This window comes from Atractosteus spatula, chromosome 15 (genome assembly GCF_055471065.1).
Source record: "Atractosteus spatula isolate fAtrSpa1 chromosome 15, fAtrSpa1.hap1, whole genome shotgun sequence".
In the NCBI taxonomy this organism is placed as follows: Eukaryota; Metazoa; Chordata; class Actinopteri; order Semionotiformes; family Lepisosteidae; genus Atractosteus; species Atractosteus spatula.
Genome location: NC_142720.1, coordinates 18,373,202 through 18,434,149, shown reverse-complemented (window position 1 = coordinate 18,434,149; position 60,948 = coordinate 18,373,202). Strand labels below are relative to the sequence as shown.

The following is a 60,948-nucleotide window of genomic DNA, read 5'->3' as shown; positions in this document are numbered from 1 at the left end:
TATACCTAAAGCATAATCAAATCTCTGATTTAACCTGCAACACACATACATTGGATATATTTGGATTAACAGAATGATTCAATGGTAAATATCCATGCATGAATAAGTATGTGTACTCTTATATTCTGTAACTGCTAGTACTAGTGACTACCATAACATTTCAATGGGGTTTAGGACCTGACTTGGACAATCTGCTTGCATGCTGCATCACCCATCTTCTGTTCAGCCTCAGCCGATGAGTGGATAGCCTGAGATTCTCCTTCAACCTGAATTCCCGGTTCCACCGATGATGGTCCCGAGGCACCGAAGTGGGCCCCAGACCCTGATACTCCCACCACCATGCTTGATGATCGGGAAGAGATTCTTCTCTGTTGGAAAGCTGTGTTTTGTAAAATGTTTAGTTTGCTACATAAATGTTACTTATATAAAATATATTCAGTATATAAAATAGTATTTTGCAGGTGATTACCACATTTAGTTATTGAATATTCTGGGTTTTAAATAAATGCCATTTAATTATAATAGGCCCAAAATTCCAAAGTCATGGTTTGAACCATTTAATCAGATCAAAATCACTTTTGTTGTTTTATCTAACTTTCTGGAGTAGTAAAGGATCTAAAATCTTTTAGTGAAAGATTGTGGGTATCTATTCCAGGTGGGGCAGTACTGTTGTACCCTTGAGCAAGAGACGTGACTTACATTATGTCAGTAAAATGTTAGCTGTACAAATGTGAGTTTCTTTAGATAAAGGCACCAGCCAGTCATACGACATCAATCTGGAATCAAGGCTAAACCGTGTAAAAATAAACTAAGCAACACTCGGAAAGCAGAGTAACAGTAAGTGGTTTTCCTTTAATTTGGAACGTTTGTCAGTTACATGGGCTCCCACAGGTGATGAGAAGTTGCAGTGCATTACATCACAATTACAAGCAACAAAAGAGACTATTGATCAAACAAGCTCACCAACCTTGCCTCTGGTATTTCCTGAACTATACACTGATAAACAAGCGCCAGTAGACCTGCACTCATCAAGAGCATATTTTTGCCTGACAGGGAGGGCACTGTACAATATGGGTATAGAAGAATGTCTCTGGACCTGCTCATCCAAGATACTTGAAATTTAATTCATTGTGAACAGATCACATCAAGCAATCGACATTATGAAAAAAATGCAACTTATGGAGATATGGATATTGCTTACAGAGACATTCATCTTGGAGGTGATTGCAAGATGGTTTTTACATGTTGTGTGTTTTTCCATATGAAATATTTTTGCGATATTCTACAGAATAAAATGCTCCCCTACCCTTAAGTGACTGCATCCAATTCCTTTATACACATTTTAGGTCTTTGACTTCTCAGATCCATTTGTTTGTTGGGTCATAATGTACATCATTTTACCACGATTTGTTTGAAAATGGCATCTGTTGTATTATAAAGCTATGAAAGACCAGAATTCGTAGGAGAAGCAAACCCTTCAACTATAAATTAATAATTCACCTTGTTACATTCATGCTCTCCATTTTATGGAAGGTTTTATACTTAAAAAAACACTATTCTTATAGTATGCAAGGTGATAATCAAATAACTCATCTTGCAGTATGCCACAGATCACTTAAATTACGACTTAACAGGTTTTTCTTCGAATATTGTATTGTAGGTATTCAAAAGACTAAAGTACCCTCACATTTTCTTTCAAGCTAATTTGTAATATTTTGAAAGCCAGTTAATTAATCAAGAGATTTTTTAACCTATTGTTTCACAATCATGGAAAGTATTAAGGGGACACTAATGTTTAGGCTTAGTAAAGTAAAACTGAACTTCTAAAATGTCTCAACCAAAAAAAACACTTTTAGCAGGGGAGCATGTCTGTAAAAAGCCAAATGTAATGTAGAACATTGATATACTACAGTTCTCTTAAGCTCCTCTAATAAAACAAAGGGTCATATGGTGAACACCTTTTAATGAACACGTGTTGCATTTTATGGTAAAATTCAACTGTCAACCTTCTTATCGTCTTCAACAGTCCAGATTCTACTTGTTGACGTATGTGCCAAAGCCCCGGCTGGATAAGAAATCTCACAAAAGCAAGCAACGCTCAGGACACAAAGATAACAGCCCTTCTGTTAATCTGAAGACACACAAAAATAGATGCAGAGCAACGATTCGCTATTCTTAACTTAGTGCAAGCAAGTTACTTCATAATTCAGTCCCATTCGGATTTCCGTTCATGCTCGGGTATAACACCCCAGTTAGGCGAAGGACTGTCAGCGGCCAGCCAGTTAAAATCATCTACCTGAGACCAATTGTTTTTAGCCCTGTCAAGGCCGGAGACCTCAAAGTCGGCCTCCATACCCGGGTAACTCCAACTGAATGGGGCAAATCGCACTCCGCTGCAATCCTCAATTATAGCCCGGCTGGTGACGTGAAGGTACACCTGGCAATCCGTGGTGTTATGGGTCCGAAGCTGCTGGCAGGAGAAAGCGAAGGTGCAACCCGAGCAATGGTCCACGAATATGGAGCTGGACACAGGCCCGCACAAGATTTCGCAGTCCCTGACGTGCTTGACGTGCAGGGTACTCGGGGAGCCCAACAGCTTGACTTTGCAGTTTGAAAGGTGAGTCAGCAGGACGTCGCTCTGCTGAATCTCATCCGCCCCTTTCACGAATACCTGCGAGTCGGCATTTGACAAGCCGCACTGCTGCTCACTAATAACACCGTCCACAGCCATGGGACCACTGCTGCCACCGGCGCGACCCTCCGTCCCATCAACAGCACTGGAGCCCGGCGAGTCTTCCTTCTTAAAATCGGGACTCTCCTTACTTTTGCTTGTCCCCGTGTTGCGCGACCGGAAGGCGAACTTCTTCTTGGGCATCAGTTTGTCTCGCTTCTCGCCTAGGGTGCTTTGCAGTTTCTGCAGTGAGGCCTGAGCCTGTCTCAGCTCGTACTGGGTGAGGAACGACATGCTGTCGTTGAGAAATTTCTGCAGCTGCTGTATCCTGGAAGACACCTCTTCTAAAACGGTAGCTGTCGTGCCTCCATCCCCCTCAGTACAGCCTAACAGCACATCCTCTATTGCTGCCTTCTCCTTGTTGAAGGCGCTAGTGAAGAAGTCGATTTTCTCCTCTCTGACGGACAGGCTCTCCTTGGCCTCTTTGCGCCTTAATAGCTCCTCCTGCCTTTCCTGATCCCTCTTCAACAGCCTTTCAGGAACATTGGATTTTCCGTCCGATTCCTCGTCCCCATTCGCATGACAGGCCCCTTTCTCCGATGAAACGACGACTTCCATTATAACATGAACTTTTGTGTTTAAAGGAAGTACTCCACGGCTTTTCTGGTCACTTCCTAACAAACCGTCCTCTGACTGGTCAAATATTGAATTTCCTTTCAAGCAAGCTCTCGTTTCATTGGACCACTTGGCTGGGTTAAAGGTCAGGTGTTATATCGTCTTAAAGACACAGGACTGGATTTGGAGGACGCCTTGACAGATCCTCAAGCGTTCGCACGGGAAGTGTGAATTTCGGTTATCATAAACAGCACCACCAGTAGCTTTACTAGCAACTAATGAAGGAACTGTTTCCTCGTCTCCTATGATAAATGTGAACAATACCAATGCTCACAGTAACTGAAAATGTTGAACCTGGATTGGGGCATAAAATATTTCTTCTCCAGCGAGGGACAATGGGCAAATGTCATAAATAAAAACTTTAACGTTGACACTAGTGGCAATTAAGGATTTTCATGTTGTCGTTTATGGTATGGCACAAAATATGCTTTTTTTGCACAGGTTTAAACCAAAGGAAAGTACCCCCATTATTTTCTATTACTAAGATTTAGTTTAAGAAGCCTTTAAGTGTCTTATAAGTGCTGTTACCACCCTACAGTACTGGTGTATCTGTCAAACAATACTTTTAGTAAAACGAATGATTGGCTTATGGCACAAACAAGATAAACAGAGGACAACTTCAAGATGATGTGTGATTAATAATTATACTAACTGTACAAAGAAGACCTTCTTCTTGGGCATCAGTTTGTCTCGCTTCTCAGCTTTGCAGAAACTGCAAAGCACCCTAGGCGAGAAGCGAGACAAACTGATGCCCAAGAAGAAGGTCTTCTTTGTACAGTTAGTATAATTATTCAATATTATTATTAATACATTTAATAATTAATATTAATTATACTAACTGTACAAAGAAGACCTTTTTGTAGCCACAGTAGCAGCCTTACACACATCCCCCTCTTCCTTCTTAGTTACTGTATGGCATCTATGTGTTGTTTTCCAGGAGAGGTAAAGCTATTAGAACAGCAAATCCAGGCTAGCCTGCATTCCAGATTTATTCCCAGACAAAACAAAAAGGAAATTAGCCACAGCCCAATGTCAGAGGGGAATTAGCAACAGGCAGCCCTTTAAGACAACAAAACAAATCTAATTACAGCAATCGATTTCTCTTTAATGACCTTTACTAATTAAAGACCGCTCAGCTGAAAAAAGACAATCAGCACACCACATGGGTTAGAGGTACCAACAGGAGTCCAATGTTTAAAAGCTTATCGCACCCTTGTCATTGTTGTTGCATTCAACAAATCATCCGTGTTAAAACTGGAATCTGCATTTCTCTAAGCAAATTCATTAAAATCACAATCACCGTGTGTTAGCCAATTCATTTGAGGTAAATGGAAGATAACGTTTCTTTCTCTTTTTAAAGAGTTATTTGGAAAAACACAGGCACTGATAACAGTTTCAAGTTGTTAAGAAAACAATGATTTTTTTTTTAAAAAGAAACCGCCTACTAAAGATATGCTAGTTAGGTTAATTGGTGTCACTAAAATATCTATGTGTATGTGTATGCCCCATAATGGACTAGTGTCCTGGTCAAGCTGTAGTCCTCTGCCTTGTGTCCTGTGCTTCTGAAATGGGCTCCAGGATGCTAAAATCCTTCCCAGGAAAAGCAGCTGTTATCTTCCTAACTTTGTATTCTGTTGCATTAAAACAGGAATTTGAATAATAGTCACCTACCTTCCTAAACTAAAGTCTTTAAGGTTATGTCTCCATATTTGTTTACGCATTTTACTAGCACAGGTTTTGGACATTACCTAGTTTTTGATTATGAGAATGCAGCTGTAAAGTCTTAGCTATAGTTCTAAACAGAGGGAACATGCATCGATGATATATATGTACTGTGTAAATGAGTCTTTATTTTATGGCTATGCTGTTTCTGACTAGATAAACTGAGATAAAGAAAGACAGTCACCCCTTGAACACAAGAGCTTGCTGCAGCTTCACTGGTGAGGCTAGCTGAAACCCAACACCTCTGGAATGTTGTGTACACAGTCACTTGGGTGTGCTCTATGGGGCTGGGAAATGGCAGTTACTGGTTACACAGGATCTAGCCAATAGACAGTTATACAGTACAACCTTTGACATTAGAATCTTACAACAGTCAACAGAAACACAAAGAGATTCTTGAGTGAAGTGAAAATTTGTCTATGTAGAAACTGAAAGCACCACAGTAGCTGTCAGTCCTGTTTGATGGCTAGGGTGTGAAAGAATGTCAGAAGAAAAGCACAAAGAAGATCATCATCAAATTATTAACTATATTTTAAAAATATGAATTTTTAAAGTATAAATTTTAATGTTAATTCCTATGCTTTGAGGTCATTTACCAATGTAAACGGAAAGTACTTATAATTGCCGAATTTCAAAACCAAGAACACTTTTCAATGCTTATTTAGACCACAACAAAACAATGACGCATGTTTCTCCACATTGCACTGCCTCCAATTCACAGGACTCCTATACTGAAATTCCTAGAGATCTTTAGGGAGTGTAAACAGTGGTAGATGTGATATTGTAAGTTAATGTATAAAATCAACCATATGGATCTTAAAACACATTTTGTGTTTCAGTGTAAGAGCAGTCAAAATGCTTGTGTGAAGTTCCTTGAAACATCTTAAAATAGACTTCTAGGCTGGGCTGTCGTTATAATTAAATTAACTGCAAAGAGCCACTGTGATGTGTAGTAAGTGAGAGCAATAAGTATGTTAATTAGAAAATCAATTCTCAAAGCTGTCGAGATTTTATAGCTTGTAAAAATGTCATACTAAAAATAGTACTTTAGAAAATATTTAACAATAATTTTGTCAAGTATTTTAATTAAGAAAACTGTAATGTCAAATAATTTAACTGTGAAAACAGAGAACTATATAGTACTGTCTTAACTATATTTTAAAAAAATATAATATATGCCACTGTGCCACTGTGCAGGTGATGTATTAAGACTGAACTTCCTGTGTGTAATTTTTTTAAATTTCCTTCAGTTTAATTTTACCTCTGAAGTGGTGCTCGGTTTAGTTTGATGTGTACATCACAGCCTGTAGGCTTTTTGCTAGTCTTCATCTGATATTCTGCAATGCAATGCAAAACCACAGCTGTTTCAGGGCTAAACATATAGTATTGTACAGCTTTAAATAAAAATAAAGTTTTAATAATATTTACCATCAGTTGTTCCTTGCTGTAAAGTACAGTAGTCATATATGAATACATCTTTTTCCTGCAAACCAGGACCAAAGTTTCCTTTTCTTCATATTACAAGGTTAGAAAGAGAAAAATGAATTTTTGGGGACAGACTGTTGTCTCCTCTGGATTTAGAAAAGGTCTGTGCTGACTTGAAACAGTTGCACAAACGTTTCCTGAGCATGGCTAGTTCTGTTCTGTGGGTGGTAGAGACAGAAACCCTTTCAGGACAGACTTGTGTGAAGCAGGCAACTCCAATGCTGTTAGCTCTGCATCAGATCCAAACTGACCGCATCATTTGAAGTTTCAGAGTCATAAGTAAGAAAAGTGACTTGACACCTCTTTTTCTATAGCCCTTATGTCCCTGATTTCCTGTACCCATTAACAGTCCTACTCCTGTACACTGAAACAAAATCCAGTAAAGATAGCAGAGACTGCGGAGTCCTGTCTGAATTTCTGCCATGTGTAAATTCCTACAGCTTTGATTTCCAATAGTTCCATTCCTCAGGTTTTTCTGATTACGAGAATTAGGAACTATAGGGAAAATGCAGAGGGATAATGAAACTTCGCAGCAGCTTGCATGCAGAGCTCGTATGAAAAATACTCAACTAGTGGATGTGCAGAGAGCGCTTATTAAATGTGCATATGCATTTAAAAAACCATCCTTTTATGGATATCAGTATGTAAAGTGGATAGCCAGTTACAGGTGGAGGTAGACCCACTGCTCAAGGTAGCATCTTAAGGCTGATTGCAATCAGACTGCTTCTATGGAATTGTAACAAGTGGATTCAAGTCACAAAATATGATTTTTCTGTCTGCTCTCCCTTTATTACTGTAAAAATAACGCCAAGTGTAGTTAAACATGAGATGCCACCCTTGCTTGTATTGTCTAAGACACTCGACCTTTGCCTTTCAATGAACTTTGTTTTCTTAAGGCTAGAGCAATCTTACTTCACTCGTGAACAACTGACATCCTGTTGTTCATATCCTTTTTATCCAGAAGAAACAGGATAGGAGTTGTAAGCTTATATATCTTTGCAAATGTGTATTTACAATATATACAAAAGTACCTAAAGACTATCAGACCACACTGCAAATTATGTATAGTTATTGGAACCTTAATAACACGTTTACAAATATAACTATTTACATTTTCTCTATCCGAAACAGCACATTATACTTTTTTCGTTCCCGTGTATTCCAAAGATCCCAGAAAAAAAGGTCTTCACCTCTCCACAAAAACTTACATGAGCCCGTTTTAGATTCACGGTATGAATTTTAAATAAGCACGTCACATAAGCGTTTCACAAACCAAAAAACCAGAAAAATGTCCCGTTGAACGCAGGTTGAATATACAGATGCAGTGTACAGTAAGTGCCTTTTTTTTATTACCCCGCCCCCTCGCGTCCGAGTTTTTGAAGTTTTGCAAGTTACGTTTCCTGAATTCACTAGTGAGTTTCTTTCTTTTACAAAAAAAAAACGGCGTGTTTTACTGAGATTTTTTCCAAAGCTGCTTTTCTTTGATAAGTAAAAAAGTGAATCAATCAGCTGGCACTGTATGCTCCTTAGAGTGTGCATAGCTTTAACAATTTCTCCTCGCTATTTCTTCATGTGCACTGAGCGGTATGTGTGTGCAATGCTAGTGGTAGTTTCCTCGGGGCTGCCTGCTTGCAGTTGCTGCTGACTGCAGGAGCGGCACTGCCCCGCCGGCCCCTGATGTGATGGCGAGGAAACCCCGTTGACAAGGCACTGCTTTTTCATGACGGTGAGTTTCCCTTTGAGTGTATTATAATTTTGTGATAAAAATTTCAAGGAAAAAAAACACACAACCTCCTTCCTCCCCTTCCTTCGGGGAGGGAAGAGAGTGAGAGAGAGGGAAAAAAATCTATCTGAGACAGAAAAAAGGAGAGAGAGAAAAATATATATATAAGAGTGAGAGAGGGAGAGGAGGAGGAGGAGGGGGAGCAAATTAAAAGTTGCCAAATGGAGATATTAGGTTTCAAGAGGGGTGAGACAGGAGCAAGGGCTTGCCTCTTTTTTTAATCGTCTTGATGTTATGCAAATTTAAATAAATATTTATGGCTGTCCATTATTTAAGTCTATTTTGGGACGATGAATAGAAACCCGAGGTTTCCAAATAAATAATGGGAAAGTGTAAGCCTACGTTAGGTTTCAGGGCCAAACCAGAAGACAAAAGCAGAACGAAAATGAGGTTTGAATTCATAGCAGCTTGAAAGGAACTCCAGGATTTTTTTCCTCCCTTTTTGTAGCTCGTAATTATATAGGTTTTGTTTTAGCGAAAACAGGCTCTTTCTACATGGAGTTTAAAAAAAAGGAAACGAAAAGAAAGCCTAGTGGACGACTTCACCTCGACGAAACGTAGAGGGAAATGAGAAGCGATTTGTGATCACAAGCGACTACGATTGTCTGTCATTTCAGTCTATTTTTGGACATTAAAAATTGCTATACATTACGTTTCTAAAAGGCGAAGACAGGATAATAGGTTTTCGAGCTCGGTCTGAAAGAGCTGGAGAGAGACTGAGGGGAGTCTGGGTGTTTTTGCTGATGCAAAGCAAATTGAGTAACAGAAATATTTCAGTGACTCAGTGATTGAACTGGTTTAAAATTAGTGCCTTTTTCCCTTTTGTTTTACGCCCCCTTGATCACCATCAGAGATTCAGAGAGGAAGAAAAAATAGAAAAAAAATCTCCTCCCTTTTCCATTTTGATTTCTAGCAGCATTAAAAGTGTTTCATCTACCTGTCGTGGATCTTCGTTTCCCTTATCTCGCGTGGAAACGACACTTTTTTTTAAATCTACAATACATTGAGATCTTTCGCTTTTAAAACGATACGTTACCGTTTCTCAGCTCGTGTTTTTGAAGGGGGTTTAAATGAGGATATCTTAAATGATGTACTGTAGCTGTGTGGAGTTGGAACTACGAATAAAAAGATTTTCATTTTGATACGATTTTAAGCTTGTGTGAAAGCTATTTTGTATTTATGCTTTATTTTTACTAAATAAAGAGGTAGAATTGACATGTATGTCGGGAGTTTTCTTTACAAACAATGGTGAAGGTAGGCTTCAAAGAGAAATGGTCGTTATGGTTTTAAGAAAGAAACTCGTGTTGCTATGGCTATTCCTATTAGTTACGTATGTTACGTGTAAACTGCCCTTTGAGATTATCTGACGATGATTGATTTTTAGGAGGATAGTATGTATTTGTATGACTAGCGTAAAACCGATTTATATGTGTTATGATTATAGGACGGAAGCTTAAGTAGGCTTCATTAAAACATCGAATAATGTTTGAATCGTTATTCTTATATAATATGCGGAAATGGTTAGCATGGCTGATCACAATGCTGTTTTCAGTTGGGCCTTATTTTATGTATTCGATTTTTAAAGTCAGTTTACCGATGGGGAGAAAAAAAACAGTTTTGTCTTAAAAACTTTTTCAGATACGAGGGGATACATTCAGTTACACTATATTTCATTAAATGTCTTTGTTGCTTGGCATCCAGCCAGCGTCTGTGGCGCAGTTCTCCGTCGGCCGCCATTTTAATACTAATCAATGCTGTTTGCTGTATTTGAAAACCTCCACTGTCACTTCTGTGCAAAGCTGTGCTTTTTCGTCATTAGCTGTGAACCATGCATCTTTACAAAAAGGTTACTTCATCACATTTTTCACATAAATTGGAGGAAATATGAAGTCCCCACAGTATTCCAAAAGGGCAGTTGGTTTCAGCCAGTCTTTAGGATCTAGAGGACATAACACAACTTTTCTACACGTGCTTACTATAGCCATAATTTCAGTCGAACGATTTTTATTGAACGACTCTCAAAAACGGTTTCAACCAATATGTGAAATGCAGATATTTTACTATCTCAGTTTCAGAGTGTATTTAATGCATTCAATTGTTTACTGCCTGAGAAACATACAGTATGTTTCTAATACTGCAAACAATTGATATGAAAGATTTTTTCTTATATATTTAATTCTTAAATACAATGGGTGTTTGCAGGAAGAAATAACTGTTGTGTGAATTTGCTATGAATGTGAAACAATTTTTGCAGTGGTATTGTATTTTTCTGATCAAGCCAATGTCGTAGTTCTATCCCAATCTAAATATGCATAGAAATTGAATTTTAAAACTGTTTTTGCTATATATGCAATTTTAGTTTACCGAACAGTGTTCTTTGGGTGGCTACTCAACCATGTTCAAGTACAATGTAAGACTCTCTTCTTTTTGAGCTTCTTCACATACATTACTATACAGTTAGAGGTTTGCAATGATATTGGGCATTCCAAAGCTGGGAAAGGGTTTAGCAGTCTTCACTACACTCTGGTTAACATACTGCACTGGAGCTGTCTTGCGTCCTTGCTCTGCAGTGTTTTGTGTCTTAATTATAAATCTTACATGATTTTGCCCATTGTGCAAACACGTGTCCTTGTGGGTTGTTTAGCTAATTTTTTTATTTGGGTAGTTCCAGGGAGTCTTGGCTTTTTCAGTTGACATGAGTGAATTAAAGATGCAAATGGTTAGTTGTCGTGCATTTGGTTTTATTTAAATAACATTCTCATTTTTACTGTTAATACTGTGGTCAATAGTAAAAAATATAGCTGTTAGCACAGTTTGTATATGTGAGTTTTTTTTAAATGACACTAAGAAAGGGGTGGTTTAAGAGTAAGTGCTGTTTTTCTTCATTCTCTTAGTTTGGCCATATGTGACACTTTGTGGTTATACATCTTCCCTCTAAAGCACATTCTAGTGAAAATGTATTGCTGGTATGTGTATGCATTCGGGGTCTTGAGTGTGTTACTCTCATGTCTTTCAACATCAAGCGCTTATTTTTTACAGCAGATATGCATGCAGAATTTTATGTTCTAATATTGATAAACTCAGTTTCCAAATCAATCAAAGGCAATCATTGAAGATTATATAAATTGTTTACAAATAAATCTTCCTTTTTATGGAAATGTACTGGTTATATTACTATGTATGTATAGTCCTTGTCATAATATTAGCCAGACTTCTTTAATTTAGCAAAGTTGCTTTTAACTAACTTAATCTGTAGTCTAATCAGTTTTCTTTTATTTCATGTTATGGTAATAATAACTACAAACCGTTTGCGTTCCAGAATAGTTCTTTACTGAAAAACATGATGCCATGTTTCAAAGAAGATAAATGCACACTACAGCAAGGAATGTCTCAGAATAGATTGCAGCACACAAATTTCCCTGTAATCAATAATGTTGTGCAGAAATGTTTGTATGAAACTGCTGTATTCCATATGCCATCTGGGCTGTTACTTTTTAAAAGCGATACTTGAACGCATGACTTTGATATCAGATTCCTTGGTGTGTTTTGCCATTTTCCATTTGCTGTGGCTTCTCTTTATTTTATGAACTGCAAAAAAGGGCAAGGCCTTTTTGTGTCATTTTAAAAATCTTTGTAAAAAAGTAAACCTTTGTGATTAAAATATGATATGTCCAAATGACTGTGGCCGTGCGTTTTTTACCTTTTTTATTTTTATTTTTTAGTGTGATCACTAAAAATAAAAACTCAGATTTGCTGCAAACCATACTGCATGTACATATGTAGGATCAATATGTAACAAATGCGATACTGTATATGTGATCATTGCCTATCTTTGTTATTAAATAGGACTGGTTGTAAAAAAGGTCTGATGTGTTGTGGTAATGCAGTGTGAACTGTCATAAATGGAAACATGAAGTTCTTTTGTTCTCCAAAGTCCTGTGCAAATTCCAAACACTAATTACAATGTGCAGTTGACTCAAAATTGGGGATTGTAATGTTTTTATGATAATTTATGATCTTACTGTATTTTTAATGAGCCCTTATTGTTTTTGCATTGCACTTAAATAAAATAAATTGATTTTGCTGCAGTTTTGATGTAATATCACTGGCAATGTAAAATACTACCAAGATGCACAGCCACATTCATTTGTAAATATGTATGAAGTATGTTAATTTTTATGTAAAATTAGGAGCATACTTGTAATTTAATAGGAATTTAAATCTTCACATATTAATCTGAAAGATAGCAGAGTGTTCAGATAGTCCAATATAAATAAGTACAGTGATGCCACATGAACATCATTGTCATAACCTTAAAATGTACAACAGTGGAATCTTAAGAGGTAGCAACCTTCTAATTCTTATGGCCATGTAACTAATTGAACTGCTGAAAGTTCATTCTGTAGCGCACAGTTCAGTATTTCATCAGCAACATTGTGAGTGTCTCTATTTAAAATAACACTAGCCAATTTCCTATGGCCCATTTCTATTTGTTGCTCATTTTGAATGTAGGCAGTTCTGCAATGTAAGTTTGTATGAGTAAACCCCTTCAGCAAAATTGCTTGCTCTGTAGCTTCTCAGTTAAAATGCTGCTTCAATGCTTCATTGACCTTTTGAATGTAAAATGCATCTATGGTATCTCTTTGAAGTGGAGAGCACTGAAACAGTAAAAATCTCTTTCATGTTTTAGATCAAGTGACAAAACGTGAACTGCATTTGTCAAAAATTGCAGTGTCTCAAGGCAATAAGCTAAACCACATGTGTGTTTTTGCATCTTTAATATTCTGCTTAATGTAATTTCCTCTTTGGAAGCAAAACTGAAAAGTAGTCAAGAAGATGGTTTTTGATTTCTTGGAAAGAAACAGGTCACTGGTTCAGTTACCACTTCCATTGGAAACAACAGTGTTGACAATGCCTGTTAACATGCTTCAGTAACAAATCAAGAACATATATAGTCCAGGTCAACCTCCAAGAGAGAGAACTAGGAATCCTTTAGGAAATATTTACCTCAAAGCCTTATAAAGCCTTATAATTGCCTATAAGCAAGGAATAGTGAGATATGTCAGTTTGTCAGTATGGTGCCCCAACACTGTCTCACATACGGTGCACATTATGACCTAGAGGTTTTCCTTGCCATGGTGATTTGCAGATTTATTTTAGAAAAAGCCATCTTGATCCTAAAGTTCTTTGAACCCTGTCCATGCCTGACACCAGAGCAGGTTTTTCATCACTGTACAATAAGCTTGATGTGTCGTGATGAACCTCCCTTCTTTCTTCACACAGGAACTTAAAGGTGTTAAATGATTGTCTTCATGAAGTGGCTTGGAAATCAGTAAGTGTTGCCTATATTTATTTGTAGTGCATCTTTTTATAATAGCTGTTACATTGAAATTTAGTCAGTACCGATACACGAAAGCAGCATTTTTTCTGTGGATGCCTCTCTTTTAAAGATTTTTGTTGTTACCTTTGTGGAGAAAAAAATAAAAAAATTATTTACGCTGCAAAAATTGGACACAATAGCACATTTTATTTAAAAAGACACTTAGAAAGTCTACAAATCAAACATGCACATTTGGATCATTTTGTTCTGGTTAGAGAGGATTTTTCACTCTTTGGAAAAACATTGGTCTTTAAAGACAATACTGATTTTCTTATGTTAAGCCTGTTTTCATATATCTTTATTGATTGCAGTCTTATTTTACATGAATTTTTAATCTGTAGATACAACCGTATTCCATTAATCAGTATAAATGCATCATATGTAATGTAAATTAACCTCAAGACATTTGACTTCACCATCAGGGGTTATAGAGTTAGAAGCAAATTGTAAAAAAAATGAGAGTTTTTGTTCTTTTTCTGGCCAAATAACATTTTCTGTCTCCTCATCAAAATTAACTTGATGTTCTCAAAACTGTAGTTGTCATGGATGATGATGATGACCGCCGTCTTCTAGATATTATAGGGTAAGAGTCTACTCATTTATCAAAGTCTACAAAGTGCCATTCAAGCAAAAGCAAATGTGTATGAACACAAGCAGCACGTAACAGACTCCTTGCCAAATTGGTTTTGCCAAAGTAATCAATTCGAATGTAGCTTTTGGGAGATTTGTGGTCTGATGTAATGATTCAGGATGTTTTCTCTTGGACTGTTAATGAGATTGTATCGCAATGAGAAGTTTCAGCTCTTTTATTTTTCTCACACAGAGACGTGCAGGCATTAAATGATTATCTTCATGGTTCAAACAGTAAATCAGTAAGTGAGCTGTTCCTGTTCATTAAATTTAAATCCCTTCATTTCTTCAGGGATCAATTAATAAATATGTTTCACAATCGTCGTGCTTCTGCAAAAGTGAATCATGCTAGAGATGTATTCTCAGTGGGGTCTTTCATAATTATGATTAATGAAAACTGAGCCACCATATGAAGAAAACTGAAAATCTCCCTAAGTGTTTTTGGATATATTTTATTTCTGTTGCATGTACATCAAAAACAATATAATGTATAAGTGTTGAAAACATGTTGGGTAGTCTGTACTTGAGTATTAGGTGTTAATGGTTTCCTTCAGCTGTATATTTGTAAGATGATTTAGACAATTAAATTGGGATAGAGCTGACTTCTCTATGATCCTTTGCTATAGGGGAGTACAATTAACACTCAGTGCTCTTTCCAGATTGATGAAGATGACCTGAACAGCGCTACATTCGGCTCAGCTAATTCCCTCTTCGCCAGTGCTTCAGTGAGTTCATTGGCTGTGCTTGCATAGTATAGGTAACTTCACAGAAAGAAGTCGATTATGGCAGTGATAAAGATGACAGATTGCTTTCACCTTTTTTTATATGGCACTGTAAGTCTACAGACTTAGTACAATTTCGCAGAAGTCTGACATTATTTCCTGTTTATTCTGTCATAATTCAGAACTTGCTGACGCAGTGCAAATCATACCTCCTTTTAGGTGCTCTATTATGATTTAATTAACAAAATGCTCATTATTTTAGGACTAAGCAGAAAGCTTAGTAGTGTAGATACAGTGCCTTCAGTTAAACATCAAGTTAAAATGTTGTTTCTTGTTCTGTTTTCTATGTAGCATTTTTCATTCTTGTTTTATGAATAATGTTGTGGTTTCATTATATTTCTCCTGCTGTGCAGAATGCAGACCCTAGTTCCACTCTGAAGGATGTGAGTAACCACCTGGGGAACACAGGTGGTGATGGACTGCAGCTCTCCAACAGCCTGCAGTTCATAGAGGAGGAGCTAGGGGGTGCTTCTCCCTCTATGGGGGAGCTGGGGGAGGAGCAGCCCTTCGACATCCTGCAGAAATCCCTTCAGGAGGCAGACATCACAGAGCAGACGCTTGCTCAGGAGGCGCTCCTGGAGTCCTCCTCTCCTTCCTTGGGGGTGGCTGGGCAGCCCTTCTCTCAGCAGGTGGTGCCTAACTCCAGCTTTGGTGCCATGGGGCTATCCCACCTGCCTGTTTTGCAACCGCCCGCTGGCAGTCACTTTCCTGGCATGCAGCCACATGGCTTCATTCACCAGGTTCATCCCCAGCACCTGCACAATGGCAGCCCGTCAGGCCACATCCAGCTGGTGGGCTCCTTCAACACTCAGCCCCCCATGATGACTATCAACAACCTGGATCGGCCTCAGATCTTGCTGAAGCCAGGACAGCCTTCTTCTCCAGGTATGGGTGGAGGGCTGTTGGTACAAAGACAGCCAAGCCACAATGCTGGAGGTGGACCCATGTTCAGCAACTCTGCTCCGGGTCAGGTTTCCATGCCTTTCAAGGGCTGTGGACTGCAAGCGCCTATACCAGTCCAGAACATCATCATCCAGAGAGGCCCTTCCTCCCAGCCTCTGAGCACTATGAACCAAAACCTAAAAGGTCCTATTAGCATTCAGCCGAAGCCTATCCAGGTGGGGCATCAGACTGTCTACAACATCAGCAGCTTAGGAATACAGCCTTCACCATCACAGCATCAAGCACAGCAGAGCAGTCCCTATGCCTCTGCAAATTCCCCGCAGGCAGGCCAGCAGCAGTCCCAGCAATCGCAGCAGATGACACTCAACATAGTCAACCAGCCAGGCCTGAGGAAGCCCACGTCAGGGCACCAAGTGATCAATCATTCCGGCAGTATCGTCATCCAGTCTCCTATGGGGGCCCAGCACCAGCAACAGTCCAGTTTGCATCAAAACCAGTTCCTGGTCCCCACATCTCTTTCCATTTCTCCAAGCTGCACAGCTACGCACAGCATCCAGGCCCTGAATGGACAGGTTCTGCAGACCCAGCAGGCTCAACTGATCCACAACCCTGCTGATCAAGCTTTTGGCAACAGGACTTTAGCCAACCCCTCTTACTCTGGGGCCATCCTGGCCAATCAGAGCACATCTGTGCAGCTGGTTGCTGGGCAGAACTTTGCTTCCTCTGGAGGGCAGCTAATTGTCAATCAGGGAGTGGTGAGCAGTCAGCTGCAGCAGCCCCCTCAGACAGTGGTACATCTTTCAGCATCCCATGGGAATGTACCCAAAGCCAGGCCAGGGTTCCCTGCTGGTGGACAGGCAGGGTCCTCCATGGTTCAAGGCATGCAGATTCCAAACAGGTTTGCAGTTATAAACTCAGCAGGTTCTGTGCACCCTGGTTATGGAGCTCAGTCACAACAGGCTGTTCAGGGAGCAAGTGCCCAACAGAACCTGCAACAGCAACAGGCCCCAGTTAGACAGCAGGTTCCTGCCAACATGGGCCACCGATTCTTTGCCCCGGCATCAGAGGAAGCAGTCAATAGTTCTCAAACTTTAGGGAATCAAGGAGCACAGCACCAGCAGGTACAGCAGCAGCAACACCAGCAATGTGAAACACAGCAGTTTTGCCAGAATCAGGTATTGGGCTACATTTGTTTATTTGCTTGTAGTTTGGAGCTGTTTAATGAGGGAACAATGTCTATGATGTTGAGTTAAAACTTTAACAATAATGTAGTACTCCATTTGCTGGAAAAGTTAATCAAATGAGTTTTGATGTCATGGCAGAGATAAGGAACTCAATGTTGTATGCTTACAAAAGAAATCAAGCAGCACTATCACTGTTTTGCACCAATGATCTGCTTGTAATCAGTTTTGTTTCCCTGCTGTGCAGACTCAGAAGGAGGCTGGACTTTTTCCGAAGCTGCAAGACGGCCTCAGACAGCCTCAGCTGGCTAACCTTCTTGGTAACAAAGGCAAGCCTTCTCACCACAGTTACTCTTTTACTTTGCTGGTCTCTCAAAACCAGAGTGCTCCGTCTTTTGTGTTTGCCTTCTTTTTTCATTAAAATCCAAAGTATTTTTTAGGAGGTGTTTTTAAGACCGATCCTGAAATTTAAATTAAAAATTAAATATTGTAGTATTGTTTTAAGCAATACCTGTTGGAGACGAACCTTTTAAAAGAGACATTTGTAAATAACAATGCTGAGAGAATTGGATTAAAGGGGAAAAAAACAGGTTGTTACTTGTGAAATTCTTAGCACCGAATTTAGTATGTGATGAGTAATAACTTTCTTGGATATTAAACTTTCTTTCCTAAACTCATGTTCAGTTGTACAGTTCTTATCACTAAGCGGAGTCAATGTTTTTTCCTCTTTGATTCACAGTTAATAAAGGCTTAAGTGCAGCGTCAGCACCTTTGGATAATGTGCACCTGGCAAATAAAGTAGAGGTCCAGCCTCTGCATCAGCCGAACACTCAGGTATGATGGCTGGTTCAGACCCATACAGTCAGAGCTGCTTTGACTTCCGGTCTATGGTTCATTTTGCATTGTATTTTGAAAATGGAAACTTGTTCTGGAATTTGTCTTCCCCATTATGTCACTTGGTCAGGTTTTGAATATGTTTTGAAGATTAAGGTTGGAATGATTGTTTCAGTGGGAGAAGGTCTTTTCACTGGTTTCACCCGAGTTATTTAGATAACGGTGTCCTTTTCTCCATTGAAGAGGCTGTTATAAAACAAAGCTACGGATAACACAGTTGGTTTGGTAACAGTGTTATTTTATTTCTTGCAGATCAGTGCCCACAAGAGGCCTGCTTCTCAGCAGTTAACAAAGGGAAACTTGTAAGTGTTAGTTGTGATAACATATTTTATTGGGAATGTTTGGGAATGAGCAGAGTTCACTTTTGTAAATGGTCTTAACTGTGTTTTTGCCACTTTCAGTATCTTTGATTTTAATTTCTGTCAGTTACTAACCATATTTAATGAATATATAATTAATACTATTTAAAAAAATTATATAAACACTTGTTTCTTTAAACCCACGTTTTCTCTCAAGATAAAGCATCACTTGCCAAAGTATTGAATTAAACCAAAATTGTGCAAACTTCAAAGACTCTGCATTCTTCTTTGTCTTTTGATTGTTGCACTTGTCCCTGATATTTAAATACTAAGTGAATTGTACATAGTTGACAATGACAAAACGGTATTCTCAGCAGAAACAATCATGCTGACTACTTACCAGTTAGATAAAAGAGTTCGTTACACCTTTGCTGTACTCATTTGCCACTTCCATGTTTGTAGGTAAGCCCTGCAATACGTAATAGAAAAACACTTACAGTGTGTTACATGGGATTTCCGGGTTACAACTCTCTAGTGCTGTGTTCTAAAGCAGTAATTGATTTAAAATAACTCAGTTTCTTCAAAGTAATCTGTACACTCTAATGATGTTGAGTTAGGCTTCAGGTAAATCGGTTTTGAACTCAGTTGTTAAATGTGTGGACGGGGCTCTCATGAAAGAAATAAATTTACCCAAATTGTGCTTGCCAAGATTTAAGTTTTGTGTGCACATGATTCTGATGTGTGCCTGTGGTTTATAAGACTTGTTTAGACATTAGAGATCAGCTGTGTTTTGTGATTCTCCCTGCTCTTTCTTGTGCAGAATCCTCCAGCAACTGCGAAAGGACCAAGCTAGTGTTCAGGCTGTTGACAAGTCTCCCTTCTCCTCTGTGGATGATGCCATCAAAAGGCTACTGCCCTACCACGTCTTTCAGGGCACCTTGCCTACTGATGAGGATTTCAAAAGAGGTGCTTCATTATCATCTGCCTTCAAAAGAAGTGTGTTTTATGCTGTACATTGCAAGCATGCAAGATCTTGGCAGGGTTGAGGTCAATTTCAGTTTTTCATATACTGTAAAATGTATTCTTCAAACAAATCGCCATTTCCAATTCCATGAATGGAAAAAAAAAAATTAAACTGAAAAACTGGATTTGAGCCCAATTCTGGAACTTAGCATAGCAAGAAAATAAGCAACTAACATAATAATTGTAAAGTATAGTACAGTTCAGTATACTCAGTATTCTAATTACCTGCTTTTTTCCCCATTTGATATTAGTACTTTTTTCAAGTAAATTCTGTGTAGATTCCAAAATTAAGATGAAGAATGAAGCAGAAAATATGTGCCTTGGGTATGAAAGGGTATGGAAGAATTGAATTTCTTTCTGTTCTTCCTTCTTCAGTGGATGATGAGTTTGAGGCAGTTGCAACACAGGTACTGAAGCGCACACAAGCCATGTTGAACAAGTACAGACGACTATTGCTGGTGGAGGGAAAGGTGAGTCGGAAATTAAAACCAGGTGTTCTGTTGGCATATAGGAGGATTTTCAGGCTGCTTGAGCGGCTCATGACCAAGGGAAGTAAAAGGCAAGTCCCATGAGCAGTGTCTTCTCTTATAGCATTTGTGTGCTTATTGTTACTCATGGCATTAGATGAGAAATAGATGTTAGATACTCTATATAGTTTAAAATAGATTAGAAGTTAAATAAAAACTAGAGATTGATAATTTTTCTGTTTCCATCCAGCGAATGAGTCCATCATCTGAAATGGTGATGATTGACAGAACCTTTAATCAGGAAGAAAGAGCCAATCTTACTCAGGACAAGCGCCTGGCACTTATGGATCCAGGTAACATTGTTGTTTGCAGAAGTAAAGTTAACTTTAGAGGTTCTCTTTATATTTATCATTTTGCTGAAACAAGAACTGTTAAGATGTGTGTTGGTATCTGTGTTTGTGTTTGCAGCCTGACTAGGGTGTATCCCTAATAACAAGCCTGTTTTTTATGTAGTCCTCCTGAAGAACAAAGATTTCAATTTTAAAAAGAATTAAGGGATTAGGCGGAATAAAGACATTAAACGAGACAGAACAGAACCATGTGAAAGGTCTCAGATATATACACTGTATAGAATTTTTAATTTCGAAAACTGTATAATTCCATAGTTAGTGTTCAGTGTAGCTCTGAAATGTTTGCAGTAGTCCTGTTTTTACTGACTGTACTCTGTATGCAAGGAAGCATAGATAAACTGTGATTAAGCATTCCATTCTTTCAGTAGGTGCTAAATGGTTGCAGTTTGATGGTAACATTGTCCTGTCATCTCACTTCAGATGGCTTTCTGGAGGACTTCTGTTGCTTGGCCAAACCCACAGATCAAGTCCCAGAGCAGGCGGCACAGGAAGCATTGGCCCCTCAAACTCCCTCCCCTTCAAACAGGACTGAGAAGGAAGGGGCTTCTTCTCCAAGGCTAACGGGGGGTCCCCAGGACACAGAGGCCAAAACTGGGGCTTCAGGATCAGAGCAAAAGCAGCTATGTAGTGATGGGGTGGATACAAGAAAAGCCAGTCTGACTCCAAGCACGCTGTTACAGTGCCAATCGGGATGCAGCCCTGCACAGGACAGGAGGGAGGACACGAAGTGTAAGGGCACGTTGGATTCTGCCGTCAGAAAAGCGTCTCAGCCTTCTCCTTCCTCTCAGAGCTGCAAGGACTCCATGGGTGACCCACCCCAGCAGGAGGTGTCCCTCAGTGAACACCTGGAGACTGCGATCAAGAGCATCTTGGATCTGAAGAAGACCCAGAAATGCTCCCTCAACAGTAACAATAACAATAATAGCAGCAGCAGCATTGTCACTGCCCCCCCAGCTCCTGTACCGCACAGCACCACTGTGCCGCCCAGCGCCCCTCCTACTGCCCCACACCCGGGGCGCGGTTTGGACAAGCCTTTAGAGCACAGCCAGGTGCCGCTGGCTGACACAGACTCTGTTCTGGAAGCAGCTGTAAATAGCATCTTAGAATGTTAGGTGGTGCCATGCTGGTTTTTAAAACACATTTTTAATTTCTCATTTTCTTACATCCACCGCCGACAGCTCAGAGACGAGGACTGTAAGAACTTGTGGGAAAGAGGAGAAGTAGGTTTCTGTACGCTTGGGTGCAGAAAGAGAGGAAGAAATTTTACATCCTATTTACTATTCCCCTCAGTGAACACGTAATCATTTTTTAGAATTCTGTGTACAGTCATTTATATAAGAACTTGAGTAAGGACAGATATGTACATGACTTTAGAAGGGCAAGCAATATGGAAAGCACAAAAATGACCTCTCTCATATTTCAGTGGCCCCAGTGCACAGCCCTAAATAGGTTCTGCTGAAATAAATGGGAGTCCGTTACATTGCTTTTTGCGTTGCTTGCTTTACCTCAGTCAGGGTATGTATGTGTAAAGCTAGCTCAGGACTGAAGGAGATCATTTAACTTACACTTGCAACCCAAGACAATAATGTGATAAAGTGGGCCGAAGCCTTTGCCTTTACCAGAGCCCACATGGTCCTCATAGTGTCTGACAGGTGATGTTCACACTGAGATAATATACACATGACGTCTGTCTGAGAAGGGTGACAAACAGTGCAGGAATTAGTCTGACCAAGCTGACAAAACAGGCTTTTATTTTATTATTATTTTTATAACTTGAAGAATAGTATTTTTGTTCATGTTTTTGTTTGTACCTTAAAGGTATGTGACCTTAATGCTTGGAGAAATCTGTTATGTGAAGGGCAATTTTTTAACCTCAGATTGAGGTGCTGATGTTAAATGGTATAAATGTTAATGTACGGTTATTATTGCTATTTTTGCTTCTTTTGCTTTTTTTATGGATTTGTTTTTGCACAGTTCACAGCCCGACAATGGTTACCTTCACGCTAATGCTCAGTAAAACACTGAAGTCACTAAAGACCTATTGCTTTCACTGAAAGGCAGTTTTTCACAGAAGATATCCACCGTATGAAGCAGTAGAACAGTCTTTTAATCCATCCAAATTAGTATCTTCTTGACTTTGGTATCACATTGTTGCTTAAAATACCTGATACCCTGCTCTACAGGTGATGTAAGGCAATAATAAGATTTAAGTATTTAACATGTTATTTACACACCTTCATCAAAAATTGAAGGTGCATGTTGCAAAAAGAGAGCACTTGAATTATCCAGTCACTCAAAGTCCCCTCATCTCAAATGTTGCAAATGAAATAATGCCCAAGAAAATGTATATTAGGATGGACTTAGTCTTTCATAGTGAAGGAAAGAATAGTGTATAACACTGCTAAGTACTGCAGTAGTTCTTTGTCGTGATGTAGCATAAGATTTTATTAGTTTATTTCATAAAAGTTTTTTTCTTCTTTTGATATGCGAGACAGACTGGTCATTTGAATAACAAAGTGATTGTATTGATCATACTTCATACTTTAATTCTAAGATTTTCAAATCTAGTTCCATCAGCTTGAGCCAAATCATTATAAAGAAATTGAATTTCTCAGTGGTTACGAGGCACACTTGTGTCGTTATAGTCGTTGGTCAGGAGAATTTCACCAGCACTTATTCTGAAGTATCTAAATGTTAAATGATATTGCTCTATTATGTTTTTCAATTATGTACCCTTTTTTGATATATCAGACATCTATATAAAAGGTAAAACAGTTTGGAAGATGTCGGAACTAGTTTTACAGGTTATAGCTACTTCCTAGGTACATTAATCACAAGAACTATGTTATCTGAATTTCTGAAGGTGTTTGTGTGATTAACATAACTGCGGTTCTGAAAGAGGAAATGCTTGTTTTAGTTTTTTAGTCTCAAGGTTCCTGTATGAAATATCCAGGCCTCAGTATAGATGCAGACTTTTCGTTAAGCAGACGATAATTTTACGCTAATATTTTATTGTCACATAAAACCTTTGGTCTCATCTTGCGCTTTATGTAACTGATGATCACACGTTTGAAAGTTGAGGGTGGTGTGAAGTGTGTTTAAAAGGAGTCATGTCCGTGTCTAGTGGTTGCTTTGTCAGAAAGTGTGGCTTGGGAGTAAGTGGGTATTTATTCATTGTATGAGAATGGTCACTTTGGGTGGATTTATTTTTTTTTAGCTTCAAGATATTTAAATTGGATAGGTAAAAGCACAGAACAAATGAAATATTCACAGTGGAGGATGCTTAAAAGTACTGGCATTGCCTTGTGTTAATGTAATGTTATGTGTTGTGAAGCACTTTGACCCTATGATTATGCCATTTGGCCTGATTGCAGAATGACCAGTGATTGGTCACAGTGGAGAGTTGCCCAGCAGTTCACTTGTCTCTGTTTGCATTTCCAAGAATGTTTACTGCAATCGTGTAAATATTTGTGGTTATTTTTTAATTTAATTTAGCAAGTATGTGCCAATTTTACTTATTTAAAAACAAACGATAGCCCCACTGAAGCCAGGTTGGTTTTGTCATGCTGTTTATGGCAGGTGTGAGAGCACTGCTTTCTCTTCAGCACCAGTTCCATTTCTTTAGGCCTCTGAAACTGTAGGAAATCCATTCACTATGGCAATCTTACAGAACTGAAGCCCAAATTAATGTGAGCTACTGTGCCATATCTTAATTTAAATGAGTTTGATCTTCGCAATGTCTGTGAAGTCATTGGTGGCCCTCAGGCCTTGCTCTCCTACAGTAGGACATTAGTAAAAACGGACAAAAAGAGTTACATTCTTTTATGTAGGGCCGAAGAAAAGGGGAATATAGATCAAGGACAAGATTAGGGGTCAGACGTCGTGATCTTGTAGAAAGACGTTTTTGAATTTGTAGTGAGCAGAATGGATTTTTAAATTAATTTGGCTGTATTTGTTTACTTTGAGTACTGCTATGTGCACTATTTTAATTACTTGATATATTATGTAAAAACCCTTTGTTTTTCTGTGCGCGTGGCTTTGTTTGAATAGGACAGATATGTTGTATGAGGAAAAGCAGTCAGCAAGTCAACAAGATAGCCATACAGGAGTCCTCCTGTATGGACTCTCAGCTGAGGGATGCCCTGAATCAGATGTGCTGGAACTGAGTGTTATCACTGTCAGATAATAAGGCCTCAGTCTTTGGAAGACCCTGTATCTGATTATAGAAGTGGTTGACATAAATCCTGTTTCAGCTCTCTTGGCATTAATGTCTTTAGAGGTAGGGACTGTTTGTATCAGCATATTTAAAGCTCGGTTAAGTCAGGCACCCTAGGGGGCAGATAAATGAAACGGAAGACGGCAAGCATCTTAAAGGAGATGATCGACATAGGAAAACATTGAGAATGTATGTTGTAGCTGAATTTGGTTTTCAGTACTAGCACTAGAGGAAGTTAAATGGGTTCTGCCTTCCTTTAAGGTTTTTCAGATCTCCTCTCTTAGTTCAGTGCCTCTGTGTTTTTCCTGGCATGCACTGAAGAGGCCCTTCTGTAATCGTGAAAGCAGCAGGGGCTCAGCAAGGGTATAGGTACACCAGAACCCTTTTGTAATTCAATGGGAAATGGGATCCTGCCTCTTGGAATAAAAGGAGACACTTGACTTTTCCTATTTGTTATTTCTTCTGACCTTAACTGTCAAGACATGAATGCTGTATGAAGCCATGGAAAATATTACAGAAAGCACTCCTCTATACATAATGCCTCAGTGCATCTGAGGTGTGAGCCAGTGACTTAAATATAGAGTTCAAGAAATGTGTGAATGTCCAATGCCTGAAATGAATAAGCAGTCGAATGGGCAGCACAACAGAGATCAAAGAAAATAATTTTACGTAGTCCTTTTTCCCCTTTTTGTTTCTAATGCTACACTACATTGGTTGTCCTCAGTCCAACCAAAAACAAAAGGCAAATAGATTTTTGACTAAGTGCATTCTGCTCTGTGAACAAAACTGAACTCCAGTGCTTTGAAAAGGCTTTTCTTTTGCCTTAGGAGAGTATAGATAAGTATATTGATCCATTTGTTTTCTAATTGTTTTGCTGCTGCTTGTTTAAAACTGAATTAGTGTGGCCTTACCAGACTGACTTCCCATGTGGTGAATAAGTTGCTTCATATGTGCTTGGTGATTAAATTTCATGGCTTTGCATTTTTTATTTGTTCATTTGTATAGTATTGGTCTCACTTGAAACATGATTTGTATACAGTTTTTTGTATAAAAACATAAAAAAGAAAAAAATTAAAACACAAACTATAAATTTTTTGTAAAATTCCAAGAGAAATGGCAGTTATTTTTGTTATGTTGGATATGACGCGTTAAAAAAACAAGTTGTTAAGATATATTGTTAATTCTTAGTTTTTGTTTTGTCTGGATGTTCACAACAACAAAATGAGATAAAAAATTGAAATGAATTTTCAAATACAGCCAAAGACTTGCAGAAAACTGTGTTCTCTCTATTTATTGTACACAGTGTGTCTGGATAGTAAGAGTGTGTTGGTGTGCAATTGTCTGCTTACATTGAGTGTGTGATTCCATTGTACACGTCTTGTGTATTTTTTAAGGTGTCTCTTGTTGACAATATTAATAAAAAAACAAACAGCAGTTTTTTTTTGTCAAACTTTCATTCTAAAGAAAACTCATTTGTGCATAAGAAAAAGGTATTCTTAAATGATCAAAAAATTTACAACTAAAAAAATTTGCATTTATTGTTATTTATATAGTTCTGAAATAAAGACTTGGTTGACATGGACTGTAGAAACTGGAAGTTGTGTGCAGAGACATTGTAAATTACCTAAATTCTGTATCTGATGCTCCAACTAATCTATCCAGTTTGGCTGAAATTGAATATGAAATCTACCAACAATTGCATTACGTATTTTTGTTTTTAGTTACTAGACCCCACTCTTGATTTTAAGAATTTGGCTGAACCACTACATTAATGAGTCCTGATATTATTCAAGGATTAGAAAGCTATTACCACTTAAAACTTCTTAAAAGAGAAACTTGTAGCCTAATCTATACTGTGCATCACTTCTAAAATTTCTAGGACAGCATTACCCAGATTCCAAATACTGTACAAGATGGTGAAAATTTTGTACTTATTTAGACATGTACGATCGATACATTGGTTTTGGTTAAACTGTATTCGTGCTAATCAAATTCCTTGGAAACCTTTTGCCACAAATTGGGCATGATGCATACTATCGTTGGGAGAAAGTGCAGACTAGACAGGCACTTGAGGAATGTAATGACAGCAAGAGGGACAATGAGGAGGAGAAAGGAAAAAGGGTGTACAGCTCTAGAACCAGCACTGACCCCACACAAAACCATTAACACTCTATTAATAGGAGTTTGTGGTCAGATGACCAGAGATTAGATCTGCCAGGTATTTAGACAGCATTACTGTCAAGTCCATTTAAGAAGACATATGTCTAGCTTGACTTGAGCAATGAATGATTCTTTGCCCAGTAACAGCTTCAACCGCTCCTACAAATAAGGAGACCATTCTCATCACATGATTGAGCTTTGCAATCAGCTGGTTGATGAAAACACAGCTCCCACATTCAGCAAAATGAATATCTGTTTTTCAGGAAGCTCATTTGTAGATTGTGGATCCCGTTATAATTTTATTGTTAGGTTTAGGTAATCCAATCAATCAAGCAATATCTTTCCTTATTTTAACCTCTTTTTGAAAATGGTTTGCACTGACTTTCCCTGAGTGTTCAGAAAGTTAATAAGTTATTGGACAGCAGATTTATACAACTTATTGTTGTGTTGTACTTAGTTGAGTACAAGCTCGTGTAATTTTATTGCAATGGCCAAGTTCCTATTTTTGCAAATAATATTATTCTTATTCTTTTGAAATTTGAGCCTGATGTTTTTTTGTCATTATTTTCTTTTTATGGAAATTGTGACGATTTGTGCCATGCCTGGATATTTCTACCCATTAACCCTTTTCTTATGTTTCAGCAGAGAGTCTTTAGGAAGGTAAATGCATGTCTTACATTTCTTGTTCAGGACCATAGTTTGGTTCAGAAGAGCTGTCAAAGATTACTGCTTCCATCTAGTGGTAAGGAAACAGAAATGCACTAATTTGGTGAAGCAGAATACTGCTTTCTGTTGAAATGAGGAGGGGATAGATGCTGGGGTTCCTTCTGGTCCTTGTTTCTGGAATCCAGCAGGTTTTCTAGGTCTCTTTAACTGAGCCACAGCTTTACACTGTGGAGAAGTGATAAATAGGTCCAGTTGAAACTGAATCAGTTTAACCCTTCTCTCTTGCATAATGCTTTTTATAAATTAGTAACAGAAAAAATACTGGATTCAGGATTCTGGATCACGAGGATGGGATATAAAGCTTAGGATGTGAGTCATAAGAATGGTCTTGGATCACTTTAATGAGTTTCTCACATATTAATCTTGGATGAGCATCAAAAGAGCAAATTCCTTGTTTGTGGATTTCAAAGCAGTAGGTTTCCTTTTTTATCTGTAACTCTGTTTCTTATTATGTAATGCCATAAAGACTTCTAAAGAAAAATAAAATGCATATCGAATTAATTTGTAATCAAAAGCTCAGTGCAATTCATATATTCACCAAAGGGTGGTGCTGCTACCTGTTGGGAAGAATTGCACAGAACCCTTTTTAGAGATAGGAAAAGGAGATCAGGATCATGACAAGTAGGTATGTTACATAGTAGCTGAATGCACAGCTGAAAGCAGGGTATTTATAATTGTGTTTTCTCAGGAATTAAAAACAGTTATACTAAACAAGATGTTCATAACATTGTTCTTTTCATGTTTGCGTTGGCAACTATTTCACTGAAGAAAGATGCCCCCCCATTATTTCTCTGTGTCTTTAGAAGGCATGTGAGTGGAAAATATCTCTGGAGGAGGAAAACCACACCACTGCTAAAGCAAAAAAATAAATATTGACTTATACTATAATAAGGGTCTCAGTTCATGTAAAGGACAAAGAATTACTAAATCAGATTTTATTGGACCTCCTAGTTGACATCTGATCTCCCTTCCTTAATATCTTGAGGACAATATTCTGAAAGAGTCATCCCTCCAGTCAAGGGCTGTACAACTTCCAGCTCCAAGGGTGGCTTGGTCTTCTGATTATGCTTACAGCTGAGGTCTAAATTATGCAGCTATGCTATTTGTTTAATTGGACCAAGTATTTGACCTTTCTCTGAGGTCTGAGGTTGTTGAGGAATTGAAGACAGACAGTGACACTTTGGTGCTCTAAATTGTATCCAGTTTGCTGATCCTTTGCAGCTTATGCTTGACACCAGTGGAATTACTGATGAAGCTGATGAAAAATGACCATAAGAAAGCTTACAAATGAGGGGAAACCATTGGCCCCATGTAGCGTGTTTGGTTGTCAGAAGCTGCTTGATCCAAGGATCAGCTTCAACACCATGGGTACAAATGTTTAAGATAATTTGTATAAATAAGTGTATCCTACTGTATAGAACTGCTTCCTATAAATGTGATGCCCTGCCTGTAAGACACAAGCTGTACTGCATATCGAGGTTTCCAGAAGGACAAGGACAATCAGGATTCCTTTTTTAGGGGACTCTCTGTATGATGTCCTATATAACCTCCTGTTCATCAAATATTCACTAAGTGCAAAAAGCTGCTAAGGGTAACTTACGTTTATTGGCATTAGATTATCTCACTCTCTGTAAGGCAATACCTAAAGCAACCTCTCTCTAATCTCTTACCCCAGAATCCCCCCCCCACCACCACCTTGCAAATAAACAGTAGATTGCAATTGTCTGCTGCTAATTATCGCTCTCAGTATGATTTGCACAAACTTCAAAGGGTGTAGTCTCCTTCCATTCAGTTATTTGCTTCGGTTTGATGGCTTTTTAATTTAAACCAAATGCGAGTGGCCTTTCCAAGCCAGCAGTAAAGAGAGGGGGGAAAAAATGCATCCGAGGAATGTGTTTATTCATAATCATCTTTTTATAGCCTGTGATTCATGGGCTGTGAGCTGATTTTATTGCAGGGTGCGCTGAGATTCCCTTTCCTCCTGATGCGTGAAGCTGGCCTCGCTGCAGCCTGCTCATGCAGAGCCCCCCTCTCTGCTGAAGAGAGCCCAGCTCCCTCACCTGGCTGCTGCACTGCCCTCCAGCACCACCCCAGCCGCAATACCTTTGCATCCATTTAGACAGCTGGCCAGTTTGCTTCTGAAGCTGTAAGTTCTCCAAACCAACAGATGCACGTTGGATTTTCACCCTTTATGTAAGTTTATCATGGTTTTACTTAAGATTTTTGCACCTTTATTGTGGTTTTTACTGTACTTGTGCTATGGATGTATATACTGTAGATTTAACATGCCCTCTCAATGCAGTGCAAGATTGGATTATAGTGGTGCCATGATATACTGTATAAAAATATTGTTTTCCAAAGAACATTAGTATTTCCTATAATTTACTGCAGTTTACTAGTTATCCAGTGTATTAAAGCACAATTAAAAACATCTTAAGCCATACAAAAACATAAAACAGTATAACCTGTTTTGTGCCCTGAGAATTTTCACCCGGAGGCACTTGAGATAAAGAATCAGATTTACAGCTCTCAACTGAGGGGACATACGCTGTTCAATTAGTTGCATCTTGGTGAGTGAGTATTAGAACTCCCATACACTCAAGTGCAGTTTCAAGGAAGGAGACAAGCCAAGAAAGGAGGAAACTCAAGCACTAAGGGAGAAAGATCAAGATCAAATGGCCAAAGGTGAGTGAAAAGAAGGAGTGGGAAAAATTGGATGATGATCTGAGTGGAATCCTAGAAAGAGTTCTGCTGGTAATGTGGAGTCCAAGTTGAACTTGTATGAGGAATGTAGGAGCAGGTTTGGAGAGATACAGTAGCAACAGGAAAAGGAGCAACAAGAAAGAAGGGAAGGAGGGAGAGGGAGAGAGACCGGTTGGTGGGGAGATGACAGAAATGGAGGAAAGCAACTGAGCTGCAGAAGCAGAGGCTGAAGATATTATGGGATGAGGTCAGGCACTCTGCGCAGGATGGAACGTATTCACAAATGCAGGCGGAGGAAAGAGAATGAGAGGCTGAAGTTCTTCAGGAATTCATTTCAACATGCAAGAGATGTATTAAAGGAAAAACGAGAGAAGCTGGAAGTTGCAAAAGAGAAGCTGACTGATGGGGCATGGTCCTCACCTCCACTATCTCAACTTTAACAGCTTGGGCTAAGATCTCTTTTTCTTCAATGAATGACAAGCCATTAGGAATGACAACAGCAGAGTACAAGAAAGATTTTTCAGACTTGTCTAATTGGGCCATATTAGTTGTTTGGTTATAATCTTATTTATCTGAGGATCCTTTTAGCCATTTCTGGAGCAATCCCAGGTGTTCTCTTCAATACTATGACTAGGTAACGTATTCAGATACCCACAATTTATTCATGCAAATACTCCCGTGTTCTGTCCTGTATTCTGGTGTTTTGTGCAGTAATTAATCCCTGTGTTGCTCTCTCAGGCTTACATATAGAACTGTCTCCTTCCCTGCAGTTGTGCTTCAGGAATGTGAAAATCAATAGTTTTATGATGTGAAGCCAGCACTTGAAGCCACTATCTCAAAATATCTATTATTATGACATACTCAACAAATATCTAGAGCTTAATTAAAATGTAATGTTTCTCAAACACTTATTAATTAACATTTAAGATGTCTGGCTCATTGTCGGCTTGTACTACTAGTACTAGTTTATTCTTCATTCTAGAAGTACTCTATATATAATAATATCATGCAATTATTGTTAGACCATAGCGAAGATAAAGCAATATGCTCTATTGAAAATGTGTTTTTGTTGGACAGTGATCACAGCTTTCCAATTAAAGACTAAGACATGATTTCTTTATTAAAGTGTGTACTGATGAGCAAGTAGGGCCAAAGTTATAAAGGGCTATAATTTGCCCTGGACCACTTTAAAGTCCTGTTATAGGTTTTTATGTTTTATATCTTCTTTAATCCAGTCTATCTGCTAAATTTATAATTGCCCTGCTAGGATTGGTCCCTTTTCCATTCAAATTCCTCTGATGAACCTCATGCTCCCTTTCTGGGCATGAGGCCTGTGGTGTTTCCAGCAGGGGAGCTCAGAGGAGAACAATCACAGCTGATTACATTTATTCATTCTTTGTTAACAATTGTTGATTTCAGAAATATTCTGTCTCAACAGCTGGTGTTAATGCATTTACAAAGAACAGACCTTTGGTCATTTGTCAACTTAATTTACAAATGGTTGCTTTATAGTAACTGAATACACTACAATTTCAACCTTAATATTTATAATTGGCTAATACGCTGCCAATTAATGATGTCAAGACACAGGTGAAAATTACATATGTGTCAAACACTCCTATAATAAGCACTATTGGCATAAATTCCAGACACCTGGCTATTGAAACTCGGAATTACAATGCCTGTTATAAAGTAGGTGTTATTTTCAAAGCTAAGCTTAAATTATTAAAGGTGAAACTGGCTTTTAAAATTGTTTTTGCAAAGACCATAGAACGAGACCATAGTGACCAGACATATACATACTCTAAATGCACGGGGAAGGCCCTGATTCGAAGTGTTGATTCTTTTCTCTTTCCACAATGAATATCTACAGTAGCTATCAATATATCAATATTAATATGTGAAAAGTAATTCAGGATAACCATCTCAAGGCATTGTATCATTGGTTAACAACAAGACCCAAAGACCAGAAAGTCTTATAGCTAGTGCCTCCATTGTGAAAGACGTGGCAAGGACAAAAGAGCAATATTCAACAGGAATATTTTTAAAATTGCTGCTAGTTGCTAATTGGTCACAGGATTTCATCCAAACATTTCATGACATAAGCCAGGGTATGAGCTTCAATGGTATGGCTGGGTAGCTGCTCCAGTTTCCCACAGTATAAAAAGTGTATAGTGTTCTTAGTTTTATCCACCCGTACAAAGGTAAGGTGTCTTTTCTACAATATATCCATATTCACTACCCCTAAAATCCTATTGTCTTTACAGACAATACTCTAATTTAGTTCTACTTGGCATCCTCATATAATAAAACACTTTAATGACTTTGTTCAGCTTTGTCACTCTTTTTGTGGATGGTTGCTACATTAGCACTTTTCCAGCCCATAAACATTGGTCTCATCTTGACGGACTATAGGAAGAGTTTTGTTAAGAGCCTATAATTAACTACCAGGCTCTGGGGATTTGTTTATCTGAACTGTTTATAGTACCAGTAATATGTCTACCACTTCTTTTCTTAATCCTGTTTAATATGTAGTAGAACGTCTTCTTTTTTTTCAGCCAAGGTTATGTTATTTATTTCTTCTGTAGTAGGTGACTGATTATACATTTACCATTCATCTCCTATACTGATCCCAATACCCGTGTCATAATATGTTTCATTTTCTCAGTCCCAAGAAAACATATTTTTCCACTTTCCATTCTGATCAGTTGAAGACTGTTGATTGATTCCTCCTTGTCTGGTGTTCAAAAGACAGGGGTTACTGGTTTTCATCCATACTGCTGGGGTCTTAATTTAGCTAACTACTTCATCAACCGGCTGTGTTTTTTCAAAGTCTTTAACAATTGAGGAGTGAAAATTGATGGTTCAGGTCAGGCAATGCACTTTCTTTGCCAGAATGTGTTAAGAGTGTTCCCTGTTTGGATGAAACACATATGCTGTCCATGTCACTTAAGTAAAATGAGGGATTTCTGATTGTTCTCTCTTTTATGTTTAACATGTCAGATATCAATTAGAACTTTGAGGAACTTGTTCAAAACTGATTTATTGCAAAAATGTAATTCCCTGCTTGTCCCTTTACTTTGCAATGGATATTTTTCTTATTTTTGTTTAGCCAGTGGTTATAAGTGTTTCTGTCAATTTAAATCACAGTACTTGAATTTTTTTTTGATTGTTTACATGTGGTAATTTACCCAACATATGCTGCTGTAGAACAAGCTACTTATTATATAACATAAAATAAAGGGAGTAAGCTCATGCAGCAGAACAGTAAATGCATAAATGTGCACTAAACATTTACTGGAGGTAAGCAAAGTTAGCCTATTTTTAATTAAAAACTGTATGTAATTCTAAATGGTGGGAAAGATGAAAAAAGTTTGGAATGTTGCAATTAAAAAGTCCTTAGTAGGTTCAATTTCATTTTGTGGTTTCTGACAGGATAAAACTTATTAAAAGGTACAAGGTACTACTATAGGATGTGTGTAAATTAAATTAAAATTAAATGCATTACTGTATTATGAGCTCATTCTCTACTTAATTAAAATGATTTTATAGCCTTAATTGTTGTATTGTTTTGGGCATAACTGTATACTTATTTTAAAATGAACAGACATTTTGTCATTATTATTTCGGAAGTTTATCACTGCCAGTGATTACCTGACTTAATTTAAGAACATTTTAAGCTTTGGCGTGACTCAACATTTAAGCTCACAGGCATAAAAGAGCTTCATATGAAACATTAAACATTATAAAGTAATCTTTTATGAAGAGAATATTGTGCCTGGGATATTTCTAATTTTACTAAGTTGATCAATGTCTAATTAGTGTAACAATGTGACAGTTTATAGGGATAACATATTTACAGTTTATTTGGTCTGTCTCACCTGGATGATTAAATGCCAAACCGACTGTAATGTCAAAGCTCACAAGACCCCAAACGAGACCGAAGGAAACTCATAACATCGACACAGAGTTATCAGTGACAGAGCTTACAACATGCAAGTTTTTGGCTGATCAGGCTGGTTTGGTTATACAAGAAGCAGACTTTGGAGGAACACTGACCTAGGGTTTGATTGGTAAAGATGAGCTGTGGAAGGAAAGTGTGCCGATCTGGAAAAAGGAAAGAAAAAGCTTTGGGCAGAGTTGGAACTGGTAGTGAGTTACCACTTGCTGATGCTTGCTGTTGAGAGGACAAATTGTCTGATTGAGAAAAATGAACGGAGAATATTATAAGAACAGAATGCAAAGGGCTCATAGCAGAATGAAGTGTTGAATGGTACCTTTGCTAGGTCTGCATGAGGCTCGATTCCCGACTGTACCTCCAAAGAAAGTGGCTAAAACAAGTAGGAGACTGGTATGAGTGAGAGTGTCTGCACCTGGTCTGCGGGTGGAGGAGACTGGGGGTGTGGTGAGGGATTGAAGGTCAACACAACATCCAGCTGGACCTGGGGGGAAAGAGAAGGGTGAGGGACCTGTCACCACCACATCTTTCACCTCATGCAGGGTGTGGACACCAGGGGTCGTGAAGACGGCGAAAGAGCAGCCTGAACGCAGCACCATGGGCTCCTGGCCTCAAGGGTCAGTGGGTTGAAACAGGACAGAAGGAAGGAGAGAAGGGGCCAGAGAGCGGACGAAGCTGGGATTGTGGAAGGGGAGAGGAAGACAGAGGGAAGGGAGAGATGATGGGGGATAACCCAGCAACAAACACAGGGCAAGACAACAAAGGATAAAAGTTAATAATAGAGAACTGGGAGGTATAGCCTATCTTTAGCAAGAGCAAATGCGAAGTCTGAGAAAAATGCACAGTATTTGGGAGGGGGAATATTTATGAATAGGAGAACAGAAGTGGGTGAGTTTAAACGTTCCATTTAGATCCTTTCAGTTCAAGGCAACAGTGCACTACAGAATAGCACTAGTATAGCGCTCATTGTGAAACTACAGCCCAAAATTCAAACAGATGAGATCTGAAAATGTAGAAACAGGTTGAAAGTGAATTTTCTGTTCTTTCAAAAAGTTGTCCGAAAGTAATTTATAAGAGCCAATGTATGTGAAACAGTATGGTTTTAAAAGGGGTTCTAATAATGAATGTCAATTGAAGGATTTATGACATTGTCATGGTATTTGCATAACTTTGTAGAGATCTTCTAAAGTTGTCTTTTCTTAATAGTTTTTTTTCTGGGCAGTGCATTGGGCTTTTTTTTCACAGTTTTGCCAGCTTGAGGAAACACCTCAAATTTTGGAATGAAGAGAACTTTAAATCCAGCCTTCTGGCAGGAACCCGTTTTTCTCCAGTCAGGTCTGATGCCTCCTGGGAAGAATACTGCCCTGCTGAGGCTACAGATGCAGGACACTCCTGTTTTTCCAGCCCAGCCAGGACCAGAGCTACCGCCTGATCAAAACCATGTGTGGAATGTGTGCAATTAAATGATAAATGTTATGAAGAAAATGCAAAGGAATGTAAGAACCCAAATCAATCAGAAATCAAGTGAACGCTATCTCTGTTTTGTATTATGGAGTTCACCCCCTACACCAGAAAAATGGTGTTCATCTCTCGGTGTTCCAGGAGACAGGCATTTTTCAAATGAACAGTTTTATTGACTTGTGTTGGTAGCAGTAGGAGTTCTGAATGATTTGAATGGTCTGGATCCTTTGCGCTGTAGGGATATGGGCTGCAGATACCTCACACATGTTTTTGGATCCCCACAGAAACGGCTGATGAACACAGTCAACCACAAAAGCTCCCTTTCTCTATTAAATTCCACATAAAGAGCAGCCGTTAGAGTTTTGGAAATTTATTTTCAAATTGTCAGCATATTGTTATATATGTGCTCTTAATTCCTTTTTGACCACATACCAAAGTAAATGCTGTCAGCAAGAGCACCCTGGGTTGCTTCACAGGAAAAGCTTGGAAATGGACTAACCGAACAAGGCAAACAGAAATCAATCCTCAGCAGCAGTTTTGGTTTACTTTCACGAAGGTAGGTGAACAAGCTAAAGACCCTTCTTTTTGTATTTCCTTACTGGCTAGGGAAAAAAGAGAATGAAACAAAACTTTGATGAACTGGACAAATTAGAAAAATCCAGGGGATTTTTATTGGTTTATGTGGTGTATGTTGCAGAAAAAGGCCTTGGCATCTTTGCTGGTAGGTAAGAGGGAGAGCATCCTGGAAGCCGAGGAATCTGGTCTCAGGCTCTGAACCCTTGGGTGGTGGAAATATACCCGTAGGATTCACAGTGCTTTGGGAGAAAGCATTCTCTCGATTTAAGGTTGGGGGACAGGGAGGAGAAAAAAAGTTACATTAGAAGAATTTCATAACAAGCATAAAACCATTAATATGTCAAGGCTTCATTGGAAACAGATGTGTGATTTATTTTTACAAGCTGGTAGTCAAGGTCGCTGGAGCAAGCCAGTGGAATTCCTTCCTCCTGTTTTCCTGCGGTTTTCTTTCAGGTCCTATAAGAGCGCCTCACACCTCTCTCCGTTGTTTTTTTTTTTTGTGTGTGTTGACATCCCAGGTTTCGATTTAACCCTCCAAATTCACTGCAATTGTGAGGATGTCTGTGGCAAAACCTCCAGTGCTTGATAAGTTAACTGCACTGGGCAAACCATGGAACCATCGGATCTGGAGTATCACATAGTCAATGCACGCAAAGCCAGTGCAATGTCTCATATGTTAAAATAATGTGGGACAGTCTTGAGGAACATAGTCTGGACGCGCGAAGAACAGATCATAACCATAAACACAGCTTAGTATTTAAACTGAAGTTACATAAAAATTGACAGCTGCCTCATGGTAAAAAAAATAAATAAAACCAGCCATGTCTGGGCTGACTCACTGAGCTCTGCTGTACCTGTGGAATGTTACTGTGAGCTGGGAAACACCTGCACAAGAGGCCACTGGACAAAGGCAGTCTGTTCACCAGGAGGGAAGCCTGGAAGAGCCCCTATCCCCTGAGGAGACACCTGCATTTTGCCATTTGGCTGACCTGCTCTCCATTATCTACTCACTGTCACCATCTCCAGCTACAGCGATCTGAAACATTTGAGGAGAAGCGAAAAAACGGAAAGAGAAGGAAATCAAGACCCCCTATTAGGCCCCGACATTAGGAGCTGACAAGCTGTCTGTTCAGTTGACAAGCACCCAGCACGCTTCTGCCTTTTCCTCTCAGCGAAATGTCAAGCATCGAGAGGCAGTGGGGAGTGAAATTGGCTTTAAGTGAGGAAGTAGGCCATTATTTAATCAATAGAATTGCGTCAATTGAGGAAAATTTGTCTCCAGTAAAAACAAACGAAATGCCTATGAGTTTTGGGAAAACATGTTGAAGGAGAAGTTGGGGGCAAAAATTGCTTGCAGATCCAGAGGGAGTGAAAGAGAGTAATTTAGTTTTATTATCATTTTCTTTCAGTGGGATAGGTGTCTCTGAATCAGAAGCCAGCTCTGGGCCCAGAGTAGTCTTCTAGCCCAGGTTCTAATGAGCTTCATTGGCTCCAAGAGTAACCAGGCTTTTTACCTGCCATTAATGCTGTATTGACAGGAGCATTACCACCTTGTAGCCTGATCTTGTTGGCTCTCAGAAGCTAAGCAAGGCTGAGCCTGCTCAATACTGGGATAGGAGATGTCTAAGTACAACTTACAAGGTTACTTCTGCATGTAGTGTTGATGGACCAGTAGGTGGCACTGTTCCCTCTTGACCAGAATTTCAATGTTCCAGTGGTTGGTGAGACACTGCTATAGGGGGGCTGTCCTGCTGATAATATGTTAATACATGAAATAGTAGGGGTGTTAACCCTAGTGCACTGGCTAAATTCTACCTTGAGCTTGCACAATCTGACCTCCTTAAATTTCCCCCCTTTCATTCAATTGTTGAAATATTTTTTTAATTTCTCTACCTGATCTGCTTTGTAGTTGGGCTGGTAGAGTCTAATGGCTGCCAGGTGTCACCCAGGTGGAAGCCACAATGCAAGGCAGTGCTAGACAAAGTAGGTCCCCTTCTCTTTTTGATGAAGTGTACAGCGCACCTTTATGCTGAGCACGAGTCTTTCCAGTTTGAACACTCTGCATCTTGAGAACAGGGACCTGCAGGAGTTGAATATTTTGTCATCAGTTCTTTAATGCACACATGAACAGTTTGGAATGACCGGGCAGGCCATTCCGCCTATCACAGCTCATTGAATTCTTTGAATCTAAGATTCTGAGGTCATAACAATGCACTTACAATTGTTTCCTAAAAAATCAAAGGAAAAAAATATACTGTATGAGCACCAGATGGATTTTTCATTCTCACTGTCTAAACTCTGAAAATGCCTGAACAATGAATTTAGGTGTTTTTCATTGTATAACCTACAGTACCTAAGTGGGTTTTTTGTCATCACAAAAGGAAACCTGAAAGTTGACAGCCTTCCAAAAGCAAAGCATTCATTGAAATAAGAAAATCAAAACACTCAACAAAACATTCATTTACACTCATTGTCTAGGGCTGGCGGTTTCCTGCTCTGCATGCAGAGCTTTCTCAAGCTGTCACCTCTTGTATTTCACAATGTTTTCTGACCTCTGTAAGTGTGGAGAATGGCTGTTTAAGACTCACCTGGGAGGTGACACACTGAGCCTGGGATCTGGACACATTACCCTGGACCAGAGCCCAGAACATCCCTCTGCTTCAGACACAGTTACACAGTCAATTCTTTTTTTTCTCCACAGCTTTAGAACAGTCATGCTAACCCAGGTTCCATCATTCATCCCATTTTCAAACCACTTTATTCAACACAGGGTCAACGGGGAGATGAAGCAATGGGCTCAACACAAGATATATCCCAGACAGGAAGCCAGCCCATTGCAGGGCACACACAGACACACACTCACACCCCAGGGCTATTTTTCCCAGAAGCCAGTTAACCTACCGGTATACCCCTGGGTTTTGTGAGGAACCCAGAGCACCCAGAGGAAAAGCCATGTGAACAGGGAGAGAACATACAATCTCTACGCAGAGAGCACAACAGGTATTGAACCCAGGGCCCCAGCACTGCAATGCAGCAATGCTGACCACTGTAGCACTGAGCTGCCCACTTCCCTTTTTCCAAATAATAGAAAAGTTAAGCTACCAAATCGTATTTTGGAACGTTGCATACATTTTTGTCACAGTATTGGGAATATCCTATACATTCCACTATACTGCTTTCTAGAAATACATTGTAGTTTTCCTAGTTGAACCTGACATTGAGTCAGAGATTTACATGCTTTTAGTTTAAAGAGGCCCTGCTTCCTCCCCACTGAGTTAGACACCCAGTATTTACAGCAATCTGCTTTAGAAATGAATCGAAGGGCTCTTAAAATATCCAGAAGAGATACTTAACCTTGATGCCGGTCTTTCTTTTTCATTGAACTCTAAGGAATATGACAGGAAGGACACAGCACTGCGTGTCTGGATGAGTTTTTTATGTTGAAAGAGACAGATCAATATCACAAAACTGTTGACCTTTGACCTCATGTTTTCATTCAGCTAATAGGCCTGTATGTCTGACAAGTTCTGACTCTGGACCACACGTCTCCAGTGTTTAAACTGCAACCCCTCCAAAAACTTGGGAATCCTCTAACATTTTCTTTAAACAATGTGAAGTGTGTGCCTGCAGGGACAAGCAAGAGGAAATTTCTTTTTCTGAAAGCTTCAAAACTCTTGATGTTTAAGAGGTTATGGTCCATTGCAGATTTACCCGCTAATAAGTCATTATTTTATTGTACAATTATCAATGGTGCTTTTCACAGTGGTTATTCTAATTGTTACAGACAATAGCCACGGTGTTTAAGGTCTGGAATTCATTAAAGCTGCAGTGATAATATTGTCCATATTCTTAACATAGTCTCAACTATGCAAATATTTCTCTTGGTGTCTCCTATTACACCCTTGATTAAATTTCATGCTGCTCTGTCACTTTTTTTTCTGTACTAGGTTTCCCAGTGGTAATGTGCAGAAATCAAATATTTGTGAAGTATTGCTTTTTCTGACCAAAAATGCTGCTAAGTAAAAACAAAAAAATTAATGACATTTGGAGTCTTATTAGTATGTACTGTATAGTTATAAATGTCACCTAACTGAGAAATGCACTAAAAGAATGCCATTAGCTACATAAATGCTACACACCAAACTACGGGTTTCTTTTGCAAAAGTGTAGCATTTCTAGTGCTCTGGTTTTTATGATACTTTGGGAGGTAAACAATTTGATCCAGCTGATGCAGAAACAAAATAAAATACAGGCACTTTAAACACCTTGTATGTCTATAGAAGGGAATAACTCTGCATTGCCCTGGTGGCATGGAAGGTAACTGTTCTGATAAACCCATCACTACATGCAATTTCATAATTGAAGACACATTGTAGAACATCATGTAGTTAAAACTACAATGTAGTAAATAAAGCGTACCATGTGCACTCTACACAGATTTGGATTTTTACCAGATTAGATCATTACCGCAGCACAGTCGCACAGCAAAGCATGGTTTAAAAAATCTATTCAATTATCACTCAATCAACACAGTAGAGTTTCTAGCATAGAATCAATGATTTTTATCCCATCCATGGATTAAACAAATGGTTTACCTCCCTGTGTGAATGGAAACAAAGGCTCAAACAAGTATGATTCAGCACTGGCTGTACTGTACTGATCTGTAGAGAACTGATATAGAAAGGCATTTAGAGAGGTATGATTTCAAGGGGGAACACAGGGAAAGCTAATGCTGTATGATTTAGAGTCATTATAAATTCCCTCACTCATTCTGCTGCACACTTCTGTCTGGAGCTCACGATTGTGATCCTATCAACAATGCGACACTACTGCGCATCGCGGTTCTCATGAGGCACCACTGATGAAATTATTGCATGGGAGCAAATGAAAAATCACCTCTCTGATAGGTAATGATTGAATGGGTGAGAAGGGGAATGGCTACAGTAATGTGATACACAGCTGGTAATAAAAATGGATGCTTCCTGTGAAAGTGGAGATCTGTCTTTAAACAAGTATTGCTACTGAGTTGTACTAACATTGTCCCGATTTACAATAGACATTTATTATGTGCAGGTTTGTGCGGGGGTTTGGGCAAGCTTTGAGTTGGGTAGGCAGATCTCTGTGGAAAATACTGCGTTTTTTCAGATCTGACGGTGCGGAAAAGACAACAGGACAGTGCTGAGACTTGAGAGTTAACACAGGCTCATTTCCGAATGGCAAGCTTTTAACTCAGCACATTATCAAATTCCCAAGCTGTCACTTCTAGTATCAGAGATGTTTCATTAAAAAAGAACATATATTAGACAAAGATAATGAGTACATCAGAAGAGCATAATGAACAATACCAGTGAAGTCCAAACATCCAGGATCTGGTTCTTGCTAAATCTGGTTACGTACACCCACTAAAAATGAGTTATTCTGCTATTACTGATCTAAAGTTGCAGATGAGAGTCTTCTTAGCTCTCTATGACTCTTTGTAAATACACTACATATGTCTTACGTTGCATGTAGTACATTAAATATGTGTAACCCAAACCCAACCTACTCTTCAAGAAGGCTGTGATAAGGGTAACAGTGAGTGGTATTAAATGGTAAGACTATAAACTGTAGAGTTTTCAGTAGGATTGAGACTTGGAGATTGTTCTGACCAGGGTCGGTGATAAAAATCTGTCTGATCCTCATTAAGCCATCCATTGGTTGACTACCAGTTAGACAACACTTCAATTCATTTGACTGAGGTTCCTGATATTTTGGCCAGTGAATGTATGAATGGACAGTAATAATAGTTGAGGAGCAGTAGCTTACTTAGCAGTGCTCATTAGTACTGTAATCATTAGTGACAGTGGTAAGATCTTAGCAGGGACATTAGCTATGCTTGATATAGCCAGCAGCCATATCACTCTGCAACTCACAACTGGCAACCCACTGAAGTCAAGCAGGTGTAAGCCTGGTTAGTACCTGGATGGGAGACCTCCTGGGAAAAACTATGGTTGCTGCTGGAGGAGGTGTTAGTGGGGCCATCAGGGGGCGCTCACCCTGCGGTCCATGTGGGTCCTAATACCCCAGTATAGCGGCGTCCTTCGGATGAGACGTAAAACCGAGGTCCTGACTCTCTGTGGTCATTAAAAATCCCAGGGCGTTTCTTGAAAAGAGTAAGGGTGTAACCCTGGCATCCTGGCCAAATTTCCCATTGGCCCTTACCAATCATGGCCTCCTAATAATTCCCATCTATGAATTGGCTTCATTACTCTGCTCTCCTCCCCACGCTGTGGTGAGCGTTCTGGTGCACTATGAGTGCCGTCGCAGACCATTGGTGGTGGTGGAGGGGAGTCCCCATTACCTGTAAAGCGCTTGAGTGGAGTGTCCAGAAGCACTATACCTGTATATGTGTAAGCAATTATTATTATTATTATTATTATAGCAGGCTGCCCTGAGACAATCTGTCCAGGGTGCATCCTGCCCTCCGCCTGTTGCACTTTCTTCTGACCCTGTATTTGATAATGTGTGTAGAAAATGGATGGATGTTATAGCTGGTAGATGCCTTTATTGTCTTTGAATGAATTTAATAGTCCTACCAGCCATTGTCATTGAAATATCATTTCAAAATGAGTCAGAGGCAGCTGAGTCCATCAGTCTTCTACAGTATGTTCTACAGTAAAAATAAATAATTTAATAAAACTGGCACTCATGATCAGTGGCATTTACTTTGGTCTGCAAGGGACTGAAATGTGAAAAAAATAATGACCTACAAATATTACTTGGCAACTCTTTCCTATTGCCAGGTGTTTCATATGAAATAACTTGATTCCTTATTTTGATTTAATAGCTGGACATCTGAAAGACATATGATCAGGAGACCTGAGGTCCAAATTAAGTCATGCTTGCTTCAGTATATAAAAAAAACCCTCTACAGGTTTGTCATATAAGTTTTGTTTGGTACCTTACATGTTAAGATTCCCAGACAAATTCCCTAAACTCATTATAATTTTTCATCCTGTGTTTAATGGCTGAACAAGGAATGACTTGCCAAATAAACCAGAGGCCACCCCACCCTTCTAAAGCTACCCAGCAACTGCTAAATCACTGCACAAATTCCAGTGCTCGGCTCAGTTAAGGCAAAAAGCCATGGAAAAATTCACTTACAGCACAAATATTCAGTAAGGAAATCAACAGAACACTTGACAATTAAAACAAATTTCCTGCAAATGGCAATTCCTGTGACTTGGCAAACACCTACAGGCTTGAAGTAATATCAGTGAAAAATGCAGTACACCTTTAACTGTTACTACTGTACCTCTCCTGTCAGGAGACACAGTGGTGCCCAATGTGTCCAGTGAGGAAACCTTTGCCAGTTGGCTTGTTGGATGAACAACTGGGTAAAGGAGTTGCTTTCACCTACTACCTACTATCACCCTCACACATCTCTTTATTTTGTTTCTCCCTTTGCTTATCTCATTCAACCATTCTGTCTGCCCTTGTTCACCTACAAACTTCAGCAAGACATTACTCTCCTTCAGGCAGACGGCAGCACTGACAGTCTTTGTGTCGCTCCTTCTGGGTCGGCACCATCCACAGCCCATCATGGATTTGCAATGCATGGATTTCTCCTATCAAGCCATGGCTTGGTTGTCCACGAAACCAACCTTGCTTCTTTCTGAAGCAAGTCCATCAGCCAAGTGCTTGTGTTCAGTAAGCTTTCTCACTGGAGAACCCTGCTATGGGTGTATGGGGTTCCTTTGATCTCTTTTGGGGTCCTGGTAACCCCCACTGTCAGATTGCCATTTCCTCAGCCAGGCGAGTTACACCGAATTAACTTTCAATATGCTGTCCCTATCAAATTTGTAGTTGTGCCACATTAATTAGAGTTTGACCAAGCTACTGAAGTGAACTCATAGGAAGTGAACTAATGCAAAATAAATATTGCATGCGGGTGGCATGGTGTACTCGCAGCCAGTATTTCTGCCTCATAGTGCTTGGATCCTAGGTTTGATTCTGGTCTAGTGTGCCTTCTGTGTGACATTTAATTGCTCTTTCCATGTTTAGCATGTTTTTTTAATTATTTTTACTGGTGCCCCAGATTCCTCCCACAGAAACACTGGTTCATTTAATGTGCCTCTAAAATTGTACCTGAGTGCTTGTGTGTATGTCTGCCTGTAGACTGATGGATTGGTACTTCTTATCCACAGTACAGCATGGCTTTGCATCCTATCCTTCTTGGATAGATTCTGAATCACCATGACCCTTACCTGGAATAAGAGGTTTTCTCATAAATGGTCAGATGCATTATGGCATGTGTTCTGCTAAGAAAAACAGAGACAAGGTACAAACACAAAATAAAAATGTTAGAGGAGAAAAGCAGCAGATATATTGATTTTCAGAGTAGATTTTCACTTACTTCAGAGTAAGTTTTGTGCTCCACTTCTTCAAATTAAATAATGTATACATGTTAATTGTGATCCATACATGGGGGTCTCCTTGATCCAAGTACTGCTGCTGAAATACTTATTGAACTGTTTGTTTTTGACATGACTGTTCGCTGAGAAAATGCAGAACTTTAAGAATGATAACAAATATGCGTACTGTTTAAATACATAAACTACCCAGAACACACAAACACTTGAGAATTAATATTTATAAAAGACAAGTACAGTGGTATTTGTCAGTTTTATACAACACTTGTGGAGCATGTGAGGAACACTTAATGAATTTTTCACATTTGGTTGAACACAAGTCTGTCATTTTGTAAGTGATTTTAGCTGTTTTTTTTTGTATTGCTTTTGGCAACTAAAATGACTGCTCCCCCATAGAAAAAAAATACTGTGACAGTTGAGATGCAAATGGGCAGATTCCTTGAACCAATATAAAAATATAGTTGTTTTTGGACGTCTGGGGAGTAGGGACAGGTCACTGGCTCTTTGGTCGAAGGCCTGGGAAACATGCTGAGTCAACCCAGGGGAAGACTGAGGCGTTCACAGACCATTTTTTCCCTGCAATTCTTATTTTTTTAGACTTGAACATCTGAGAATTGAGTTTACTCTCATACAAGGCTGAATAAGCTGTTAACAGTTCCAAAATGTTTTTTTTTTTCTTTCCAAAGCATAGAACCAACCCTGAATAATAAAGATGATGTTTTAAAAATTTGAGTCATCCACATACTTCATCACTTAGAAGTGATGAAAACAAAATTGACTAAACCATAGGTTGTGTAATTTCATTTCTCGGTTCACCAATTCATACTGCTTTTACCTTATAGGGAGGAATAGCACTTTAAAATCAATTCCTAATCTGCCTTTTCAGCTCAAAGACACTTCTGGGTGGCCTGAAACATGGCAGCTCCGGGATATTCATTAGCACACCTGCTCTTGTTAGAAAATTCCAGAGAAATTCCCCTGTACTGCTTAAAGTGTTCCTTTTCACCAGGACAGGCATGGTCTTTTTTCTAGCTTTGTTCTTGAAGATGCATTTCTAGAATATAATTTATAAAACCACCAGTGTGAAGAAAAAAATGAACAAGTGAACAGTGAGAAAATTAACACAAGCAAAATTTTAAAATGATCTCTCAAAAGTTATAGACAAAAAAACACCCCTTACAGACTGCATATTTTCCATTCATCCGTTACTAATAGAAGCCTCATCCTATAGAGCATTATTATATGAGCATGCTAACATGGTGCAATGTTTATTGCAGTAATTGTTTTTAAAAATGATTTGATCGCATATTATTTTCTTGTAATTAAGGTTTTAATAGACATTAAATCTAGACATTCTATTAAATTAAGAACTTGCTACCCATAGAGATTCAAATTCTCACATTTCAGGCAGTAGTCTTTCAGGGAAATGTATAAACTCGGTTTGAGAATTGGTTAATGGACAGGCAACAGAAAGTAAATGTGACATGAATGATCAGACTGAATTAATGTAATCAGTGAAGTACCACAGGGATCTGTACTAGGACCACTGCTCTTCCTAATTTACATCAGTGATCTAGATTCTGGCATTTCTATAGTTAGTAGTACACTAGACAAGCTTGTATATAAAATCAAAACAGAAGGATTAGCAAACACATTACAAGCAGCATCTTGTACTGTAGGTATCTTCAGAAAGAACAATGAAACACAAACCAGAGGAGACAAGTGGAAGTGGATCCAAGAGCAAAGGGAACTTCTTTCCACAAAGGGTTGTGAAAGTATGGAACAAGCTGTCTGGCCATGCTGTCGAAACCAATACACTGGCTTGTTTTAAAGAAATGCCTACACTATATCCTCAGAACAATTAGCTACTAAGCACCAAATTGGCCAGATGGGACAAATGGCCTCCTCTCATTTTTAATCTTCCTTGTGTTCTACAGAATGTTAATAAAACATCCCAGATAAACTGTCAGCCATGTCTTCAGCATCAGCAGTGAAACCATGACTAGAGGATTCAAGTGAAAATGAAGAAGGACTGAGAATAGGAGGCACTTCCTTACATAAAGCAATATAGATGCCTATAACAAACTGCCCATGCAGTTTGTTGAAGGCATTACCTAGAGACTCTTCAACTGCTGGATGAGAGCATCAAATCTAATAACAACTAGTTATCAAAAAAAGCAAGATGGACCAAATAGCCCAACATATAACAAATGGAAAAACATGCATATTGACAGATATAAAAAAAACATTCCTGCTACCAGACATATCTACAAAACCTTTCTGAGAATTAAATTATGGTCATTATACTTTAGACACAAAGCACAAAGGCTTTCTTAAGTACTGCAAAGTGTACCATACTCCTACTGTATACTACAAGACTGAAAGGAAACCATCTTACATGTGCTCTGGAAAGTCATGATGTCCTCTGGTGTTCTCCATCTCCCTCAAACATACAATACAACAGTCTGATGGGAATACTCCCTGATAGCAGGCACATGTTACTGTTAAGTTGTTTCACCATTTCATAAGGTAAGTAAAAATGAAAAAGGGAAATTGCTCATTTCCGTGCCTTTTAAATTATTTTTTATGATGAAATTCATCATGCCTCTCCAGATCGGGGATAAAAAAAAACTCCCATCAGGATTGTGCTGAATGCATCCTGTACGAGTGGGCTTCACTCCAGGTCGAACTTGGAGCACATTGCTCCTTCACTTGGTTGGACTCAACATGGCACACAGTCAGGTCAAATATCAGAACACAGAAAGCTGATGATTGTGTTAAACGGCCATTAGAAAAAGCCAGCTCCACAAAGAACTGGCAGCCAGGCCAGCGCAGCTTCGTAATGACTCCTGTAATTTCCTGGTACGACAGGGGTTGGAGGTGGATGAGGAGACTGACAGACTTATGGCTGCTTGAGCCGCGAGCAGTTGTGCTCGGCACACAGCGAGAGGCCGGTTGCATAAACACCTCATTCTTCTGGCCTCCATCTGTGAGAGAAGGGGGGACATGATCTCCCAGCAGTCGACCTGTTGAGTTTGGCCGACATCTCTTTTATTTTAGTGTACTTCCCTCACCCCAGCCCCTTCTTAATTCCACATCTTTCCAGGAAAACCTCAAGAGGAAAGAAAGAGTCAGGGGCCCTACCGACATTCAGACTGCTTCGTGTCCATGCCGGCATCTCAGCAGCTGAAGAAAGGTGTGGAGCTCATTCGAAAATACTCTCTTTTTATCTTCTGAGTCCCTGAATGAGCTCAGAAAACAATCAATGCACAGTAACTTGATGAATTGCATTATTAAAAAAATGAAATAAGAATTTCTTCACAAAAACGACAGGCAGATGCAGAGCCATTAACATAGTTGTTTTTTGGCTTCAGTTTAATTGTTTTGGAAGATGACTGACCTGAACATACTGTGTTCTGTAAGTTGAGGTGTAATATTTAAATTCACAAATGTAATGACTCACCTCACTGTCTGAACTGAGGAAAGGACAGAACACAGAACTGCAAAATAATAAAAATAAAGAGATTGGAAGTGATAGGACAATCCTTTATTAACAATAGGTTTGTGCAATGATTGTGTTGACTCAGACTATAGAAGGCAGCAGTGTTCTTTTTATTCACTAAAAACTGGTAACTTAGGCCAGGAGAAATTGGTAGGGGATTTAATTCAATCCAGCTCAATTACATCACCCTAACAAATCCTAGATTGGTCTGATTTAAGATTAAAATGATTAAATTGTCACAGTAAATTGATCCAAATAATAATTAAGTCATTACCAAGCAGTGATTATAAAACATTTCATACAAAGGAATGTAAATCGTGGCCATGGGAAATGAATTATCCGCACAGAGGCGGTTATTTAGATAGGCATTAGAAATCACTGAAGCACAGAATAAAGTTGAGGTAAATATCAATGAAGCATCAGTTTGAATGCTGTGGTGAATGTTCGAAATCTACCTATTTGTAAAAGGACAGCTAGACAGCTAACTGTATTCTTTTATTCACCAGCCTCCATACTGGAAGAATTTTAACTATACTTTACTTGCTCCGAATGTAGCTATATTGGTGGTTTAAAAATAAAATTCTGTTATTTGATCTATGCTTCCAATATTATGTGAATTTGCATTTCTTGTAATCCATTACAGGATGGATGATCACGATCACAACCGATCTTTTGAGTGGTGTCAACAAAATGCCAGAAAGCTTTTTTACCACTGTGGAATTCCCTTGTGCCACTTCTAAATGGCAATTTTAAATTATAAGTCTCTTTCCCAATGTTCAAACGGGTGAAAGCCAGCTCCACCAAAGTCTTTTTTTTATCCAAGAATCAGTTTATTTTTTTCCCTTTTTTATTACTTTTACTAAATAATCTTTTTGGCATTTTTTTTCCCTTCAAGATAATTTACCAGTTCATTCCAGTGTTTTATGAGCACGGGGTGCTCTCTGTTTTTCTGCATGAGGTTTAAAATGATTGAGTGGAAGAGTTTACAATGGCTGCAGTGAGTAATTTCACTGTCAATGCAACTCAACAGTTTTGGGAAGGTGCCACAGAAAACAATGTGACTTTCCAAAAAGAGCAAGAGGGAGAGGGAGAGAGAGGTGGGGGGCCACTGTTAGTTTGTGCAACCAGTTAGAACACAGGCCCAGCTACTCCTGGGTCCTTCAGTTCTGGGAATCGGTCAGCAAAGCCACTTTCCACACTGCATATCTGAAAAAGAAAGTTTCAAACTGGGGATTTTTCCTCTAGGTATATAAAAGACACAGATTGGCTGAGAGGCGCTTCAGAATGTGAGTAGGACCTGTGGCAGCTGAGGCATGTGGTAGCAAGAAAATTGCACACAGCTGTGGCTCGTGAGTAAACCACTGATCAGCAGCAACCACCACAAGTCTTTTTAAATCCTGGTTTGGGCTCTCAGGAAAAAGAGCAGAGACCAATAATCGAGATAAAAAAAAACAAACAGCAAAACAAAACAAAAGCTAATTTTATTTCAAAGGGAAAGTTTTTCTTCCTAGTTTTCTTTATTCTGTCACTGTTTATGGCCTGCTAGGCTATTTCAGTGAAGGTCTTTTTATTTTCTTTTGTTAGTACAGTCATTCCATTGTTTAAGAAAACATCCATGTGTCTTAATTTTATTACATAGGTTCTTCTGTGTTTAACAAAACCAGCAGTACCTTTGTGTTTGTCAAAACTATTTTAAAAAGCTAGGTGTTTTCCTTAGAATCCTATATAATACAGTTATACAGAATATAATTTTGTATATTACATTTGATATAACTAAAGACTGCTTAAATGCAAGTATTATTTTACCACTATTACAAGTGCTGTAAGTGTAATTATTCTTGAACATAAAACAAAATAATGTCTGAATTGTGCTGCATGGATTCTTAGCGAAGACGTTATGAACATTGCCATCAAATGTTTGTGTTCTAAAGATGAGAGTAGTCTGGACACAGAAAAACCCCTCACTACAAGAGGACACCTCAAAAACACCTCCATCAATGTCATGTCGTACAAAACCTGCAAGAACCACTAAGAGAAAAGTTGCCCTTCATATGAAGCTTGAAAATTTTAAACACAGTTTCATATCTAAAGCTATGTTTTTCAACACCCTGCAAGAAGTGCATTAAACTATGTTTTAAGGCAAGCAGTGATGAAATTAGGAGAAAAGGGAGTGAAAGTGCTGAAGGAAGGGTCACTATAATGAAATGTGTTACTGATTATATAGGTAAAGAGCTGAACACATTTAGAAGAGCTACAAAAATCCTATTATTTTTGTACAGCTATAACAATGGGTCTAAGGAAAGTCACACAAAATACCCTAAAACCTGAAATAACAACATGTGTTGCATATGTTACTGTATGTATCTTTCTTATCATCCTTTAGGTACCTCATTGTGCTGTAGCTGCATTTCAGAACACAGCATGAGAGGTCTGGGTGCTCTCCCTCAGCCTTGTGTACTGAGCTTACTTCAAAGAACTGTGATATACTGCATCGTATTCTGTAGAACTTGGACCTGATTACAAGAGGGACTGTGTATCTGAAACTGAGAGCATTTTAAACTGATTCCTTTGGGAGCCTGAAACAATACATTCAAGGTTCATTGTAAAAGAGATCCGTCACAAGCTATTTCTTTCCAACATGCATCTGACCAAGAGTCTGAGGGGGCGGAGGAGAAATTAGGATGGATGTGACCCCTCTTTGATGCTAACCAGGTGTATTATTAGAAGCAAAAATAAATAATGGAATAGCAATTAAAAGAGACAAGACATGAGCAGAACTAAATGGATTCCTCTTCTGATCTCAAATTAAATGTTATGTACCTTAAGAAACCTGCCAGAAGGTTGTTACATTATGCTTAGACTTTCTGCTAATAATCTTACAGAAGAAAGGCTTGTGTTCTGCCAAGAAGAGCTGGGAAGCTGATCCACCTATGGGTCCTATGTTATATTCTTTGGGCTTCCTCCAAAATTCCACATGTAGTCAATGCAGCCAAACAGTACTGAACTAACATGTGCCAGCCACTGTGGAGGCTGGGGAGACTGTTGATGTAAGAACAAAGTAGCAGGAGGGCTAGTCTGGACCAAACCAGACTATAGACCAATAACATGGGCCAGTAAATTGGCTTCTGAGTGGTTCTATCAATAACAATGTATACTCAGAACACAGGTTGAGACCTGTCACCCAGGATGGAGGCGAGGCTATGCCTTTAAGGAAGTGACACTGAGATTCCCCAAGAGGTAACACTGAATTTGAGAACCTGACCAGAGTTTCTTGAGCTTTAGCCGACGAGCAGATCCTTGACCTTTGCACAAAAGGAACATCTGGGACTTGGCGGCCATCTGTAAGCTTTCAGTGCCGACAAGGAGAGGTGTTAAATCCCCTGTCAGTCATTGTGGTTAATGGGGTTTGGATAAGACAGTGGACATGCTGGAGAAGTACATCCTTGAATCCTTATTTTCCTCGCACCTTCTCTCCTTGTTGAGAGGTTCTAGAGACAAGAAAAGTCAACAAACAACCACAATTCCAAACTGGGAAGGTAGAATAGAGAAAACTGGTGATTCCCTGGTTTGAGAGAGAAATGAATTCAGTGCCTTTGAAAACATCAGCTCCTAGCTAATAAGCAATATTTTGTAGAATGCAACTATGGCTTGCAGTAGAATAACAATCACATGTACAAATCACCACTATGCTTTCCATTATGAAAGGTTTTAAAAACTTCTAAAACACAGAGGAAGATCCTTTTCTCTAAATCCTGCTCTTAGCTGTGGAGACATTGAATTTCTTATTCATCTGGTGTCCCTGTCTTACCTGGCTAAGGGGCCCTAGTGTGTGCTTCACTCCACTGTAAAGTTAAAATAACACCCTGCTACAAGCACGGCTATAAATTAGGTTATTAACAGAAAGACTTAAGGCACCCAGGTTGACTTCCAAGCACTGTTGAAAAGGCTCATAGGAAAGGAACAGGGCCCTGGCCAAGCCAAGTAGTGTACACAACAAATCAAGAGTGAGATGGAAAATTAGAGACGCCACTGTCGTTAATGTTTTATGGGGCAGATTGATGTTTTATAGCCTAACTCTCACCCTATGAGAGTGCATGTGGTATTGGAGGGTACAGTGAGCAGGAGGGAGTTCACAGCAAGTGAGAGGCTCTTCAGCACACACAGCTCACTTCATCAGAGATTGTTCAGTTTAGGGCACATCTTTTCCAGGAGGATCTTGCTGAATAAATGGCAACAGGGATCTGCCCAAGGAATCTTCTCTATGCATGAACAATCCTTTACACCTTTTTCAGTTGTGCTTTACTGGATTGATACTATCTATATAACACTTATCTATGCTTACGTCAATCTAAGAAGCACAATAACTAGCATAAAATTCTAGCAAAATTACATTCTCACAGATAGAACATAAATTCCTGTTCAAATATGTCACCAGTAATATCAATGGTCTTTGCAGTCTAATTTCATATTAGATTATTGTTATTACATATTATTATAATTAGTTTCATAGATTTAGATTCTGCGGAAACTACATCATGTACAAGTTTCTTTCCAATTTTGAGAGGATACTGACAAACAAAAAAACAGTGTATTGGACCTAAAATGAGCAAAGCAAAAGAAAAATGTACTAAATGAGCAGGATGCACATTACAACATTTTGAGATATAAATAAAGTCTAATAGGAATGGAGTGTTAAAGTGGAAATGAATTAGCAGGAAACGTTTAATTTGACTCCTGAGAACGAGATGAAAGCCAGCTAGTTACAATCTGTCTTCCCAATCAGTGGCCGGTAATGGCCGGTGCAAATCAGATACAATACATGATAATTAAAGTAAAACTAGCTCATTAAAATTAATATGTATGTTTATAGGTTTTAAGTGGAAGAAAAGTCTTTGAAATGCATTGCCTTAGAAGACAGCTGCTTTCATTCTAGATGGCCAATTAAATACATTTATCCTTTAATAATTCACCTTAAAATTTAAAATGTAAATTGTCCTTTTACTCTTGCTATTGCGTTAATCCTATTTATTTTCAATGCTCAACTTTGGCAGGCAGGCACTTGCCCAGTTCTCACAGTGTATGAGAGAGCTCCCCCTGCTGGGATTGTGTGGGTATAACATAGGAAGACAATGATAGTTCCTCCATATGTGGAGACCGCAATGGTCTTTGACACCAAATAGAGTCAGGGAGGCCTGTCTAACCTATTGCCAACTAAAAATGAAGAAAGATGATCTGAGAGCAGGGATGAAGCACAGATTCTTGATGTCATGTGAACTATTTGTATATTGGCGTCCTTAGATCTGAGGGCGCTGACCTGTCATGGCAGGGAGCAGATGGGCCAGGGTGTCCAGAGTGAAGTCCCCATTTCTGATCCGCAGGGAGCAAATCACCACCATGGTGGCGCCATGCTGCTTAAACATGCAACCCCTGACCTCCACACAACCATACATCACACCGCTCTGTCGGAGCCACAGAGCATTCATTTAATTATTTACTTACTGGTCTGTCACTTTAAGCTGTTTTTTTTTTCACTTTCACTGAAGAAAGGTTGTATTACAATCATGAAAAAAATGAAAAATGAACAAATATACCAGAGGAAAAATGAAATTGAAGAAGAGCTGATTGTTTATATGAAAATAGTGTGACCTTTCTGCTTGAGGGATACATTTAATATATAATTCTGATACACGGTAGAAAATACTTAATGCGGAGTAATCAAACTGTCTGCTAGAACTTTCTCTCTATACTCTTTTCCAGTAACAATATGAGAGTTAATCCTTCAATACAAAGTCTGTGGTGGAGTTAAGGAATTTTATCTGCTTTGATTTCTTGGAAAGAGTTTTGATCAAAGAAATACATTTTAGTGACCCACTCGCCCTTCTGGATAAATGAATTTACTTTTGCTGAGACTAACCGGTCTCTGCGTCTAGCTAACAAAGACCCAGCTTCACTGTCGTCTCCTCTGTGGAATACAAAATGCACTGAAGGACTGCTCTGCAGGTCTCAAGTCCGTTCATTTTTCTTTAATCAAAGAAAGCACTGAGACACAGCTTGCCAAGCTCTATTTATGGCAGCATATTAAAATAAATCATCATATAAAAATAACTCTTAGTGCTTTTGCTGGCTCAGCAACACTGGGTGTCAAAAGTAAGATCGCTATCAGTCCCAAACTGCATTGCATCTGACACCCCTCAAACAGACCCCTACTGACTGAATCATATTGGTGCGTACCCAGGTGTCCGGGCCAGCCAAAGACGATGGCTGCTGGGAGGGTGTGTATTATCTTATGTCCCATGAATGGTTGGCAGTGTCTCTTCCACAGATGGAAGAAACACAACTCCTTTCTGGCTGAACAACCCTATCGGTCTTGACATCTATTATTTTTTCTTCCCAAGAATTCCCCTTCATTTCCCTGCTTGTGCGTAGACGCACTCACACACACTGTCAAACACAAGTACACCCTTTATAGTAATTTGTCACTCAGTGCAAGTCTCTCAGGCATTCTGTTTTAATAATGGGAAGAATGGGCTCATTGTGACAGCTGCAGAATTTGGAGTCATGGTCTTTTGATGACCTGTTGGCTGCTGGATGAACCTTGGTCTCCATTAAATCCTAATAACAAGCAGAGAGACCAAGCCAGTATGTTACTCATCTCTTATCTGAGTACTACAACATTCTTCCACAACCAGGGAACCTGTAGTTAATCAACTCGTCACAAAGACAAGCAAGACATCTATCACTGAGTTGTACAGTACAGTTACTTGTTTCTGGAAATAAGTAAGGATGTAAATATTTTTTAACAATATAAAGCAGCCTAAAAGATTTCTGTTGCAGAAATGCTTACTATAGAGATCTATAGTAAAAGCACAGAACATATAGAAATGATTAAATTCTATGTGCATGTCACAGGGCCTCATTGAAAAGCTGCTGAGTTAGGTAGAGGTGTTAATGGTTGTACAGAAAATGTAAGAGCAAGTTCATTAAGCTGATTAGTTTTCAGATCTTTGAGGCGTTGGGTGTCCCACACCTCCTTACCTGGCTGTTGAGAAACCAAATATGTTTGCTTTCATTTCAGAGGAGAGCAGACTGTCACTCTGATTTAATGAAGGTTTTCTAATATAGAGCTTATTCTTAGAACCACAGAAGCTCCATTTAATTTAACCTTGGTAATCCTTCATCAGGAAAAATAGTATTAACCTGTCAATCAATATCAGGAGAAATTATTAAGTACCTCTAGGGCCATTATCTATATGAGCCCAGTAATTACTCCTGAACCTTGTGATTAAAGGGCCCATTAAGACTGGGTACAGATGCATTCTCCCCCCCTCCTTCATTTTATTTTCTGAGACAGTGTCCAACAGTGGAAGTAAGTGACAGTAATAAACCATTGAATTCCTGAGTTAAAACCTGTTGATAACAGGCATTTCCACTCAGAATAGATGCATTATTTTGCTTATTATGTTTATTTTGTTTTGTACTTCTTTAGGATCCTTAGAACTTTATCAAAAGCTGTAACACTTTCAGTGTGAGAAATATTAATTTGCTGAGAAATATGCCATAATTTTCCTTGTAGGTGCAAAAAGCCATACTAATGTGTATGTGGCCATATATTTAGCAAAGCAAATTGTTTACTGTTTATAGAATGAGTTTGATGAGAATGTCCAGATTTCTTAGGAACCACTGCAGACTTGTCTACCTTCAAGAGTGGCAGAAACAGCAGACTATTTGGAACGTGGGTAGCATAATTTGTGAAGTGCATTGTTAATAAAAGGCGAATAGAAATTATATAGGGTTATACTGTTGTAATCATTGATCTACCATTCATACCCATTCAGCAAATGTACTGTACCATTCAGCAATCTAGTTTCCAATGCAGTTTGTAAATGCAGTTTAATTAAGTGTTAAACTTAAGATTGAAGATCCATCCAGTCATTTTCTAACCACTTTATTCAATACAGGGTCTCAGGGGAGCCACAGCCTATTCCATTGACCAACACGAAGGGGCATCAAAAAAGACTATTTAAAGGCCGTGCTTAACCTTAACAGTGGACAACACTTTTAAATCATTCCAGAAAATGGTTATTATGTTGAGAAAATGGAATTGTGAATCACCTTTCCAGATTTTCCTAAATTGAGTGGATACAAAACTTCACAACTGCTAACAATCCAGGTTATTGGCTGAGAGCAGGGAAAGAATGATGGAGTTCAACAGGTGCAAATTGCCTTTCCCCTCCAAACTCCCTCAGAGCACTGGGGGAAACAACCTGAACACATTTCAGCTTAATTAAGCAGGAAGAGGCTTGAATCAGCAGAATAGGCACAGGCGAAATGAGAACCAGGTGCTGGTGTATTATATTCAGCCGCAATGGAACTGGGCTCTCCTTTTTTAACCAGACAAACTGGAAGGTTGGGCACAACTGAAAAGGAATCTGACTTCAGACAACATATTAACTAAAATGCCGCAGGATCTGTGATTCTTGGCTATCTCCAGCCCCTGGGTGGTCCACTGTTTCTCAAGTGGCCTTCCTCTTGTACACCTAGGGCAGACATTAACCTTCACTTGTGGTCAAACATGAGAATGTCCTCATTTTCAAAAGTATGGAATTGTACATTGTGACTTTGATGCTATGAGCTATGTACTATTTTTTTTGCTTTGGTTTTCAATTTGTGTTGTTTGTGGGATACGGAATGCTGCAGTCACTGAAATTTGTCACTCATTGTACGATATTAATGCTCTCCAAATCATACCTCTCCTTCTTGAACCAGATGAGCACAATCTTCAGTGGTACTGGGAGCTGCATTAAGAGTTATTATGAGTGGTATTATGAAGATGTTTTGGACTATACAGTTATCTTGCAAAGAAATTCTATGATGTCCTATGATCTTAACTTTGCCAGTTTGAATCTAGGCTACGTCAACAAACAGTTGTGACTGGGATTTTTCAAGACATTACACAGAAGTACTGCTGAGGTTGGATGAGCACAGGTTAGGCAGGGAGTCCTTTTGTGTTTGGCACCTGTAATGATTGCATGGTGTCTGTAAAAACTACATCACTCCTCCAGACCACTGCATGATCTCCTATTGACTCAGCAGAGTGGTAAAGAGTGTGTAGCTTTGACAAGAGCATGTTTATAGCGAAAAGAATCCGTGCTTCTATTTCACACTGATTTATATGAGGGTGGTGTATAGTTTTAAGATTTGATAAGCAATTAAATAACTAAAACATATAGGATACAAAAAGAAAAAAGTAACTTGCAATAATATTAACCTGGAGCTCAGAAATGCAATACATGTAAGTATTTAAGGGCTACACTGAACATGACCTCATAAGAAATCAAGCACTATGGGATTATCTTGACAACTTTACATGAATTTTGCTACAGTTCTAGTCTAATTGTTTTCAGTCTTCAGTTATTTTGATAAATGTCCGTCCTCAGCACCATGAAAAAATATAGAAACATGCAAGCTGTGTTTACTTGAGTGGTATTAGAAAACATGTAAAAACTCAGATTCTAAAGTAGATTCTAATATTTTAAAATATGTGCAAATGTCTTTTTCGTTTGTTCATTTTCTTCAGTTATTAGAGCCTAGTTGGAGTTTCAGTCTTTCTGGTGACAGGCCAGAAAGCACAATCAAAGGATACCTACTGATTGTGTTTATAGACCTCATATAGAGCACTGTTTTATGAGCCTTTAAAATTAACTTACGCCAATAAAAACCTATATATGTCAGAACAGTGTTTACTTGGAGCTTATTTTCAGTTATTTTTTTCCCTTCCTTCACCTTCTTTTTAGATTCAAGTGCTGCATACATTTCCTTAGGCCCTATGTCACAGATGTACAGTGCTTTGAATCTAAAAAATCCTTAAACCCTCAGTCCCAAATACTTATTTTATTTTGTAATACACACAAAGGTATTTAAATAGATGGGTTTACACACACAAACAGTTTACGAATACAGTAAGGTATGCAGAGTTCATGAGTTGGTTGTGCCATTTTACTTTATTTTCTGTTAATTCCTTGTTTCTCAGCTTTCTCAAAGTTAAATGAGGAAGACTAAACGAATCATACTTATAATTAATTGTAAAATTGTTTTTATTAGGAAAAGACACGAATAAGATATTATTTAGCATATGAAGGAATGGACATTGCTAAAAATCATTCAACTGTTTGAATAAATTAGTATACCATAATTCTGACCTGCTTATATGCAATAGTATTGCTTCATACTGCACTTAATGATACAAAGAGACTGAGGCAATGTTTCAGAAGATAGTGATTATCCAAATGTGAAGATAACCAGCTGAATCGTTCAATGGAACAGGATGAATTTGTCAAAATAACCCACCTGTGAGAGTCTGGTATACAATACTATGGGATTTTAGCCAGTTGTGAGGTGCAGCACATTTTGAGGATAGCTGGAAGAGAACTTCATCGGAAGACAGCTATAGAAGGAAGCAAGATTTCCAGATGCTTGCAAACTGCCTGGATCACGTTACCAATCTGTAGGGCTTTCAGAGATTCCCTGCTAAAGGCCCTTATAAAAGAAGAGCTTAGGGACTTTCTTCACTATAAGCCTTCTTTAAAAATTAAAAAGCAAACTGTACCACATGGACATAGTTAGCCTTAGCTCATGCACAGGGAGTTCTCAGTCTGCAAAACAAATGTGAGGAGTGGTCTTAAGCGAGATGCTGCTGATTTAGGGTAATGACTTTAGATAAAACAGAGGAAGCCCAGGAGAAAGGTATAACTCACTGGAGAGATTCTGCTGATTTCATAAACATCAGGAGCCAAGTTTCTGCTTCCCTCAGATTTGAATTATGGTTCGGGTCTAACTCTGGGGTCTAGGTAGTTAGAGATAATATATGTCTTTCCAAATATAAAAGCCATCACTGATCATCACTGTGTGGAGCTCTGTTAGGACTACGTCAGGTGAATTACTATCCGCAAGGAAGCTGGGGTTTCAGTGATTTTCATGCTTTGAAGTCAGTGACTGCAGATCAAAGTGGCTATTACTGGTTGTCAGGAAAATGTCCCCTTCATGCTTGCTGTTAAGCTGAAATCAAAGACTTACATGCCACATGACTCTGATGAAAGTGTTCGAGCACTCCGGGCAGTGAAACAATAATAATTTTACAGCTTGAGCAGAGTTGAAACAAAATAGTTTTGGTTCTTAACTGGGACTAAGAGAGAATAAGGTTACACTTCTGCTGGGAGAAGGAAGAAAATGGTATTACCAGGTCTTTCTTTGAGGCCTGTAACAGGAAAACAAACAGGCAACTGCACAATTATATCAATATAACTTTTTGCTCCATGATTGGAACTGAACGCAGTTATTTTTTCCACATTCTTCAAACTCTGACTTGTTGCACCTTAAACAAGGCCTTCATAAAGCTGGGATTTTTAAATAAAAATATGTTTGTCTTATACGGCAAATTCCAAACAATAGAGTTTCTCGACAAATGTAAAGTTAAAATATGTCTTTATACTTAAAAAGAGCTTCAACAGAATGAAAAAAAAAATTTTAAAATAAAAAGATGCCACATGTGTTTTCCAGTTGCTTCCTTAGTCTTGCCTTCTGCTTCATGTATCTCACACATCCTCAGCCCTGACAGGATGTGCGAATGAGCCAGGACGAGATATGGGGCACAAGGAAAAGTACTGCCGTTGAGTGGCCAAAATGGTGAAAATAAAGTGGACCAGTCCCTGGAAGATTTTGAAATATTTTTTTGTAAATGGTGTTGTATTTTATTTTAAGGAATATTGACATTCAAAGAGAAATATAAAAAAAAACCTTGTTGTCAAAAGATCAGGGTTTAAAAGTGATGTATGTGCAAAAGCTTAGAAGTCACATTTTTCCTCTAAAGTTTAGGCTACAGCCAGTAAGAAAATAAGCTTACTGTCGGAAAGAAAGTAAAGAAACATGAGAGATTTTTGTCCACCTCAGCCAGAGTAGAGAGACTTTTTCTTACTGTGGCAATTTTCAGACAAGGAAAAGGACAGTGCAAACTCAACTAAAAGACTAAACTGCACCTGAAAAAAGTTGATATACGTTTGGGCCAAAAGCATATAAATAATATATGACAATAAATGACAGCTTAATGTGAGGTATTAACTGGAAAAGGCGTCAGTTAAGTTTTTAAACATGAAAATACAATTGTATGGGTACTGATTATCCAAGATTACACTATAATCATCATCTGCTCCTCTTCCACCCTCTGCTACACAAGCTTACATGTACTAACACTACAGGTCACCCATCCCCTGCTACACAACTGTCTTTATCCACTCTGCGTCTGCCTTTAATAAGAAGTAATAATACTGCTTGCCAGGCTGTATTTCCTACAGGCAGGCTTAAAAGCGATTTTCTCCTTATTACATGCATGATTTTAACTGATCCCAGAAAAGCAAACACTCTCCTTCCCCCTGGACCTCTCTGATTTTTACTCAACTGCTGAACTGACATAAAGTGGAGAGAATAAAGGCAGGGCAAGGAGAGGGGTAGGCTGGGGGTCAATCAAACCCCTTCTAAGTGGAGCCCAGCTTTCACACCGCCAGCACAATGTTCCTCTTTGTTACAGGATTTGAGAGGCAGAATGACCCCAGATCTGTTTCCATGTGCTTTACCTCTCATCTCCTTCTCTGATTTGTGTAAGAACATTCATATTATTTGTTCCTGGCATATGCTTTTCACTTATTTGACTCTCTCATTTTAACCATATTCCTAACCGTATTTTTAAATTACATTGTTTTCTTCCTGTGCTAATGAACCATGCCCCAGTTTAAAGCCTGGCAGGAATGAAAAGCAGCTGTTTTACCTGTATTTCATTGTGTCACAAATGATGCGGGGGGTTTTCTGGCACACACAAATGGTAATATATGACTCCATGAGTCAATTAACCTATTTCTGAGGCCACCTTCTTGTGTTTTG

General features: G+C 38.9%; 2 protein-coding genes across 3 annotated transcripts; one reads left to right on the top strand and one right to left on the bottom strand.

The window, feature by feature from the left end:
- Window positions 1-826: 826 nt before the first annotated feature.
- tbcc (tubulin folding cofactor C) lies at window positions 827-3,410 on the bottom strand. The gene has a single exon (XM_088934007.1). The coding sequence runs from the start codon at window positions 3,287-3,289 to the stop codon at window positions 2,207-2,209; it is 1,083 nt and encodes a 360-aa protein (XP_088790133.1). The 5' UTR covers window positions 3,290-3,410; the 3' UTR covers window positions 827-2,206.
- A 4,806-nt stretch (window positions 3,411-8,216) lies between these two features.
- On the top strand, window positions 8,217-25,958 carry bicral (BICRA like chromatin remodeling complex associated protein). 2 transcript variants are annotated; one of them, XM_088934005.1, is made up of 13 exons: window positions 8,217-8,279; window positions 13,620-13,668; window positions 14,254-14,299; window positions 14,540-14,588; window positions 15,006-15,071; window positions 15,482-17,206; window positions 17,460-17,532; window positions 17,952-18,046; window positions 18,359-18,408; window positions 19,226-19,371; window positions 19,804-19,898; window positions 20,146-20,248; window positions 20,726-25,958. In XM_088934005.1, exons 3-13 carry the CDS (start codon window positions 14,259-14,261, stop codon window positions 21,415-21,417), a joined length of 3,135 nt encoding a protein of 1,044 aa, XP_088790131.1. In that variant the 5' UTR covers window positions 8,217-8,279; window positions 13,620-13,668; window positions 14,254-14,258; the 3' UTR covers window positions 21,418-25,958. The 2 variants fall into 2 exon arrangements, with proteins under 2 accessions (XP_088790131.1, XP_088790129.1); XM_088934003.1 differs by having other exon boundaries at window positions 17,460-17,541.
- Window positions 25,959-60,948: the final 34,990 nt, after the last annotated feature.

Bases quoted from the DNA above. Each gene is read 5' to 3' on its own strand.
- tbcc (XM_088934007.1), bottom strand. From the start codon at position 3,289: ATGGAAGTCGTCGTTTCATCGGAGAAAGGGGCCTGTCATGCGAATGGG.
- bicral (XM_088934003.1), top strand. From the start codon at position 14,259: ATGGATGATGATGATGACCGCCGTCTTCTAGATATTATAGG. The intron at 17,542-17,951 runs GCAAGCCTTCTC...TTTGATTCACAG, and splicing joins TAACCTTCTTGGTAACAAAG to TTAATAAAGGCTTAAGTGCA. The intron at 18,047-18,358 runs GTATGATGGCTG...TATTTCTTGCAG, and splicing joins TGCATCAGCCGAACACTCAG to ATCAGTGCCCACAAGAGGCC.